This window comes from Schistocerca americana, chromosome 5, assembly GCF_021461395.2.
Source record: "Schistocerca americana isolate TAMUIC-IGC-003095 chromosome 5, iqSchAmer2.1, whole genome shotgun sequence".
NCBI classification, from domain to species: Eukaryota; Metazoa; Arthropoda; class Insecta; order Orthoptera; family Acrididae; genus Schistocerca; species Schistocerca americana.
This window is the reverse complement of record NC_060123.1, coordinates 332,667,448-332,739,536: the sequence shown is the minus strand read 5'-3', so window position 1 is coordinate 332,739,536 and position 72,089 is coordinate 332,667,448. Positions and strand designations below refer to the sequence as shown.

At 42.2% G+C, this 72,089-nt stretch overlaps 1 protein-coding gene across 1 annotated transcript; it reads right to left on the bottom strand.

The window, feature by feature from the left end:
- Positions 1-24,646: 24,646 nt before the first annotated feature.
- Positions 24,647-56,831, bottom strand: LOC124615444 (cytochrome P450 6k1-like). Its single transcript, XM_047143335.1, has 5 exons — positions 56,809-56,831; positions 38,396-39,295; positions 34,658-34,894; positions 29,959-30,210; positions 24,647-25,246 (listed from the first exon to the last, which is right to left on the bottom strand). Exons 2-5 carry the CDS (start codon positions 39,285-39,287, stop codon positions 25,074-25,076), a joined length of 1,554 nt encoding a protein of 517 aa, XP_046999291.1. The 5' UTR covers positions 39,288-39,295; positions 56,809-56,831; the 3' UTR covers positions 24,647-25,073.
- Positions 56,832-72,089: the final 15,258 nt, after the last annotated feature.

Sequence of the window (72,089 nt, the reverse complement as noted above, 5' to 3'; positions counted from 1 at the left end):
TTTATTATTACATATATTTTCATACAACTTTTAATATAGTTGACATTAAATTTTGCATTTTGTTAACAGCAAAAATAAATAACTACCATTAAAATGTAATTCATTTTTCTTTTTCTCAACACCATCTATCAGTCTGCAATATTTCCCAAATAACGGTTTTATATGCTTTTAATTCTGCTTGTATTGCACCTGCAACAACTAGAGATCTAAGAGATATAAGTGTGACATCTGTAAACTCCACTAGTATGTAATTTCTGTTTATAGTATTATTACTAGCAGAGTAAGTTATAACACACATGCACTCATTTATACAATGTTGACTAACTTTTTGTCCTCCCTGGGAACTTCACGTCCCACCACTTATTCAACATTAACGATAAGTGTACTAACATCTGCTTGCCATAGTTTGAGCCTGTCCATGGTGATCCATTATTGCAGTATATGAGCCGTTCAGTTTCGTGAGACATGGACACTTCACATATATTCACTTTGTTGGGTATTAGGAAGTTAATTGCAGTGTAGTGCATCCACATATATTGGTGGAAATACTGCTGCTGTTGCTGACGATATTGATGTCTTGAGGGAATGAGTTGTTGTCGATTGTCATGTATTCCTCGATGTGCTTAAGTTTTCTGCACAACTGATCTCATGCAATATCAGGGAACTGCTCCACTGTAACCCACTGGACAGTCTCTGTTCCTACTATAACTTCAAAGTCTGGGTTAGGTGGTACAACGTCATTAACACATTTTGGTCCAGTGGTGGTCAAATAATAAGCAGTGTTGAAGAGTAGCATTTTGAAGTGACTTACCTGTGGCTTGATTAGTGATGCAGACATCGGATATAGTGGAAACTTGAAGTCTAGAAAGAGTTATGTACACTCACTCAATTTCCACTTCAATCTGTTGGAAGCTGCATCAGAGAGCATGTCTGTGTCCTGACTTGATTTCTGCTCCTTCTAAAATGTATCAGGCACTCAATTTTCTATGTTAAAGAGTTGTTCTGCTGAGGGACAAACAAATGAAAACCATGTATACACATACAAATACATAATTAATGATGATAAACTTTGAGAGACAGGACTGAATTTCTACCCACAATCTGATGTCTGAGTCAGTGTTTCCTGTGTGGAGGTGGCGGATCTGACGCTTCATAATAATCAGTTTTTCGCTATGGTGTACAAATAAAAAGTAGCAAGTTCATTTAATGGCTACTAAGCCCAACACTGCAGGTAACTGGTGGGTGTTGGTGACTGCAGTGCCTTTCAACTTGAGACAACTACTTTCAACTTGCAGCATTTAAGGCTTTGACAGAATTTCAAGGCCTGCCATCTTGGATCGAGATCTTGGATCCTAACGTCAACAGCGATAACTATGGATATGGCACAAACGTCCCTCACCTTGGGTCATCAACTAGTATAGATGCCTTGGATTGCACACCATACAGACTGTACTAAGGTCAGCCTTGTTGGCTTATATACTCAGTGTTGTTGTTGTTGTGGTCTTCAGTCCTGAGACTGGTTTGATGCAGCTCGCAATGCTACTCTATCCTGTGCAAGCTTCTTCATCTCCCAGTACCTAAAGAAACCTACATCCTTCTGAATCTGTTTAGTGTATTCATCTCTTGGTCTGCCTCTACGATTTTTACCCTCCACGCTGCCCTCCAATACTAAATTGGTGCTCCCTTGATGCCTCAGAACATGTCCTACCAACCGATCCCTTCTTCTAGTCAAGTTGTGCCACAAACTTCTCTTCTCCCCAATCCTATTCAATACCTCCTCATTAGTTATACGATCTACCCATCTAATCTTCAGCATTCTTCTGTAGCACCACATTTCAAAAGCTTCTATTCTCTTCATGTCCAAACTATTTATCGTCCATGTTTCACTTCCATACATAGCTACACTCCATACAAATACTTTCAGAAACGACTTCCTGACACTTAAATCTATACTCTATGTTAACAAATTTCTTTTCTTCAGAAACGCTTTCCTTGCCATTGCCAGTCTACATTTGATATCCTCTCTACTTCGGCCATCATCAGTTATTTTATTCCCCAAATATCAAAACTCCTTTACTACTTTAAGTGTCTCATATCCTAATCTAATTCCCTCAGCATCACCCGACTTAATACGACTACATTCCATTATCCTCGTTTTGCTTTTGTTGATGTTCATCTCATACCCTCCTTTCATGTCACTGTCCATTCCGTTCAACTGCTTTTCCAAGTCCTTTGCTGTGTCTGACACAATTACAATGTCATCGGCGAACCTCAAAGTTTTTATTTCTTCTCCATAGATTTTAATACCTACTCCGAATTTTTCTCTTGTTTCCTTCACTGCTTGCTCAGTATACAGATTGAATAACATCGTGGGGAGGCTACAACCCTGTCTCACTCCCTTTCCAACCACTGCTTCCCTTTCGTTCCCTTTCGTGCCTCACGACTCTTATAACTGCCATCTGGTTTCTGTACAAATTGTAAATAGCCTTTCGCTCCCTGTATTTCACCCCTGCCACTTTCAGAATTTGAAAGAGAGTATTCCAGTCAACATTGTCAAAAGCTTTCTCTAAGTCTACAAATGCTAGAAACTTAGGTTTGCCTTTACTTAATCTAGCTTGTAAGATAAGCCGTAGGGTCAGTATTGCCTCACGTGTTCCAACATTTCTACGGAATCCAAACTGATCTTCCCCGATGTCAGCTTCTACCAGTTTTTCCATTCGTCTATAGAGAATATGCGTTAGTATTTTGCATCCGTGACTTATTAAACTGATTGTTCGGTAATTTTCACATCTGTCAGCACCTGCTTTCTTTGGGATCGGAATTATTATATTCTTCTTGAAGTCTGAGGGTATTTCGCCTGTATCATACATCTTGCTCACCAGATGGTAGAGTTTTGTCAGGACTGGGTCTCCCAAGGGTGTCAGTAGTTCTAACGAAATTTTATCTACTCCCAGGGTCTTGTTTCGGCTCAGGTCTATCAGTGCTCTGTCAAACTCTTCACGCAGTATTGTATCTCCCATTTCATATTCATCTACATCCTCTTCCATTTCCATAATATTATCCTCAAGTACATTGCCCTTGTATAGACCCTCTATATACTCCCTCCACCTTTCTGCTTTCCCTTCTTTGCTTAGAACTGGGTTTCCATTTGAGCTCTTGATATTCATACAAGTGGTTCTCTTTTCTCCAAAGGTCTCTTTAATTTTCCTGTAGGCATTATCTACCTTACCCCTAGTGAGGTTAGCCTCTACATCCTTACATTTGTCCTCTAGCCACCCCTGCTTAGCCATTTTGCACTTCCTGTCGATCTCGTTTTTGAGACGTTTGTATTCCTTTTTGCCTGCTTCATTTACTGCATTTTTATATTTTCTCCTTTCATCAATTAAATTCAGTATTTCTTCTGTTACCCAAGGATTTCTACTAGCCCTCGTCTGTTCACCGACTAGGTCTTCTGCTGCCTTCACTACTTCATCTCTCAAAGCCACCCATTCTTCCTCTATTGTATTTTTTTTCCCCATTCGTGTCAATTGTTACCTTATGCTCTCCCTGAAACTCTCTACAACTTCTGGTTTTTTCAGTTTATCCAGGTCCCACCTTCTTAAATTCCCACCTTTTTGAAGTTTCTTCAGTTTTAATCTACACTTCATAACCAATAGATTATGATCAGAGTCCACATCTGCCCCTGGAAATGTCTTACAATTTAAAACCTGGTTCCTAAATCTCTGTCATACCATTATGTAATCTATCTGAAACCTGTCAGTATCTCCAGGCTTCTTCCATGTATACAACCCTCTTATATGGTTCTTGAACAAAGTGTTAGCTATGATTAAGTTGTGTTCTGTGCAAAATTCTATCAGGTGGCTACCTCTTTCATTTCTTAGCCCCAATCCATATTCACCTACTACGTTTCCTTCTCTCCCTTTTCCTACTACCGAATTCCAGTCACCCATGACTATTAAATTTTCGTCTCCCTTCACTATCTGAATAATTTCTTTTATTTCATCATACATTTCTTCAATTTCTTCGTCATCTGCAGAGCTAGTTGGCATATAAACTTGTACTACTGTAGCAGGCGTGGGCTTCGTGTTTATCTTGGCCACAATAAAGCGTTCACTATGCTGTTTGTAGTAGCTTACCCGCACTCTTATTTTTTTATTCATTATTAAACCGACTCCTTCATTACCCCTATTTGTTTCTGTATTTATAACCCTGTATTCACCTGACCAGAAGTCTTGTTCCTGCTGCCACCGAACTTCACTAATTCCCACTATATCTCACTTTAACCTATCCATTTCCCTTTTTAAATTTTCTAACCTAGCTGCCCGATTAAGCGATCTGACATTCCACACTCCGATCCGTAGAACGCCAGTTTTCTTTCTCCTGATAACGACGTCCTCTTGACTAGTCCCCGCCCGGAGATCCGAATGGGGGACTATTTTACCTCCGGAATATTTTACCCAAGAGGACGCCATCATCATTTAATCATACAGTAAAGCTGCATGCCCTTGGGAAAATTTACGGCCGTAGTTTGCCCTTGCTTTCAGCCGTTCGCAGTACCAGCACAGCAAGGCCATTTTGGTTAGTGTTACAAGGCCAGATCAGTCAATCATCCAGACTGTTGCCCCTGCAACTACTGAAAAGGCTGCTGCCCCTCTTCAGGAACCACACGTTTGTCTGACCTCTCAACAGATACCCCTCCATTGTGGTTGCACCTACGGTACGGCTATCTGTTTTGCTGAGGCACGCAAGCCTCCCCACCAACGGCAAGGTCCATGGTTCTTGGGGGGATATACTCAGTGGTGATATAGACTTATACAAATGTACGTCTTAAAATCTATACTTAACACAAATGACCTACACCCAATGTGGTCTAGGGAAAACCCCATAAAACAAGTGAGCTATGTCCACAATCTTGGATCATCATCTTGCGCTCTATACTTGGCTCAAGGTACCTGGCAATCCTGTAGACTACTCAGAGTGATCAAAGACTACATCTTCGTTTCTTTAGTTAGTACGATTGGACTTATAGAAATCCAGGGAAATTTTGAGTTTCAGAGTTCAAAACAGAGGGAATAAAAACATTTAATGGGTGTCCTCTGATTTCTATCAAAAATTCATTGATGTTAGACAAAATTCCCTTATTCAGACTTAAAATTATCAATTTCACTAATTTTCCTACAGTATAAGACCGTTTGTTACAGTTTTCCAGTAATATGGGACCGTTTGATATATTTTTTTATGTAACATGAGCCAATTTGGTACAGTCAGAATTTTGGTGTAACTTAGTGCTGTGCGAGGCGGTTTATTACAATTTTGCTGTAACAGAAGAATAGAGTTTAACATACTGTCTACATCGATATCATTAGAGATAAACATTAGCTCATAGTGTTGACGGTAAAAATCATTGATGACCTTGGTGTTAGTTGGAAATCCCATGGAAATGTCTGATGTACTACATAAAACGTAAAACAAATATTGAAACACAAATCCATAAAATTATGTTTGTGGGGGACTGGACTTTGGAAAAGCTCTGGCATTGCATATATTAATAGTGGGCAACATTCCGAAAGGAAATTGATGATATTCTTAAAGTGCAAACTTTGATCACTGCCAACAAATGCTAAATGTCTCTCTTACTTGCCCTAGTAACTGTATTATCCACAAAGAACTCTTCTTAGATACGACTGCTGACAAATTTCAATCACTCTACTGTCTATATGAAGCGAAAAAATTGTTAGTTAAAAACATTTGTCAGTTATAAAAAACATGTGTGGTCATTTTGGTACAGCTAGTTGAGAATCTAAATGTACCTAAGGTATGAATTTACTCCTCCTATTACTGCTACTACTACTTCTACTACTACTACAGATAGTTGGGAATCTATTTTGACTCTCCGGTACGAATCTACTGCTACTAATCATCGAATGCACCACAGGACCTACTGTAAGGATCTATGGAATGGAGGTACTCTACAAACTGCACCACACTGACCACACATCGGTAAGAGTTTTTTGCATGTTCCCCTGCATAATTGCACCCATAAATGATTGTGACATAAGACTCGAATTATGTAGCAGTGGTTTCAGGAGCAGTAAAAAAAAAAAAAAAAAAGGTTCAAGTGATTCTGAGCACTATGGGACTTAACTTCTGAGGTCATCAGTCCCCTAGAACTTAGAACTACTTAAACCTAACTAACCTTAGGACATCACACACATCCATGCCCGGTGCAGGATTCGAACCTGCGACCGTAGCGGGCTCGCGGTTCCAGACTAAAGCGCCTAGAACCGCTCGGCCACACTGGTCGGCCAGGAGCAGTCACTTTCATGTCTTAACTACCAACTTTGTCTGATCTGAATGCATCTGGGACGCTTTTGGCCATCAGCTTGGCACCCGCTATTGAAGGTAATTGTGTAAACATGTGATGCCAAATTGAAAACCTGCAATAATCCACTGTATCATAACTTTGCCTGCATGCTCAATATGCCGACATTCCTAAGTTGTCATATGCAGTGCATTATAAATCATAACATTAGGCTCTCACTATCATTACCGTGCACAACTGTTTATAGCAAAAAACTTCCCAAACAAACATTTATGTTGAGAGAAACACACCTCTAATCGTCAGAAAAGGTTTATAAATCCTGTGGGAAAACCCTACATCTATACCTTGCATCCAGTCGACCTACGCAACTATACCTTTCAGTCCGAGAACTGAGTCCTGGAATCTTTTATATGGATCGTTTTTTTCCTGTATAGTGTATATGTCGATTTCCTCTTCAAATGTTTGACTATCTTTCTTCGTTTCAGGTGAATCCCATCCAATTGCTCGCATAATGTCATCCCAGATCATTCTACCTCAGTTTTCGTTATGCTAACTATGAATTTTCGAGATGTTGTGTCGTCACTGTAAGAACAAAGGTGGTCTTGGATGCGCCAGTCTCAATGCCACTAAAGCTTCTATTTCATCTAAGTTGAAAGTACATTTACATACGTACTGTACAGCTATAAGCTGGTGTTTGTATGGGGTCTAATTTGTGTCACTGATTATCATTCGCTGCAGTGGCCGAGCGGTTCTAGGCGCTTCAGTCTGGAACCGCGCGACCGCTACGGTCGCAGGTTCGAATCCTGCCTCGGGCATGGCTGTGTGATGTTCTTAGGTTAGTTAGGTTTAAATAGTTCCAAGTCCAGGGGACTGATTACCTCAGATGTTAAGTCCCATAGTGCTCAGAGCCGTTTGAACCATTTGATTAGCAGTCCCTTTCCTATTCCACTTGGAACTGGAGGGATGGGTGAACGCCTGTGTGCTTCCATACGAGCAATGGCTTCACCTGTCTTCGTGGTCCATAAGCGAGTTACACATTCATGGCAGTAAATCTCATACAGAGTGGCGCACGAAATGTGTTACCATTTTGTTTTTGAATATAAACTTTATTGTCAATACAATCTGAAAGAAACATGTACAACAATGAAGATCCGTTAATGGAGATTTGTTCTAACTCAGCACATGCTCAATATGTCCACCATTTCGTTTCCTAACCTCCTTCAAGCGAACACCGAAGTTAGTGATTACCCTACGGCATATGTCTTCCGTAATTTCACTGCAAGCTTGAAGAATAAGTCTTCTGAGCTCCATTAAATCACGTGGACATTTCGGGAAAATTTTTTCGTTTAGGTACCCCCAAAGAAAAAAGTCACATGGATTGAGGTCTTGACTATTGGGGGGCCAATTTTGTCAGTCATTGAAGCGAGCTGGAAACCTGAGTGAAATGATCCGCATGTCGAAATGCTCGTGTAAAAACTCCAACACAGTGTTTGCAGTATGTGGCCTTGCTCCATCTTGCATGAACCACCGCGTGTTGAAGGGCAAGGCAGCAGCAAGAAGCTGTGGAATGAAGCTATTGCGAAGCATGCTCAAATAACGCTCGCTGTTCACAGATTCTTCAAAGAAAAAGGGTCCAATAAGTCCGCGACTGGAAATTGCTGCCCACGCTGTGATCCTCGGAGCATAATGTTGTCGTTCAAAACGCACTTGTGGATTTTCAGTGGCCCAAAAGCGTACATTTTATTTGTTAACCACACCGTCTAAATGAAAATGCGCCTCGTCTGAAAACCAAGCGTTGTTGAGAGTTTACTCCCTATCCTCCGCCCACTGAGTAAACAGTAGTCTCTGCTGCTTGTGTTCTTCAGTGAGCTTCTGTGCACAGGTCATCTTGTATGGTTACATATGGAGATCACTTTTAAGAATGCGTTGAACAGAGCGTCTGGATATTCCCAGTTGCACTGCTGCCTTTCTACACGATTTCCCGGGACTTCTCTGTACAGCAACTCGTGCCGCTTCAATATTCTCCGGCGAACAAAGAGGCTTAGGGCGAGGTCGCTTCGCTTCCAATACTGTTCCTTCCTGTACAAATTTATCGTACAACCTCTGGATTGTCCTCTTGCAAGGGACGCATCGTGTGTTAAACTGTTGTCGAAAACGCCTCTGAGTCACAACAAGGCTTTTAGTTTCATGAAAAAGTAACACAATTGCCGATCGTTGCTGTGTCGTCAGTCATTGCTGCTTACTAGTTTCCTAGCGACAGTATCGTGAATTACACGTCATTTCGTAACTCATTTGTTTTTCCAAGCTCTTCTGGTACTGCTGTAGAGAACCCAGCGGGATATCTAATGTGCGTCGTAAATTGTGAAAGAAACAATTGGTAACACATTTCGTGCGCCACCCTGTTTGATTTCACACAGCAGTAGAAACGGTAAAGTGTGTCCGATCAGTTGATCAGTTGCCCTCCCCCCTTCCCCCTTCCCAGTACAGACGTTTACTGACGACATTGTGATGTCAGAGCTCTCGTACAACATATCGAAACGTCAAATAACAATACTTGAGTGAGGGGAAAATGAGTGTGTGCTTCCGTACACATTCTGAAATCTCTTGTCCTCGAAGTCCTTTCGTGAGATGTGCTTTCCAGGCTGTGCACTGACAAGGCAAATCATGATGACCACTGCCCACCGCGACGTCGGATGCCGCCTGGTGGCACAGCGGGCACGTGACGTGGTATATATGCAGGGTGGTCCATTGTTCGTGACCGGGCCAAATATCTCACGAAATAAGCGTCAAACGAAAAAAAAATACAAAGAACGATACTTGTCTAGCTTGAAGGGGGAAACCAGATGACGCTATGGTTGGCCAGCTAGATGGCGCTGCCATAGGTCGAACGGATATCAACTGCGTTTTTTAAAATAGGAACCCCCATTTTTATTACGTATTCGTGTGGTACGTAAAGAAATATGAATGTCTTACTTGGACCATTTTTTTTCGCTTTGTGATAGATGGCGTTGTAATAGTCACAAACATATGGCTCACAATTTTAGACGAACAGTTGGTAACCGGTAGGTTTTTTAAATTAAAATACAGAACGTAGTTACGTTTGAACATTTTATTTCGGTGGTTCCAATGTTATAAATGTACCTATGTGAACTTATCATTTCTGAGAACGCATGCTGTTACAGCGTGATTACCTGTAAATACCACATTAATTCAATAAATGCTCAAAAGGATGTACGTAAACCTCAATGCATTTGGCAATACGACATTCCTCTCAACAGCGAGTAGTTCACCTCCCGTAATGTTAACACATGCATTGACAATGCGCTGACGCATGTTGTCAGGCGTTGTCGGTGAATCACGATAGCAAATATCCTTCAACGTTCCCCACAGAAAGAAATCCGGAGACGTCAGATCCGGTGAACGTGCGGGCCATGGTATGGTGATTCGACGACCAATCCACCAGGCATAAAATATGCTATTCAATACCGCTTAAACTGCACGCGAGCTATGTGCCGGACATCCATCATGTTGGAAGTGCATCGCCATTCTGTCATGCAGTGAAACATCTTGTAGTAACGTCGGTAGAACATTACGTAGGAAATCAGCATACATTGCACCATTTAGATTGCCATCGATACAATGGGGGCCAATTATCCTTCCTCCCATAATGCCGCCCATACATTAACCCTCCAAGCTCGCTGATGTTCCACTTGTCGCAGCCATTGTGGATTTTCCGTTGCCCTATAACGCATTTTATACCGGTTTACGTTGCCGCTGTTGGTGAATGACGCTTCGTCGCTAAATAGAACGCGTGCAAAAAATCTGTCATCGTCCCGTAATTTCTCTTGTGCCCAGTTGCAGAACTGTACACGACGTTCAAAGTCGTCGCCATGCAATTCCTGGTGCATAGAAATATGGTACGGGTGCAATCGATGTTGATGTAACATTCCCAAAACGCAATTGGTCTGCTACTGATGTGCGGATTAGCCGCGACAGCAGCTAAAACACCTACTTGGGCATCATCATTTGTTGCACGTCGTCGTTGACGTTTCACTTGTAGCTGAACACTTCCTGCTTGCTTAAATAACGTAACTATCCAGCGAACGGTCCGGACGCTTGGATGATGTCGTCCACGATACCGAGCAGTATACATAGCACACTCCCGTTGGGCACTTTGATCACAATAGCCATACATCAACACGATATCGACCTTTGCCGCAATTGGTAAACGGTCCATTTTCACACGGGTAATGTATCACGAAGCAAATACCGTCCGCACTGGCGGAATGTTACGTGATACGACGTACTTATACGTTTGTGACTATTACAGCGCCATCTATCAGAAAGCGAAAAAAATGGTCCAACTATAACATTCAAATTTTTTTACGTACTACACGAATATGTAATAAAAAATGGGGGTTCCTATTTTTAAAAACGCAGTTGATATCCGTTTGACCTACGGCAGCGCCATCTAGCGGACCAACCATAGCGCCATCTGGTTTCCCCCTTCAAGCAAGACGAGTTTCGTTCTTTGTACTTTTTCGTTTGACGCTTTTTTCGTGAGATATTTGGCCCGGTCACGATCAATGGACCACCCTGTCTACACAGGGTGAGAAGCTAAGTCATAACACCCCTTGTATCTCTCCAACAGTAATAGATACAAAGATGCCGTTTGGACAGTGAATTGCAGGGACAGGGGCTACTTGAATACATCACATTTCATGTTTGTGCTATTTTTTATTACATATATATTAGGACATCTTTGATTTTTTTTAAATGGAACCCTATGTTAAATTTTAGCGTAACATGATGGGCTTAAAAAGACGGTTCCAAATATGTGTATATCATAATGTTCAGGCGAATAGTTTTTGAGACACAGATATGTTCTCGTATCGTGTTCGTCCTTCGAAGCGTCGTGGTCCAATGCGACCTTTCCTGTTGAACAGAATACATGGTGAACGTCGCGAGTCCGTCCTTACGCAAACACGCCCATTTACCCGACAATAATAATACATATTGCGATACTTTGCGCAAAAAATAACTGATGACGTCGCGCAAATATTATCGGTTATTTGACAACTGTGATATCAAAATAGTAGACAACATACAGTATTAAAATACTACAAGATGTTAATACATTCCAAGTAACAGAAACACAAATGTAAATGAGGCCGTTATTGGTCACAATAATTTCGTACGTATTTGTTTTTTATTTGAGAATATTTGCTATTGATGACAATACGAAACAAATACACACAAAGATGCAAAATACACACTATCCATGATACAAAACGTTACTGAAGCATTTGCTCAAAATGCTTCCCCTCTGCTGCAATGCACATTTGTAGTCGCCGCTCGCGCTGCTGCTACGGTCGCAGGTTCGAATCCTGCCTCAGGCATGGATGTGTGTGTTGTCCTTAGGTTAGTTAGGTTTACGTAGTTCTACGTCTAGGTGACCTCAGATGTTAAGTCCCATAGTGCTTAGAGCTATTGGAACCATTTCTTTAGTCGCCGTTCGAATGATTTGTGAACGGCTGCGAGGGTGTCACGTGGGATATCAGGGTACACTCCGATGATACGTTTCTTCACGTCGTCTGGCGTAGTTGGTATTTGAGCATACACTTCATGTTTGATTGCTCCTCACAGAAAAAAATCAAGAGCGGTCAAATCAGGATACCGTGCTGGTCACTTCAGCACGTCATCCTATCCAACAATCCGGGAACTTTTCATTTAATAACTTTGTAGCCACACGGGAAGAGTGAGCAGGACAGCCGTCATATTGGAACCACATTCACTGACGCGGAGTTAGTGGTACCTCTTCCAGCAAAATGGGCAGAACGTTTCGCAGGAACTGTGCATTGTTATTGCCATTTTGTATACCCGGAATGACGTACGGCCCCACAAAGACATTTCCGACGATGGCGAACCACACGTTAACAAAAAAAAAAAAAAAAAAAAAAAAAAAAAAAAAAAAAAAAAAAAAGAAAATGGCTCTGAGCACTATGGGACTTAACACCTGAGGTCATCAGTCCCCTATAACTTAAAACTACTTAAACCTAACTAACGTAAAGACATCACACACATACATGCCCGCGGCAGGATTCGAACCTGCGACCGTAGCGGTCGCGCGGTTCCAGAATGAGGCGCCTAGAACCACTCGGCCACTCCGGCCGGCCACACGTTAACACTCCACGGTTGCTGATGCTGTACCTGTCCAAGCCAATGAGGGTTCTCTATTGACCAGTAATGCATATTATGCAGATTCACATTACCGTGGTTGGTGAAAGTCGCTTCATCAGTAATAAGCACCCGTTGAAAAAACTTTGGATCATATCGTAGGCTTTGCAGAGCAAACCGACAAAATTCCTGGCGCCGTTCGAAATCCACACCAGAGAGTGCTTGATGTAATTAGAGGTGAAACGGGTGAAATCTATGCCAGTGCAACATGCATAGAACACTTCTGTGACTTATACCACATTCCGAGGCGATACTTCGCGACGAAGCAATAGGGTCGTTATACGCCAACGCTAGAACGCCCTCTTCATGTACCTCGCCAGTTGCAGTTTTCTGCCTTGTCCTCTGCATGGCTTTCCATGATACCGATTCAAGTAGTTTCTTGCAAATACGTGCAAGAAGCTGGCGCGTAGGACGCTCACGATCAGGATACAGCTCTCCATATCGCTTTTTGCTCTAACAGCCATTCTTCTGCTTTCGCCATACACTAGAAGCATATCTAACTTTTCTTCTGCTCCAAGAAACTGTGACGGAAATGCGATGCCTCATTACCCCAGCAGCACTTTTATACCTTTCTCTCCAGCTACCTCGTGCGTCACCTTGCGGCGTTATCGAGAAGCAGGAAAACAAAGCCTTCTATGTAAAGTTTCTCAGTGGTCAAGAGGCAAGATCGCATTGGACAACGCCGCTACGAAGGACGAATGCGATACGGGAACACATCTGTGTCTCAAAAACTATTCGCCTGAACATTATGATATACACATATTTGGAATTTAACATAGGGTTCCATTTTAAAAAATCAAAGATGCCCTCATATATATGTAATAAAAAATAGCACAAACATGAAATGTGATGTATTCAAGTAGCCCCTGTCTCTACAATTCACTGTCCAAACGGTATCTTTGTATCTACACTCCTGGAAATTGAAATAAGAACACCGTGAATTCATTGTCCCAGGAAGGGGAAACTTTATTGACACATTCCTGGGGTCAGATACATCACATGATCACACTGACAGAACCACAGGCACATAGACACAGGCAACAGAGCATGCACAATGTCGGCACTAGTACAGTGTATATCCACCTTTCGCAGCAATGCAGGCTGCTATTCTCCCATGGAGACGATCGTAGAGATGCTGGATGTAGTCCTGTGGAACGGCTTGCCATGCCATTTCCACCTGGCGCCTCAGTTGGACCAGCGTTCGTGCTGGACGTGCAGACGGCGTGAGACGACGCTTCATCCAGTCCCAAACATGCTCAATGGGGGACAGATCCGGAGATCTTGCTGGCCAGGGTAGTTGACTTACACCTTCTAGAGCACGTTGGGTGGCACGGGATACATGCGGACGTGCATTGTCCTGTTGGAACAGCAAGTTCCCTTGCCGGTCTAGGAATGGTAGAACGATGGGTTCGATGACGGTTTGGATGTACCGTGCACTATTCAGTGTCCCCTCGACGATCACCAGTGGTGTACGGCCAGTGTAGGAGATCGCTCCCCACACCATGATGCCGGGTGTTGGCCCTGTGTGCCTCGGTCGTATGCAGTCCTGATTGTGGCGCTCACCTGCACGGCGCCAAACACGCATACGACCATCATTGGCACCAAGGCAGAAGCGACTCTCATCGCTGAAGACGACACGTCTCCATTCGTCCCTCCATTCACGCCTGTCGCGACACCACTGGAGGCGGGCTGCACGATGTTGGGGCGTGAGAGGAAGACGGCCTAACGGTGTGCGGGACCGTAGCCCAGCTTCATGGAGACGGTTGCGAATGGTCCTCGCCGATACCCCAGGAGCAACAGTGTCTCTAATTTGCTGGGAAGTGGCGGTGCGGTCCCCTACGGCACTGCGTAGGATCCTACGGTCTTGGCGTGCATCCGTGTGTCGCTGCGGTCCGGTCCCAGGTCGACGGGCACGTGCACCTTCCGCCGACCACTGGCGACAACATCGATGTACTGTGGAGACCTCACGCCCCACGTGTTGAGCAATTCGGCGGTACGTCCACCAGGCCTCCCGCATGCCCACTATACGCCCTCGCTCAAAGTCCGTCAACTGCACATACGGTTCACGTCCACGCTGTCGCGGCATGCTACCAGTGTTAAAGACTGCGATGGAGCTCCGTATGCCACGGCAAACTGGCTGACCTTGACGGCGGCGGTGCACAAATGCTGCGCAGCTAGCGCCATTCGACGGCCAACACCGTGGTTCCTGGTGTGTCCGCTGTGCCGTGCGTGTGATCATTGCTTGTACAGCCCTCTCGCAGTGTCCGGAGCAAGTATGGTGGGTCTGACACACCGGTGTCAATGTGTTCTTTTTTCCATTTCCAGGAGTGTATTACGGTTGGGGAGATACAAGGGGTGTTATGACTTAGCTGCCTTACCCATATATATATATAAAAGAATGTAAGCGAATGAGACACAGACAAGGGATCATGCTAGCGAAGATATGGGCTGCAGATGGAGAATCCCATTATTATTACACAGGGCCTGTGAATAAGTATCTAGAAAACGGCGAAGCTGGTCGAATGTTGAAGTGCCACTGCCGCGAGTATGTACGGGAAGCGGTAGAACGACAGTGAAACTACCAGTAGGTGCTAAATGATTGGACGTCCACGACTCGTCACCGAACATGTGATTTGGATGCTTAACTGCTCTGTAAAGTAGGTTAGAAAGTGATCTGTGACATCTCTGCCGAAAGGGCACAATGCTGGTGCACGCACAAGTGGTTTGGAACACACCGTTCATCGAAAATTGTTGAAGATGGAGTTCCACAGCATACCACGTTCCGTATCCATATGTTGACCCAGCGACGTCGTCAGCTACGATTGCAAAGGGCACGGGACCATGGGGACTCGGCCATCGATTAATGGAAATGTGTCTGCTCTACAGGTGAATCACATTTTTGCTGCAGTAGGTCGATGGTAGTCTGCCCAAACGCCATCATCGAGGTGAACAGTGGCTCGAAAAGAGGAGCGCGCCACGGATGCAAGCTGGTGGGAGCAATATTGTGCTATGGAAGACATGGAGACATTGTCTAGCGCTTGCATGGGACCTGTGGTAGTAATCGAAGACTCGCTGACAGCTGCTAACCACCTGCATCCCTTCATGCTTGATGTCTTCCCCGACGGCAGTGTCATCTTTCAGCAGAATAACTGTCCGCAGCTCAGAGCCAGAACCCTGCTACTGCGGTTTCAAGAGCATTATAGTGAACTCAAGTTGATATCTCAGCGACCGAATTCGCCTGATTTGAATCCTATGGAACCCATCTAGATCGCTACCGGGCACCGCCATCACCGCATATGCAAATCAGCCGTCCTTATTTACGCGAATTACATGACAACGTATACGTCCACAAACCTATCAACGAAATGTAGGATCCATCATACGCAGAATCAGTGATGTATTTGTTCCAAATATGGGCAAACAAGCTGTTGAGCATGTGAGCACAATGTTTTTGGGGCATCAGTGTACATCGTTCTGCAGTGTGTCTCATCAATCACTCATAAAGGAAACACCTGTACCCATCTGAATTGCTTCGATGTCTTCATGTCGTCTGAGTGCCTCACTGGAAAACCCAGTAAGTCATTTTACAGGGCGGTACATGTAGAAACTGGTGTGCTGGAAGATACATTTTGTCATTTTACGTCGGTACTTCATAAACACTTGATGTCACATACCAAGAAACCAACCATGGGTTTTTGCCACGGAGAATCGACGATGTATTGGGCATAAACGATACCAACGGTCGAGGTTTGTGTCACCGGCTGCCCGAGTCGGCTGCTGGAAGTGGAGTTTGCCATTGTCTGCTGCCCAGGGCCTATAGATGGCACGTTATTAGAGGCAGCCCACACATCATGCTGACTGTGTCGCGTTACCCATGTAACCATGATGTGTCTATGAAGTGACGGCGTGCTCTAGACAGGCATGTTCATTTATAGGAAATAGATAATAGGGAAAGAAATGGAAAGGCTTTGTGGTAATGCACTGGTGAAAGTTTAAATTTTATGACAGACCAGGACTCGAATCCGGGTTTGCTGCTTCTCATGAGCAGTTGCCCTAAACCCTTCCGCCATACGGACACACACCCTGACCGACTCACATTTGCAACTTACACACACTGCAATGCAGCGTCCCTTTTCCTTTGACAACCTACTCGCAAATTATTAATTCTCGTAGAAGTTCGGATGATATTAGTGCAAATGGACTGAAACAAACGTCAAGGAACCGTCGTGCTGTTATAGAAATGTACGATGGGCGCTGAATTTCAGCGTGCAATAAGCTGGAAATTTGGGTCGGTCAGGAGACATATACAGATGGCCGAAGCTGTTAAGGCAGCCGCTGATGAAAGGTAAATCCGAGTTCGAGTCTCAGTCGGGCACAGATTTTCAACTTGCACCTTTGCATTACCACATTGCCCTATGCGGATGGAAGTCACGAATTCCCACCCATTCCTTACCTTTCTTTCCTCATTCTCTATTTCAAACAAGTGTATGCACCAGCCGCGCCATCACGGGTGGTGTCTGTTCTGTACGACGTGTCTGGCAGAACAAACACCACTGAAATATATACATTTCACTGTCGTCATCTTCCATTCCTCAGATTGGGCTGCACTTTTTCACTGAATGTGCTAAAGAATTTTCTTCACTAACTGTCATACACTAGATAGCTACGACCATTAATATCGTAAAATATTTTTCCTTTCATCACACGTATTTGCCGTGGTTTTGGGGGTTGCAGTTCACCTTGGCACTTCATATAAATGTGTTTTGCACTCACTGTAGTGTATGCATGGTGGGTGTATTTATGAGATTGAAGTGTTTTTAGCAGACTTGGGGGATGGCTAAAATCAAGGTCAGTTACTGTTTGTTCAATGGCGGCCGCCCATCCAACACATTAATTTCTGTCATAAATTTTACGAACTAGTACCTGAAGTTATTTTGTGAACAGTCAGGTCCTGTACACCCTGTACACGTTCTGGGAGAACTTTGAATATCCTTCCAGAACTTATGTGTGGGCTATTGTTCATTTTAAACTTAGAATAATTTTGGATTTTCTAATATTTTTCAATTTCAGCTGAAGCACAAGTATTTTTAATGTAGGTCATGTGGGCTGTTACCACAGTGCTACACGAGCAACATACTAATGGCTGAAATTGGAAATTCTATCTTGAAGTTTTGAATTTCCTGTGAATTTTCAGTTAGGGCAAGTGTGCTGTATGGTGGCGTAGGAGACTTCCAATCGCAGCCTGCTATTCTTGTAATATAAACAATTCGGGAGCACATTTTCGATGCAGTACAGAAGCCCTTTGCATGGAGCTGTCTTCAGCCAAGAGTGTCGTGGCTTAGGCACCTGAAAGAACAGGTAGCGCTCGCACTTGTGAACACACTATCTCAGCAGACTGGAGAGGTGTGTCCTCCACAGAAAATGTTTAAATAAAGATGCAATTGGTTCTATCCTACTGTAATGTTTAAACACCACAGTGTTTTAAACTTAGGTTCAGTCAGCTCGTTAGTTCCAAACTTAGAGTGGCAATCGTTCAATCTATGACATGAGATAGGTAATGCAAACTGTTAGCTTGTCTTTTTAGCAGGAGTTTCTGAATTTTTCACCATTTTAAATTTAGTGTAAGCAGTCTATGACGTCAGTAGAAAACCCAGTGGCCATCTTGGATTATAAACTTACAACACATGAATCTGAACCTGGGTGCTATGCTGATGGCACAGACGCAAACGGTCTCAAAACTGTGCTAGTATCCTCAAGCTACATTGCTCTGGAAACACACAGTTTGGATGTGAAATAAATTTGACGATTGAACCACTTTCAAGACTCTCTCTTCTTCGCGACGAAAGAAGTCCTCTTCAAATTCGAGACTGCAACGTTTCCCTGAAACACCACAGTAAGTGTTGCCGGCTGTCCAGTTTCTCGCAACCGTTATTGTAGTCAGGTGAAAATGGTATGTCATGTCATAATCACGCGGTTCTAGGAGCTACAGTCTGGAGCCAAGCAACCGCTACGGTCACAGGTTCGAATCCTGCCTCGGGCATGGATGTGTCTGATGTCCTTAGGTTAGTTAGGTTTAATTAGTTCCACGTTCTAGGCGACTGATGACCTCAGAAGTTAAGTCGCATAGTGCTCAGAGCCATTTGAACCATGTCATAATTACAACAGAAACTGACGATGGGGCCGCTTCTTAGTTTGTGTGCATAGCATAAAGCTGGGGATTTGCCAGTTATCTGACCTTTAAACCTATACTGTAGCCAAACGGTACATTTCTGAACAGGGGTTCCGTGGCAAAACTTCATCTACTAAATCCCCTTTACAACTACTTTACTTTCAATAATCGAAACAACCAAAGTAATCAAAGAAAACGAATATATACATCACCTAAGCCACAGAAAACAATATGCAAATTATGCAAAATACAGATTTCCCGAGCCTACAATACCGGAGCTTTGATTACAAAACGCATTGCTGGTGATAGACCATGAGGATAAAATCGGAGAGATGAGAGCCCACACAGAGGCATACCGACAATCCTTCTTTCCACGAACAATACGAGACTGGAATGGAAGGGAGAACCGATAGAGGTACTCAAGGTACCCTCCGCCACACACCGTCGGGTGACTTGCGGAGTATGGATGTAGATGTAGATGTAGATAATGTCGTGTCCTATATAAGGCATAATTATCTACAGCTTTACAACGGTAGTCGATGTTGTAACTAAACTTGGCCGTGACAAAAGTCAACTAAATGACAACTTAAAGAAAAATTTCCGAAGAATGTACCGTTCTTTGATGACACAAAAGTAAACTGCACTGGGCGACATAACCCAAAATTTTGAATACATCCCACATTAAGCTGCGTATACTTAATAAACTATAGTATTACATGTTGTATATCGTCTGCAAGGAAAGCATTTCTGAAGAAGAGAAATTTCTTAACATAGAGTATAGATTTAAGTGTCAGGAAGTCGTTTCTGAAAGTATTTGTATAGAGTGTAGCCATGTTTGGAAGTGAAACATGGACGATAAATAGTTTAGACAAGAAGAGAATAGAAGCTTTCGAAATGTGGTGCTACAGAAGAATGTTGAAGATTAGATGGGTAGATCACATAACTAATGACGAGGTATTGAACATAATTGGAGAGAAGAGAAGTTTGTTGCACAACTTGACTAGGAGAAGGGATAGGTTGGTAGGGCATATTCTGAGGCATCAAGGGATCACCAATTTAGTACTGGAGGGCAGCGTGGAGGGTAAAAATTGCAGAGGGAGACCAAGAGATGAATACACTAAACAGATTCAGAAGGATGTAGGTTGCAGTAGGTACTGGGAGATGAAGAACCCTGCACGGGATAGAGTAGCATGGAGAGCCGCATCAAAGCAGTCTCAGGACTGAAGACCACAACAACAACAACATGTTTAAAGAAACCAACTCAGCCTTGGCATGAGGCGAATAAAGAAATCCATAACGAAAGTCACTCAGGACAATTCGACGGGCATTAGGTTCTTACTCATCCCAAATACTAGTCCATTTTTATCCGTTGATCTACTTTTTCGGTAAAAACAGAGTTTGCTTTCAGCAGGGTTGTAACCTCCCCCTCACTTATCGACCTTAATGACAGTGAAAAATGAAACCGCGTGTACCTAATGGGAATTTTGGAAAAGCAATCGTCACAGAAGTTAACCTGTCGGTGAAGAGGGAGGAAAGGGTTACATCTAAATGAAAGGAAAAATGCAAGTGAAACTGGTGGAAATTAATTTTGAAATAGGGATAAAGTTAATAAAGAAAGTAACTGTGCGGCCGTTACGTTAACAATCAACTAGCGGTAATTAGATATTTGAGATTTGGGGGAAATTACGGTCGCCAGTCCTATGGACAATTACTATAATAACTGAAAAAGAAAGGTTATTACACATATAATTAGCACTAGAAGCGTGGCAACTGAAGGTTGACACGTGTAGTGTGAAAACTGAAAGTTTGTCAGAAGTAATCAATTTCGCTACACTTAATTTAGCAAAAGAATTAATGAAACCGGAAAATCGAAAGTTAATTTAGTGACTGAAGTTAATAGTGAGCTTTCTTTCTGAAGCACATCGAAATACAGTTAGTCTTGGACTACCTCAACAATCATTTCTAAAGCTACTTGAATCTACGCAATTTAGAAAGAAGAGATTTAACTTTGAACTTGAATTAAACGATTCTGAACAATTAACAATAGTAAAATTTAGTACGTACCAAGCTGAGCTGCAGTCACAGGTAAGCTAAAATACGGTAACAAAACTCGCACTCTTAATTTGTGCTTGTGTAATCTAACTATTGTAGCCAGCTATGAATACTTAAATTGAACTTTGAAATCAAAGCAGTGAAATGGAATTATGCGGGAGTTTGAATTTCAACGACACTCGGGTTCATTTCGGAAAAGGAAGGGACCCAGCTTGGCAATGCAATTGGGACAATGAGCAACAAAGGTTCATGCTAAGTTGCTGTAATTTTGCGAGGCAAATGGAACAATTTGAAAAGCTGAGGTCTGCCATACAGTCCTGAAACTATACGTGCTTTTAGTCTTCCTTGTTGGTTGATTGAAGGTTTGAAGCCGTCGATCGAGGAGGTGGCGACAGTCACTGATTGTCGGCCGTCGCTGTTGCAGAAGCTGGATGCTGGCGCGCCTTCTTCTCGACACGGTCACCAGGCGAAACGGGCTCTTGATGAGCGCTAGCTAATGCTTCTCGTCCGCGACACCATGTCAGAAACTATCATCGCGAGTCGAGCGCAATTACATGCTGCCAAACCCCGAAAGCGCGGCAACTCGCGGGAGCGTCACACAACACACCTGCTCCACTCGCTACTCCAGCCAGACTCCCCCCGCTCTGCCCGCGCCCCACGCGGCAGAGTTAACACTACCAAAGATCCCACACACTTTGAGTCTTCACACGACCTATCGATGTAATCGTTCGATAGCAGTTTTCCCTAGGCAAGACCCAGCGTAAAAATTCAAATAATATTTACGAAACAAACCAATTATACATCGACATAAATGCATAAATACACTCCTGGAAATTGAAATAAGAACACCGTGAATTCATTGTCCCAGGAAGGGGAAACTTTATTGACACATTCCTGGGGTCAGATACATCACATGATCACACTGACAGAACCACAGGCACATAGACACAGGCAACAGAGCATGCACAATGTCGGCACTAGTACAGTGTATATATCCACCTTTCGCAGCAATGCAGGCTGCTATTCTCCCATGGAGACGATCGTAGAGATGCTGGATGTAGTCCTGTGGAACGGCTTGCCATGCCATTTCCACCTGGCGCCTCAGTTGGACCAGCGTTCGTGCTGGACGTGCAGACGGCGTGAGACGACGCTTCATCCAGTCCCAAACATGCTCAATGGGGGACAGATCCGGAGATCTTGCTGGCCAGGGTAATTGACTTACACCTTCTAGAGCACGTTGGGTGGCACGGGATACATGCGGACGTGCATTGTCCTGTTGGAACAGCAAGTTCCCTTGCCGGTCTAGAAATGGTAGAACGATGGGTTCGATGACGGTTTGGATGTACCGTGCAGTATTCAGTGTCCCCTCGACGATCACCAGTGGTGTACGGCCAGTGTAGGAGATCGCTCCCCACACCATGATGCCGGGTGTTGGCCCTGTGTGCCTCGGTCGTATGCAGTCCTGATTGTGGCGCTCACCTGCACGGCGCCAAACACGCATACGACCATCATTGGCACCAAGGCAGAAGCGACTCTCATCGCTGAAGACGACACGTCTCCATTCGTCCCTCCATTCACGCCTGTCGCGACACCACTGGAGGCGGGCTGCACAATGTTGGGGCGTGAGCGGAAGACGGCCTAACGGTGTGCGGGACCGTAGCCCAGCTTCATGGAGACGGTTGCGAATGGTCCTCGCCGATATCCCAGGAGCAACAGTGTCCCTAATTTGCTGGGAAGTGGCGGTGCGGTCCCCTACGGCACTGCGTAGGATCCTACGGTCTTGGCGTGCATCCGTGCGTCGCTGCGGTCCGGTCCCAGGTCGACGGGCACGTGCACCTTCCGCCGACCACTGGCGACAACATCGATGTACTGTGGAGACCTCACGCCCCACGTGTTGAGCAATTCGGCGGTACGTCCACCCGGCCTCCCGCATGCCCACTATACGCCCTCGCTCAAAGTCCGTCAACTGCACATACGGTTCACGTCCACGCTGTCGCGGCATGCTACCAGTGTTAAAGACTGCGATGGAGCTCCGTATGCCACGGCAAACTGGCTGACACTGACGGCGGCGGTGCACAAATGCTGCGCAGCTAGCGCCATTCGACGGCCAACACCGCGGTTCCTGGTGTGTCCGCTGTGCCGTGCGTGTGATCATTGCTTGTACAGCCCTCTCGCAGTGTCCGGAGCAAGTATGGTGGGTCTGACACACCGGTGTCAATGTGTTCTTTTTTCCATTTCCAGGAGTGTATATATATACAAATAGTAAAACAATTACAATATGTAAAGACACAGAAATGTCATACATTCAGGTAACAAAAATAAGGAAAACAAATTATAGTACAATAGATGGAAGTAGGAGGATATGCATTTCCGGCGTTACAGGGTGAACAGCATAATTTCTCATGCTTGATAAGTGAAGTCGTTGTCATTTTTTGTGTATTACGGAGTTGCATAATAATGAAATATAGATACTTTTCATCTGCGCTTTTCAAAAGAAGTTTTTATTTTTAGCGTTTTCGGTAGGGTTCTAAATCAGTGAAAAGTTTTATCGGTAGGTTGGTTGACTAAGTAAATTCTTGTTCAGAATTTTTCTGGGATGAGGTGAGAGGCTGTAGACATTATCGCACTCTTTTGTAACCTTTCTGTACAAGAACTTTCAACTGACTGTTTCTAACAATTTGGGAAAATTACATGTTTGACCAATTTCAATCAGTTCTTTCTTTTCTATGGTTAAAGATCTGTGCTCGTCTCATTCTCCAAAACTTTTTTTAACCATCATTCATAATAATGTGTAATCACAACTATCAGTTTCTCCTATATTGTACGCAATTATCCTGATCTACTTTCGATTGTACACAGTTGTTGTAAAACGTAAGAGTAGCTGTTCGGTGTCTCTTTCACGTGACTGTCCACTCTATAATTCGTTAATGCAAATTTTCGTTTACGCTTTCATGGCGTAGCTATTGCGCTCGTATTATGTAATTTTACGTTTTAATTTGAAACTAAGATTGTAAATACATGTACTAACTTGGTTACATTCTCGAAGTGAACGTCATTACCTTTGTCTGATACAGTTACGGTGCCTCACAATCGATATGTCGCACTTGACAGATGTGAAGCGGTATGTTTACATGTCTGATTCTTTTACTGATCAGCCCTGCAATGCCAGCCCAGTATAGCTCTGCGTGTCCCTCTACAGCCTGTACATAGCACGTACTACTAGCTGTGCTTATACCAAGCATAGTCGACCAAGTGAAGCGTTGTATTTGTCGTATTGCAAGACACCTTTCAATGTCTTTTTCGGCGATTCAATATTTTAAACCATAACACCACAATATTTCTATCACTTCGTATTATTTCTAAAAACTGTTGTTCAATATTTTCTGTGACGCTACACAAAATATATTATGTGCATCTTTTAGTGTATTGTATATAATTCTACCTTGTTGATCTGCAGTTCACCTCAGGATGTTCGTGTATGATGAAACTGCCCATTGGTTATTAAATCCACCTAAGATAACAACTATGATGTTTGGGGTTGTTTTGGGGAAGGAGACCAGACAGCTAGGTCATGGATCTCATCGGATTAGGGAAGGACGGGGAAGAAAGTCGGCCGCGCCCTTTCAAAGGAACCGTCCCGGCATTTGCCTGAAGCGATTTAGGGAAATCACGGGTAACCTAAATCAGGATGGCCGGACGTGGGATTGAACCGTCGTCCTCCCGAATGCGAGTCCAGTGTGCTAGCCACTGAACCAGAGCTATGATGGTTTTCTTAAATTTCGTATTAATCAGCTGTGGAAGCACAAGGAGATAAAAGGTATCACATGATCACTATTCATGTTCACAACGGTAGTCAAACAGAAAACTTACCGAAAGTGTTTATATTTCAAACAACAGAATAGATATACAGTAGTCAGCTAATTGGACCAAGTTTCATGTGAGGAATGGTCTTCAACTCTTCTCGATGACACACAGAAGCAACAAGGTAACTAAATGGCACGCATTACCATGAAACATTTTTATAGTTAAATGAGCAATGATTCCATTTGACAGTGATATCAATCTCAATGAACAACCAACAAAATACAGAACAAAAGATTGGCACCTGTTGTTAGAGCGGTAGTATCAGTAGAAAACTGCACACTATCCACACTGTTAAACAACAGTCTGATTAATCAGATGGTGCTAGTGTTCCATCATAGAAGAGGCCTAATGTTGGATCCACTCGTCAGCGGATGTGAACACAGTGTGTGCAGACATTTCCACAGAGTTTTCCACTGCAGCTGCAGGTCTTCAGCACACATGCTCTTGTCGCCGCTCGAACCTCAAATTCATACCGCCGATTGGTGTAAGCCCTGGGAAGCTCGGATCCATCCGTAGCGGCTTGTCGTCCACAGGCAGTACGACAAATTTTGACAGCAGATGTACTATCGCCGTCTTCATTTGCATCAAGCCAAAACGCATGCCTGCAACAAAATAAAGGAGCCATCACTTCATTGGTGGTGCGAAAAATAATGTTACGTCTTATCAGTGTGGTGGCAGCTTTAAATCGGCCGCGGTCCATTAGTACATGTCGGACCCGCGTGTCGCCACTGTCAGTGATCGCAGACCGAGCGCCACCACACGGCAGGTCTCGAGAGACTTACTAGCACTCGCCCCAGTTGTACGGACGACTTAGCTAGCGATACAACACTGACGAAGCCTCGTTTAGTTGCAGAGAAGATAGTTAGAATAGCCTTCAGCTAAGTCAATGGATACGACCTAGCAAGGCGCCATAGCAATTGATAGTTATCGTATGAAGCATGTCTCATCAAGAACGATGTATACAAATGATGGATTAAAGTTAAGTATTCTAGAAGCTACGTACTTTTCTTTATAGCATTCATTACTTATCCTGTTTCAGACCTCACGCCATCCTGAGACCTCACGCCATCCTGCGTGAGCTTATAGCGTGCATTTCGGCCTTCTCTAGCAATACAACAATCAGTCTTGAAAATTCGAAATAATGAATCAAAAAATTCATTCCACTCAATATCCCAAATAAAACTGTGAGACGACTATTTTGATACATAGCATAGCCTAAGTGCGGTTAGACGAATTTCTACGCTCGTATACTCGAATTGTGGGCTGTTCCCCAATCTTCACCTCAGAATACCGGATACACAAATAGTTAAGTACTGTAGGTCACAGAACAAAGTTAATATAATTCAAGGGTTAATGGCCCACGTGAATTCCCTCCTAAGTTTAACTGTCTCAAGCGTCATGAAGCATCTCCGATCAAGAATTTAAGAAAAAAATAAAATTCTTAAAATCTTGAAAAAAAATGGAACCCACACGACGGAATAGTCGCAGGGAGAAACACACACAAGGCAGGGAGAGAGAATGTGCAGCAAAGTGCGCTTTCGACCTCTTACAAACAACGAGTTACGGTATTTTGTAAGGAGAGTTCTTTGTCTCAAACTTTCGACCGACATTTTGTAGGAAAAAAAGATAATAAAGTCCACGATTTGACAACATAGTTGCATAAAGAATGCATTTTAAGTTTTCACGCAACTCAGAACCACATCCGACGACTTTTTGCCGTAATTGAATGGCAGCGATGTGGAGACCCTAAGAGAGGCTTAGCGTTTGAAACCCGTCAGGCCTAGGAGGTGTGGTGTTTAATGTTTTCATTTGCCATTTATCTTAGTACTACAGAGGAGGTGATTTTCGTATCAAAATTTGCTATACATTTCATCATGTGGTTTCTGTGGGATTTGAAGGCTGAATACGAGTTCGATGCAGTTACAACCACTACAGCCATTTAAATTGAGTATTTCCATTGCTTGTAAATAATAGCTTTCAGCTATCAGTCGTCTGCATTACTCCGTACCAAGTTATGTTAGAACACTAGATTCCATCCGTGTACACACCAACACACCAAATGATATACAACATTGGCAGAATATTGGATTCCATTTGTACCCACCCCTATACACTGACGTAGCACAGTGTTAGAATACTGGATACCCCCTTTCTCCGCACCAACACACGTCATGAAAGAACATAATGACAGAACCCTGGATTCCACCTCTCTACACATATACACACCAAAAGAGTTACTGTAGTGGTAGAAATACAGATTTCACTTGTCTCCACATCCGTACACTGAGTGAGATATCAAGTGAAGGAGCACTGGATTCCACCAGTCTACACCCTTACAGGCTAAGTGAGGTACCGCACCGGTAAACACTGGATTCCACCTGGCTCCAAATTTAAAAACCAAATGAGGTATGGAAGAGGTGTAAAACTGGATTCCACCTGTCTCCACACCTGCATCCCGTGTGAGGTACTCCAGTAATGGAACACTGGATTTCACCTGTCTGCAGGCCTACGTCCCAAGTGACGAATCGCAGATGCAGAACACTGCATTGCACCATCCTCTGCACCTACCCACCAAGTGAGGTACTCTAGGGGTTCAACATTGGTTTCCATCTGTCTACACACCTACACAGCGAGGGAGCTTCCACTGTGATGCAACATTGATTATACTTGTCTTCAAATCAACACACTGAGTGAAGTACCGTAGTAGCAGAACACTCTGTTTCACCTGTCTACTCACTTACACACCAACTGAATTAGCACAGTGGTAAAATGTTGGATTCCACCTCTCTCCACACCTACACAATGAGTGATGTATCACAGTGATGGACCACTGGATTCTACCTGTCTCCAAACCCACACATCGAGAGAACTACTATAGTGGTCGAAAACTCGCTTTTACCAATCACCACACCTACATACCAAGGGATGTACCATAGCGCTAGAACACTGAATTTCGCCTGACTCCACACCTACACACTGGATGAATTACTGCAATGGTAGTACACTGTGACGCACCTATCTACACACTTGCACACCAACTGAATCATCACAAGTGTAGTACAGCGGAATCTACCATCTATACATCTACATGACTAGTGATGTATGCAGTGATAGAAAATGGTTCAAATGGCTCTGAGCACTATGGGACTCAACTGCTGAGGTCATTAGTCCCCTAGAACTTAGAACTAGTTAAACCTAACTAACCTAAGGACATCACACACATCCATGCCCGAGGCAGGATTCGAACCTGCGACCGTAGCGGTCTCGCGGTTCCAGACTGCAGCTCCTAGAACCGCACGGTCACTTCGGCCGGCTGCAATGATAGAACATTAAGTTCCACATGCCACCACACTACACACTGAGTGAGCTACCAGTGTGGTATTCCACCTGTCTTCAAACCTATGCCGGCGGCTGTGGCCGAGCGGCTCTAGGCTCTTCAGTCTGGAACCGCGCAACCGCTATGGTCGCAGGTTCGAATGCTGCCTCGGGCATGGATGTGTGTGATGTCCTTAGGTTAGTTAGGTTTAAATAGTTCTACGTCTAGGGGACTGATGACCTCAGATGTTAAGTCCGATAGTGCTTGGAGCCCTTTAAACCATTTCAAACCTACACACAGAGTCAGGGCCTTCAGAGATGAAACATTGGACTCCACATGGCTCTGTAGCTGTAGGTGTGCGACATAACATAGTGCTAGAACACTGGTGTCCATAGGTATCCACAGCTACAGAGTGAGGTACTACCGTGATAAAATACTGGACACACATTATGGAAGGTGGCAGTTGAATCCCTCCCCTCTAAGATTTGTGGTTTCCTCGCTTAAGGTGGGTGCCAGCATGGTTCCTTTGCAAAGGACTATCAATTTGATAATTCTTTCCTTCCTTTCCCCAGTATGAACTCGTGTTACGTCTCTAGTGTACACACTTATTTTTTCCACTTCTAAAGCTCTTTGTGAGAATATGTTTTTAATCCCAGATAGAGGGTACGGCAGCGAAAGACATGTGTTTGTAAATCTTCAACAATCGCACTTCAGGGATCAAACATTTTCACTAGAAAATCGTTGGATAAAGTGCACTGCCCTAAGAGTCAAAACATCGGAACGTTAGGGGTGTTTTCTTTTAAAAAAATGAATATGATTCAAATGACTCTGAGCACTATGGGACTTAACTTCTAAGGTCATCAGTTCCCTAGAACTGCGTAAACCTAATTAACCTAAGGACATAACACACATCCATGCCCGAGGCAGAATTCGAACCTGCGACCGTAGCGGTCGTGCAGTTCGAGACTGTAGCGCCTAGAACCGCTCGGCCACTCCGGCCGGCAAAAATTAATATGCTTTCATTGCCTAGCGAAGTGCTGTGCATGGTTAATGCAGATACTGGAGGAGCATAAATAAATAAATACTTTCCACGACTAGCCTCCGTGATGTGTGGCTCAATCAGAGTGGAGCAGGCCACAAGAAAGTGTGTGGTGCATCTTATCAATGGGATAACTCTCGTAGTGAATGCTAAGGTGCTTCAAAATGTAAACCCAACAGCCTTGCAAACCTAACTTGTGCACTCCTATGTTATCAGTTACTCACCGTCCTCCACAAAGCTTTGGAAGCTGCACTTTTACCCATGAAACCTCGACACACATTAACTACACCTCTAGGCGTATATATGATGCAGGTATTTTCTGACCATTATCATCTCCTGTACGAAGTGACGCATTGCTCTCGCCATTATGGCCACAGATAACCTTCCCAAATGTCTTAGTGGTCCACCAAGTTTACAGACTATCAACAAAAAAACTTCATTATTCAATAAGAAGACAAGAAAAATGAAATATTTTCATTCTACAGAAAAATGCATTAAACATTTGAAAGATAGAAACTTTTTCAAAAATACGATCCTATCTTCAGGAGCCTACTATGGGACAAAAGAAAAAGAGACAAAGGACAGCATGGGCATAGAAAGAAAATGGCAACATAACAACACGACCTGAGTGAGCTTTTTTTTTGTAGTTGCTGATTTATTGTACCTCCGTGCGTAAAAACAGTGTACTATCATCCTACATGATTGAGAGTTCTTGTGATTCACACTTACCTCCAATGAACCAAGTATATTTACCTCAAGTACTCCCATTTCTGAATTTATTTGAAATTCGTGAGTGGCGCCAGCTGTTGATTGTTTAGTGCGGGCATTAAACATAGTGTAGACGTAAGAAATCTTATTGCAATACTTATATCTCGGTTACTCTGGACGTGTAAAGATATTCATAAGAATTACGTAACAATTAAAAAGAATCAATAAACATGAAAGTAGAAGTGACTCACCAATGCAGATGCGTGGCCCTTCGCCGAAAGGCAGAAAGCTGTAGGTATGTCTGGATGCCACCTGCTCCTCAGAGAAGTGCTCCGGGTCGAATTTATCAGGATTTCGAAAGAACTTCTTGTCATGATGGAGTCCCATGACTGGAATGATCACCTTAGTTCCTGTCTCCAACACACAGTCATATCCTGGCAGTTTATAATCCTTCGCCACCTCGCGATTCAGAATTGGAGCTGGAGGGTGCAGACGAAGGGTTTCTGAAAAAAAAGACATATCTCATCGTAGATATCTTAATTATTATTCTACAGTGGCACTACGCGTAAGATCTTAAATCTAATGGACAGCAGTCTGGTATAGCTGGTAAAAGGGTGGGATGCTATGAGTGATAAAGTGACGGAATTATTTTTCTGAGGTTTCAAAATGAGCCAACATCCACCATCATCATACAGATTTCCATACCCACATCACAAGCCGATGACGAGAAAATAGAGGGAATATATGTAGAACTAGAGAAGTTGATAAAATACGCGGAAGGGGTGAGACTTTGATAGTCCTAGGTAGTTCGAACGTTATTACATGGAGGGGAATGGGAGGGAAGACTGCTGGGAAATAGGAAAATCATCAGCAGCACTGGGGGCATTTGACCTTCAAACGAAATTCATTGTGCTTGTAAGAGGAAATACGACCATCTGTGTCAGTGGTACTCAACGTGGTCCCTAAAGGGCACTAGTGGGCATTTCAGCTTCCATGTTGGACGGTAGGTGGTAGGAATTTTAAAAATATTTTCATCAGATTTTCATAAAATTTTGACGTCAAGTTTTTGGTAACTAATTATTATTACATCCTTTCACTTGTTGTAACTCTGCTTTACAACTTTTATGAATTAAAATTACTTTCCTAAGTTATAAATAACCATTGTTGTGGAACCGGTGGGCGGTTAGAGAATTTTACTACTAACATAATTACAAAAGTGGGTGGTAGGTAAAAAATGGTGACTAGTCTGATCTGTAGAAACAGTTTTGGAGAGAAGCTGCGCATCCCCGTTAAATTGTTTGCAGACGATGTTGTCATTTATCTACAGTATAGTCATCACAAGATCGAAACTAAATGAAAGATGATATAGATGTATGTCTGTATGGAGCGAAAAGTGGCAATTGTCACTGAAGAAGTAAACGTGTGAGTTTAACCACATGCATACAAAAGCAAATTCGTGAAATTTCGGTATACATTAAATCACACAAATTTAAAGGCCTCCAATTCAACTACATACTTCGAAATTACAATTACGAACAACTTAAATTGCAAAGGTGAAACAGATAATGCTGTGGGAAATGAACCCAAAGGCTGTGTTTAACTGGCAGAACACTTAGGGGGTGCAACAGGTCTATTAAAGAGTCTGTGTGCACTACGTTTGTCCATCCCCTGCTACAATATTGTTGTGTAGCGTGGCACTCTTACCAGACAGAATTGACGGAGAAGATCTAAAAAGTCCAAAGAAATGCATCTGGTTTTGTATTATCGCGAAACAGGGGGAGAGCGTCATGGATATGGTAAGCGATTTCGGGTGTCGATGAGCAAAAGAGAGGCGTGTTTCGTTGCAGCGAGACCTTTTCACGAAATTTCAATCAACAGCTTTCTCCTCTGAATATGAAAATTTTGTATCATCTCCAGCCTGCATGGGAAAATTATCGTCGTAATCAAGTAAGAGAAATCAGAGCTCGCACAGAAAGTTTTAAGAGTTCGTTTTTCCCACGCGCCGTTAGAGAGTGGAACGGTAGAGAAAACACCACGACAGTGATTCGAAGCGTCCTTTCCCGGATATGTAAGCGTGAATTGCAGTGTAATCATCCAAATAGAGGTATAGTCTTGAATGTAACATCCGTACACACACTTTTATAATGGTATGCATGTGACAGGGGTTTTATTGGTGATAAAAAATAGGAATAGGGATCATTCGTATAACCAACAGGACGTTCGTCTCAGTCTCACTACACTACAGTACAAGGTCAAAGATGAATGTGACATACTTTCTCCTACTTAGGCAAATGGAGCACGTCTGTTGTTTCTTTTTGTATTTGAGGCGGTCTACGGTGAACTTGATGGGAAGTGTGGAGGCACCATTAGTTTATGTGCATTTCCTCGGAAAACGTCACAAAGAGGGTTTTTTTACTATATTTTCGCCGTCACAAGCTGACCAAATCCCAGCCGAGGATTCGAAGACGGTTACGCAGAGGAAATAGCTGAAACTTTAAAAACATTCCTAAGACCCCGATTTCAAGAAAATTTTGTAAAATATGTTTATCCGTTTCCAAGATACTAATGTTCAGATTTACCCTTCTTCTTCACGAAAAATACGGTGTGATGCGAAATCTGAATAATAAATAACCATAGGAAATTGCTGAAATGTTAACGGTGTGTTCTCTATGCATCTATCTAGAAGAGCCATCTCCCCGTTTACAGACCTCTTAATGTGTTATCGAGAAACACCAAAAAACTTATAATTTTGGTGCCGAAAACTTTGCCGTGGATTCTGAGACGGCTATGCACAGCAAAGGGCTCTAATTTTTACAACGGATTCTTAAGATCCTGGTCCTGAACAACCTTGAAAATTTTCTTCATATCTTTATCCGTTTCAGAGGTACAAAGGTTCAAAATTACCCTACATGCACATGTCAAATACGCACCTAAAATCGGCTGTGAGATGAAAACGTGGTTTACAAAGTGACGTAGCACTGATAAATATGCTGCAAAGTGTCTCCGTTATCATCTGGAAACCCTATGTTGTACTACAGACGTACCCGTAAAACAATTTGCACGTAAAATCCGACTGAGGTATAAAATAAGTTTTGTATTATTTCAACTTCACATAAGTAGACTGTCTAAATTTTACTGACCAGTACATTTCGTTTCTTATGACTAACATGCTCCTGCTGCAGAAGGGGAAAGAAGGGAACCAGCTGAAAAATGCTCCTACTGGAGCACATAGTAATGTGAATATGTTCCTGTTTATTTCAAAGACTGACTTAAATGTGGCATACCACCTGCCTCGTTCTACCTTCCTCGGCACCTTTAAAAAAATTTCCAAAATGTTTGGCATGCAAACATACTCGCATTTTCTTATGCTGAGAGAAAAGAAGACAGTGGTAATGGTAAAAAGACGGAAAAGTAATAAATACTGTAAGTATTAGTAGACAGTATCTGTGTTATTTGTGTTATAGAAAGAGTGAAGGCGACTATTGCATTATCAGAGAGAGAGAGAGAGAGAGGGGGGGGGGGGGGACAGTGACAGTGACGGAACAATTCTACGAAAAGAGTAACGGAGAAAGTACCTGAGTGAAGGAATGAAGAGAAAGAGGAAGATGAATTGGGTGGGAGCAAGTGATTAAGAGAGAGAATATATGACACTGACGACGAGGAACAGAGAGATATTGACGGTGAGAAGAGACAGCAACAATAGGAAGGAAGGAATGAGATAGTAGGAGTAAGAGAGAGCAAGAGGGAGACAATGAGTTGGGATGAATAAGTGAGTGAGAAAGAGCAACTGTGAGTGGATGGGTAATAGAGACAACAGTGATGGACTAGTGGGTGTGAGTTAATTAGAGGTAGGAGAGCTTCTGGGAGTTTGAGGTGAGTTGAACATTAGAACAGCATGAATATATTCGTATGCCAAAATTTTTGGAAAGTTTTTAAAGGTGCTTAGGAAGATAGACTGTCGGAAGATCACTTTTCAGTCCGTCTTTTAAACAAACAGGAACATACTTGCATTTTTGTGCTCCATTAGGAGCATTTTTCTGCTTGTTATTTTCTGATCATTTATGTGCAAAACCAGAGTAAAGGGATTCATAAATCCGACAATTTTATTTTATATACCAAAATAAACAACTCTATTCCTAAAAATATGCAATAAGTGTTCCTTGCTCATGGATAATTAATAACAAGTTAGATTAAAGTTACGTAAAAGATCTTCTTGGAATTATAATAATGTGATTAACATATTTTGGCAAGCTCTTCACTTGCTCTTAGAGTAAACCTTATTATACTCTGTGGTTGATAGCATGAGGGTATAAGGTGTTTTTTGGAAAAACAACTGCAAACATACAGTTCTGAATGAATCAACAAATAAAAAGGGCATATCTAAGCCCCTTCTCTAGGTTCTGTTTCTGTTTATTTCATTTTGTGTGTGTGTATGTATGTGTGTGTGTGTGTGTGTGTGTGTGTGTGTGTGTGTGTGTTTGTGCACATGTGTGTATGGGGTGTGTGTTTACATACGTGTGTGTGTGTGTGTGTGTGTGTGTGTGTGTGTGTGTGTGTGTGTCTGTGTATTGTATTTGTATAGAGAGTACAAAATCGCGTAGTGATAAAGGTATACCGGAAGCTATCTTAGACTTGTAGGTACAAAAATGTGGCTTGTAAGGGTAGCTTACGATGATGTTTCAAGTAGGGATTAGTGAACTGTGGTCCTCTTCATTCCTGAGAATATTTGAGCTTTACTTGTGGTACAGGTTTGCACTGACGCAGTAAATTATTTTGCTTCACATTGTTGTATATGGATACCATTAACTACCCAAACGGCGGACAAATAGACAACTATGTTTTTGATATATTGTTAGGAAACTCCGTTCTCCCCCTTAATGGCTCTTCATGTATTCAGCATCGAAATTTAATTACTGTAATACACGAAAAAATCAAAATCGTACAACGTACCGTTCACCACCTTTTCCAGGTATGGCATCTGGGTCATTATGTCTTCATACGTCACATCACCTTTTGTCTTCTTCATCACGTCGTCTATTTCGTCTTGTAGTTTCTTCTGAACATCCGGGTGTCTAGCGAGCTCGTACAGACAGAAGCTTACAGTGCTGGAGGAAGTTTCGAACCCACCGAGGAAGAACCCCCACGCCTGTGCTGCCATCTCCTTGGTCGTCAGGATCCCGTTCTCTTCTGCCAAGGATAAAATATGTTTGTATGCAGTCAGCTGCGTTGTAAGACAAATGATATTGATGAATTATCATCTTACAGTGATTCATGGAAAAATGCACTCTAAAAATTTATCTCTGATTGTTGTCGACTGGGGGAAGGTTCTCCTTCAAGATGCACTTTCATTATGAAGAAGTGAAATATCAACAATAACTGCAGAAACCTTGACTCTGACACATACTAAATGCGTAATATGGAGAAAGTAGTACACAGACTTAAAGAAAATACATGCTGATTTATACTGGATGTTTAAAATGGAGTGTCTTACAAATTGTTACCGGAGGCGATGTTGGTGAAAACTAAAAAACAAAAATCCTATAAAAATACGTCTGGAAACCAATAATTGTGTCGTGGATGATGTTCATTGCTAATTTCTTACTGGTTGTGTTTGCCTCTGTACTTGCTCCTCTGACGGTGATGGTGGTGTTGGTCACAGCCAGTTTACAGTTCGGACTGTGACTGAATATTATCATGGTAGCTGTGTGGGGGGAGGTGCAATTAGGCAAGGTTTCATGGAAGCGAAGCAGCAGATTCACTATAATTTCAATGTGTGAGCAGCAGCTGTGGCCGGCCTGAGTGGCCGAGCGGTTCTAGGCGCTACAGTATCGAACTGCGCGACCGCTACAGTCGCAGGTTCGAATCCTGCCTCGGGCATGGAAGCGTGTGATGTCCTTAGGTTAGTTAGGTTTAAGTACGAGGGGACCGATGACCTCAGAAGTTAAGTCCCATAGTGCTCAGAGCCATTTGAGCCATTTGAACAGCCGTGGGTGACAGCCTAACGGAACCACAGTCTTAGAAGGCACAGTAAAAGTTTTATTTAATTTATTCGAGATGTGAATCTCTATCACACGTTAGTGGAGATCGTTAGCCTTGCAAAAAGACAACGAATGTTGTGCACGATGGGGCATCACCACATTTCACACTCTTCGTACGACATTACATAACACAATCGTTTAATGAGTAATGTATTGGTCGAGAATGTACATCATCACGGTCTCCCACGTCACCTGCTCTTAACCGCTTCGTTTTCTGATTATGGGCACATTTAAAGGCATTGGTGTGCTTCACAATCATCGAAAACGAAACACATTACAAAAGCATCTGTGTCAAACGTGTGAGTGAATCCAAGGACTGTCACATGAGCTAGCGCAAGTTCGTGATTCTTCGTAAAAGATGGATGAAGGGTGGGAAGAGTTAACAGTGAGCACTTTGGCATCTTCTGTGTTTTCAACGGACAGATGGCTACAGTAGAACAGAATGATCTGTGTCTCAACAAGTTTTTATTTAATGTTAGACGTATATAACCTGTTTTTATAGTTTCGACAAGTACTGTCTCCCGTAGCAATAATGAAATTTTTAAAACGACCTATGTATGATATTCTTCATCACTTCCTTGCGTTTGCTGTCTCTCTAATAAGATATCAGTAAAAAGTTTAAATAGCGCTCAAGATCTCAAATGGTGAGCTATACGTCGATTCTCAAAATATAATACACACCTTCCCTAATGGTGAGGTATGAAGAAAACAATTTACATCTACATCTACAGTTATACTCCGCAAGCCACCCAACGGTGTGTGGCGGAGGGCACTTTACGTGCCACTGTCATTACCTCCCTTTCCTGTTCCAGTCGCGTATGGTTCGCGGGAAGAACGCCTGCAAGCCTCCATGCGCGCTCGAATCTCTCTAATTTTACATTCGTGATCTCCTCGGGAGGTATAAGTAGGGGGAATCGATATATTCGCTACCTCATCCAGAAATGCACCCTCTCGAAACCTGGACAGCAAGCTACACCGCGATGCAGAGCGCCTCTCTTGCAGAGTCTGCCACTTGAGTTAGCTAAACATCTCCGTAACACTATCACGCTTACCAAATAACCCTGTGACGAAACGCACCGCTCTTCTTTGGTTCTTCTCTATCTCCTCTGTCAACCCGACCTGGTACGGATCCCACACTGATGAGCAATACTCAAGTATAGGTCGAACGAATGTTTTGTAAGCCACCTACTTTGTTGGATTTTCTAAGGACTCTCCCAATGAATCTCAACCTGGTACCCGCCTTACCAACAATTAATTTTATATGATTATTCCACTTCAAATCGTTCCGAACGCATATTCCCAGAAATTTTACAGAAGTAACTGCTACCAGTGTTTGTTCTGCTGTCATATAATCATACAATAAAGGATCCTCCTTTCTATGTATTCGCAATACATTACATTTGTCTATGTTAAGGGTCAGTTGCCACTCCCTGCACCAAGTGCCTATCCGCTGTATATCTTCCTGCATTTTGCCGCAATTATCTAATGCTGCAACTTCTCTGTATACTACAGCATCATCTGCGAAAAGCCGCATGGAACTTCCGACACTATCTACTAGGTCATTTATATATATTGTGAAAAGCAATGGTCCCATAACACTCCCCTCGTGGCACGCCAGAGGTTACTTTAACATCTGTAGACGTCTCTCCATTGAGAACAACATGCTGTGTTCTGTTTGCTAAAAACTCTTCAATCCAGACACACAGCTGGTCTGATATTCCGTATGCTCTTACTTTGTTTATCAGGCGACAGTGCGGAACTGTATCGAACGCCTTCCGGAAGTCAAGGAAAATGACATCTACCTGGGAGCTTCTTTCTTGCTCACTTCTTTTAAACTTACTACGTTGTCTCGTTTATATGAAGGTCAGGTGTGTCTACTGCCTTTTCGACAAATGTAGATTAACACTTTGCATTAGTAATACAAACACAAAGCTGTATGCCATATCAGCTCATTGCTATCACTTTCCGTGTCATATTTATAATCAAAACAACTGATACAAAAGCCGTTTTAATTTAATCTAAAAATAGGATGGCGCCAGCCACTGGATCACACAATGATAGTAATTCCTATGTGCACTACATATATCTCCACCTGTATCCACAATGCAGGGGCTGAGAATGAACGACCTCTCCAGCGAGTAGTGCAACTGGGTTCTCAGTGTTCAGCCAGTCCATAGTTCACCATCATAGGTGGGGCTGCGATGGAGCAACAGGGAGATGTCTAATTGTTGTCCAATGTTTCGTCATGTAAACGGTACTGTTAACGATTCAAACAGAGGATGTACCAGTTATGATGCAGATGACAATATAACGGCAATATATTGGTAGTAATATTGTTCGTAACGTATGAATTACTGGTAGACTATCAGCTTTCACAAACTGTTACTACCCCAAACTATTGTCATTTTTTAGAGAGTGATATGCGATTAAATTATTTTAGCTTACAACTTCTATACCTAGAGTGACAATCATCACAGTTTTAAATGAATGAATTTGGCATTAAGTACCATGGCATTAAGTGATATCTTTATTGCATCTCTTGCGGAGGCGAGAGGAATAATGGTATCTTAATGCAGAAATGTTTAAGGACGATAGTCTGGACGATGTGCTAATTATATATTCAAACTTTTAAAAAATTTTCAAGACTTACGTTCAGAATTCTTATGCCCAGAGACTGAGAAGCTGTCATCGATGTATCCGTTGTTCTTCAACTGAACCATCAACTGTATGAAGTCCTTCCTAATGACTCCTGCTCCCTCTCGGTGTCTGACTGTGTCCTTGACGATCTGTGTGAAGTACTGTGCGATGTCCTTTGGAACGAGGGGTATAGGTAACAGGGTGCGCAGTTTGGGATTAGCGAGTGCCACACCCAAAGACAGGAAGGTACGCAACGAAGGCTTGAAGAAGCGCCGTCCCCACTGTCGGAACTCAGCGTTGGGATTGTGCTGGCTGTCTACATCGATGCCGAAGGCGCAGGAAGCGATGGCGTCAGTGGAGTAGCGGGCAAGCATCTCACGGACTTCCACAACGCTGCCCACAGGTGTGACGTCAACCAGAGTGCGTGCACAGTCGCGCACTATGCCGAACATGGCACGCATTTTTCCAGACGTGAACGTGGGGGACAGCTTCTGGCGCGATGACTTCCACTTGCTTCCTGATTGGAAGAAGAGGTGTGCTGACAGTGGGTCTGTCTTCTCGTCCACATAAACGCCCCGATCGGGAAAATAGTTAAAATCTTTCACAAAGATCGTTTTGATCAGCTCTGGATCCCGCACAACGAGAATAGGGTTGTGTAATGAGTAAATACCGACGACATCTTTGCCTTCTGCTTCAAAATAGACGTCCCGCAGATCCTCGCCAAGGCTCTTCCTCATTAGTGCCGTGTTCCATGCATTTCCAAGCGGGAAAGACGGCTCCAAATACGGCAGACCTTTCTTCTTCCAGTGTGTGTAACTGATTTTGAATGTGACGTAAAGTATCGCAAAAACCGTTGACAAGATAGCCAACATTTCGGTCACCCAAGAATCGAAGAAGATGGCCATTTTGATTCCTATAGAAACAAAAAGAAAGAATAGATCATTAGTATCACAACATATACGAGTAACTCCTTATATGCTATGCTGCGTTGTTAAACCCCTTGTTTGGCACACTTCTGTAACAACAGGAAAGCTGACTGCAACTCACTGACGGAATGAGCGACGTTGGCTATCGCTACCTATAGAATATTAGTGATTTCACTGCAGTTTAGCGTACAAACATCCGAAAATAAGTACAAAACCTGTTCCTGTGAATTTCTGTCTTTTTTTCACCTATGTCACCTCGGTAAACTGAACTATTATAATACTTGTTGAAAGATAGGTGTCGTAAGAGATGCTAATTTATTGAGAAATTATGCCCTTATGATGGTACAGTAGGTGAAGCAGATTCACTACATCGATTTTTGCAAGAGATTTGTGGAGAAATAAGAGAGATTCTTACACAGGTGCAATTGTCGCATGAATCACACTGCGGGATATGAAACAGCGCCAGTTTGTTAGCAAACTTCTTATAATTGGTGGTCTCCATATCGTTCAATACCGATTTGAGATAATTGTATCATTTGTAGTATCCACGTTTCATCAATATGAATGTTGACTATGGTCCATTAATTCTGTTTGATATAAAGTATCTGCTTTCTGCCACACTTTAAAATGCAAGCCATTTATTCTATCCGGTTAGAAGATTCGTACATTGTTCATAATACAAAAAGTATTTCTGGTCAAGTAAGCTACTATAACAAGTCCGTGCATAGCTCAAAGGGTCTTCAGTATTTTTTTACAAGTATTAACTCGTAGCTGTTTTATACTTGTTACTGACACCTAAACCAATTCTTGACTTTTACTTACTTTTAGTATCTTTTACACTTACCCTGCACTCATAAGTTCATGACAGACATCACATATACTCCCTCTAGCTACGGCTGGCAACAGTTCTTTGTTGTTCCACTGTGTTGGGAAATGGGAATTTCTGTATGAACACCACAGTATTGCAATAAAGGACTTCAGATAAGGTACTGATGGAAAGTTACTGATGGAAATAGACTATCTTAACTGATGAGTAAATGAAAATGACACATATGTTTATCACTGGGAAACTAAATTAAGCCATCATCAAAAATAGAAATTTTTATGCAGCAGGCATAAGTTACTGCTAACAATGGTTGATGTATTTATTTTACAGTAATGACAATCTTCACTGACTTCTTTTGGGTATAATTCTTGTATATTTTGCATGAGAAACTTTTTGGAGTGTATAAGAACAGATTATTGTGCCAAATAGGAAGACTTTTACATATGCTGTCAGTGGCTCCATGCTGAAAATCAGGGGTTAGAGATATTCAAAAGAAACTAATGCTGTCATAGAGAGAACCTTCTTCTAGCTTTCCAGTTTCTCGACTTAATGGATGGTGATGTTCATTACATGTACTCATAAATAGATATACTCTTCAGCTCGGCTGGAAATTAAATTACTAATCTCCTCTTTTGTACAAATATTTACATTCATGCAGACATACAATACCCAAAAACTTGTAACGAAACAACAAGTTTACGCTTAACAATCACAATCTATTTATTTCCACGACACATTCTGGAGGCTTTAACCTCCATTATCAGGTGGATTTATGTGGCTCACAACAATACGTGTGTGTGTGTGTGTGTGTGTGTGTGTGTGTGTGTGTGTGTGTGTGTGTGTGTGTGTATGTGTGTGTTGTGATACGACTTTGGGATAACATGTGGCACTGTTTCCATTGGTTGCTGTCGTGCTACATCACATGCACCATCACACTTCATAAACTTTGAAGACTGCAAATAAGGCATCCAAACCACTATTATAGGCACTTTATCATCTTCAGCTGTTTAGTTATTTAACGTCAGTCAGTCAAACCTTTTGTAGCTATTTCATACAGCTAGTGTGAACGTCACTAGCTGCATTTTCTCATGAAGCACATTTATGACGTTGTGCACATTTCTGAACTAGTTATTTCACTATAACAAATGAACACAACACTGTCTCTGTTTATTTTCCTCTATAGTTGTTTTTGGCTCTTCATTTTTACTATTTGTTAGAAAATGTTTATCCACTCCCTTACTCTTTCTGTCCCCATGGCATGTCTCACGCATTGTTTGTGTGGGCGTATTTCTTGCAAGCACCTCTCAACACAAGTTCAGCAATATATCCTAAAACTTACCATACATTGGTATGAATACCTTTAGCTACACTTGTTTCATGAATCGTATTTGTGACCTGGCACATCGTATGTTACAGTATTAATTGTTTCCCTACAATAGAGGTACATAATTGTGCCCAAACGTCCTTTCTGCTACAGTCATTTTTCGACCATTCGTATTAGCTACTGATCCTGATCTGTTTCTCTGCTTACTCTAGTTGCAGCATCCAGACCCAACTTTGCAAATTATTATCGCCCACAAATTCGGTGCTAAGACACTAATGCCAAACTACACTTATTCAGCGATTATTTTCTAAGTTTCCCATCCATAGTGTCACATGGCGTTTGTATTAAGTTATTTTATTCAACCTTAATATGTAGGATACTATATGTTAGTTAATACAGTGATTATGTGCCCTTACATTTTCCTCTATGTTTCATGGCAGCTATAGTTACATAAATTCTTGTTCTACTTCTTTGTCTTATATTTAGCTCCCACTCTGAGACCAAACTGAAGATACATATCTCATTAATTGATTAGCTCCAGTTCTTGCATGATGTCTGAATTTGTTTGGTGCCCTTACCCCATATTTGCACATGTATTACGATCCATATGTAAGGACTCATGAGCTCTTTCTGCATTAATTGAATGCATTATTGTATTACATATCATTGTTGTGTTCTTGTAGGATTACAGTACTATACTCCATACACTTCTAGATTTCCGACACTCATTGTTGGTGTGATAATTCAAATTAATTGCAATCTCTTTTTTTAATTTTTTTAATTTTCCTTCTTAAATTTCCTGATATTCTCATCTAGCGTGTACCTACATGTGGCATATTTTTCAGCGCAGTTTTATTAAGAAGAGCACTAGCAGGCTGAAAATGGTAAAGAAATAAATCTCTTTTTATACCTGTTTGTCGATTTTCTCAGCAAATATATTTACAGTTGCTGCAGCTGGATAAAGTACCAAATTTAACGTCAAGCCAGATGCAAAGAACCATCTACATGTAAAGGAAAAACAAACGGAAGACTCTCCTGATTTCCAACCACATTAATTTTGATAAACAATATATCATCAGGAACGTAATACCTAAATGTGTCCTTGCTTACATGAAAGTGCCTACAAATGTGCATAATAACAAGTGGACTTAGAAACTCATGAAGTTTGTCAAGAATGATAGGATAAAATGTACATTCATAGAAAAAGACAAATTGCATGTTAGTGACTAGAGAATACACAATGAAATCACTAGTATGTTACACAGTGTACACCTGGACAATTCATGACAATGAATAGCTACAGAAATAAAAATATCTTATTCAAAAGAGACATGATAAAAAAATTAAAATTCCCCCTATCCAAATGTATTAAACACAGCTGTGCTTATGCATGTACTTTAAAATTTGAATTTTGTAGTAGATTAATTTATAAGATTGACATTATATTTAATAATAGAGAATTTCAATTGCTTGATAAAGGACTGAGATGTAATATCAAATCAAAACTCAACCAAAATAATGTTGTAGAACTGGTTTGTTAACATAAGTTAGGGCTTGAGGCACTAAAAAGATGAAGAAAAAATACAAGATAAAATAGGACGTAAATTGAGTGCCATTTTCGACAGAATTGTGTACTCAAGAATATGTCTACTTACATAGGATTCTAAATGACATCAATAAGAAACTTAATATTGATGTTGTATTGATAGTTTTTGCTCTTTTGGATATAATGTGCGGAATTTGTTCGATCCATAGCTATACTGAATCATGACAAAAGAAATCAGACATTTAGCTGCAGTGGGGCAGAGAGTGATCCCAGTGGGGACCGATTAAAACTTTTTCCGGACTGGCGGTCAAACCCAAATTTCCTGTTTCACATGAGTGGTCGCCTTTAGCACCTGTGAACGTCCACCAGTAAGTCCCAGATCCCCATGCGCCGCTCGCTACAGAGCAGCGTCCGATACCCTTTAATCCACTTGTTTCCGAACCTAACTCACTTCCCACAAGGTTTCAGACACTGATGTGCATCTGCACTAAAATGTCATAACGCCATCTGGAGTATACATACTACATGTATGGTGTCTGTCCTTTCTGACGTACATGTTGTCATGCTTGTTGCCATGCCCTCTTCCCCTCCACCTACCCCCCAAAAAATTCGTAAGAACATTTCTATTTTTACATATAGTAGAAATGTACAAATTTCTCGTCTTTTATTTATTAATTCATTTATCCACGTCCAAAGAAAGACTAAAACACAGCATAAACTTAAAGGTACAACCTAATAATAATGACAGAGAGAATTTCACACTTTCTGAATCCAATATCCAGAACCCTGACTGGCACAGTCATTCGCTGCAAACAGGCCTCCTGCATCACAGGGTCCACTCTTACTATTACAAACCAACAAGTGTTTAGAGTCCTGCGTTGCCCCCCCCCCTCCCCTGCCGCACACACTCACAAAGCTCATCGTCACGGATCCTTGCTTCTACAAAGTAGGTTTCTACCTTGTCACCCCTTTTCTTAATTAGTTGATCTTTTTTGTTCCGTGTTGGAGACGGCGGCCTGGTGTTAGCTTCGCTGTAGCTGTCCATAATCTTCCAAGGGATATTGTTCACCATAGCTCAGTACAGCAGGCTTCTGCTGAAGTTGAACTGGTGCTGTTGTAAGGACGAAGCTTTTGCAGGAGCTAAATCATGATGGAAAAGCGCGAGCTTCCAATAATTGATGCCTTAGATCTGTTTTTTCCTTCTTCTTTCCACTTCTATTCAGTGTCTGTTACTACTTCTTCTTACATCTCGCTCTGCTGTCAGTTTGTAGGTCTTATTGACTTCATTCGGTCTTATACACCCTGTGGCTATTCTGCCTTGCCAACCAACATGATCAGCATCCGCAGAGTTCCTCCATAAGGAGTGGCGTAAAATGCAGCAGAGGAACGCAGAGCAAGAGTGGATGTGTAGAGGGCTCTGGCCTGTGCTCCCTACGTGAAGTTTGTCAGTCTGGAGGTGAGACTGTTCCTGGTGTCCAAATGGAGCTGTTTGTATGTTAAGACACGATCCAGTTTCAACCCTAATTATTGGGGCTCGGGCGTACACAATGATTTAAACTGCGACCTTTTCAAGTAATGTTCAGCTTTCTTCTTGTCTCCATATTCAATACTGCGATGCACACAGTTTACTTTGGATTGAGTTTCAAGTGGTTGTTTCCGTTAGTAGCAGGTAACATGTTCTTCGAGAGCATAGGTCAACTTGGATTCTATTTCTTCAAATGTCAATCCTTGAGCATCGGCAGCTGTGTCATCTGCTTAGACGAAGGATCTTGAGTGGCTGCTTATATATATATATATATATATATATATATATATATATATATATATATGTTAAGACACTAACCTTGCCTAATTAAAACCTCATTTGTCAGTGACCGCAATAGCAAATTGTTAAAATGGCTCTGAGCACTATGGGACTTAACTTCTGAGGTCATCAGTCTCCTAGAACGTAGAACTACTTAAACCTAACTAACCTAAGGACATCACACACATCCGTGCCCGAGGCAGGATTCGAACCTGCGACCGTAGCGGTCGCGCGGTTCCAGACTGTAGCGCCTAGAGCCGCTCGGCCACCTCGATCGGCCAACAATAGCAACAACCTCCATTAACATTGAGGGAATTTCTCAACTAACTTTCAGAGCATACAGTAGAATGTTTACTACCAGTTGCGTAAATGCCAAGGCATTCTATAAATTATAAGCTATGTTTAACACAGGATACTTTCAGTTGCTCGAGCGGGGGTCATCCCCACGTGGACGGGCTTTTGGCCTAACCACTTGCAGAGCAAACTCCAACCAGGAAGAGGCGTACATCTACAGGTTGCATGTTCTGGCTGTCAACAACAAATTCGAGACCGTTCAGGAGTCAACAGGTGGAACCGGAAGACAATAGCAAATCAACTAAGTAAAGACAGGAAGAAAAGACTCCATGGAAAGAGAGAAAAAAATGAGAGAAAGATTGACTTTCTGGCCGTAGGCGGAAGCGACCGCAATAAACATCATCCCCTTCGTTTACTCTCTCAGAAAAACTTACGCTGCACTGTGTGTTCACAGTTCTACTGCTGAGTGACACATTGGTAATGGGGAGTCCATCCTATCATTCTGTATTGTGTAAATTATTACATGGTCAAAGTATAGACATTGTTGCTAACATAGTTCTTAAATGAAATTCGTGGCACATGTACTGCTCTAATTTTTTGATGAATCTTTTTCAGATGCTGTATTCCTCTGAACTACGATTTCTAGAATGTCATGCCAAACAGATTACTCAGATCTAGACAAATAATACAAAGAACTGTTATTATTAAACCATTAAAGCATTTTAAATTTTTATTTCTAGTATTGAAATCGTTCCCACTTATACGTGGGGGTGATGGCAACTTCTGTTTGGGGGAGGAGTTAATGAGGGGGCTAGTAGGAGAGACAATATCCGACAGTGACACAGTGACCCCCATCAACATCCCCCCCCCCCTTCTAGAAGCGAAACCTTGATCAGCACCTGCGCAGCAGGAGCTCATGATAGTCAGTCGTATGAACGCAGGGGATTCAGCTGCTGGACCCTATATCGCAATGGTAAGCACAGATATTTACTGAGAGCAGACTGACTTGGGACAGACAGTCACCATCTCTGGGTTAAGACTTGGCTACTTTGTAGATACGCCTCATTCAGGGCAGAAGGTTTTGTAACTGAAATTTCAGAGAAAAAATAATTCTTCGAGAGGTTTCGTTCTCCAAGTCACTTCCAAGTCCTCACCTCTTCACACCAGGGATCCTTAACATCAAGCCAGATCAAGTCGACCTCTCTCATTAGTCAACAGTTTAAATTGCTTATTAGTTATTACTAACTGTGAGGCTGAATCTCGGATAACACCTGTCTTTGAGAACAGACAGAATGCAATCATCCTGACAAGAAGTAAACTTCTTTTATGTGTCATTTATTGATAATGGTCGATGCAAAGATCTTTCATCATTTTTTTTAAAAGACTAAAATTAATTCTGTAATGATGTTTCTTCAAGAATAGATATGTGTGTACCAACGTAAAATCCCCATGCACTGTGGGTAAAACATGAAGTAAAGTGTGCTGCAGCCAAAACAGTGATCATACATTTCAGAGGGTTTTTCTCGATATTCTTCGTGTTGGAAAGATAGCGTATCACTTACAGCTAGGGTATTTGCTGCCTGAGTCGTGAGATCAGAAAAGGAGACAGAAAGTCACCACAACAATGAAGAAAACACATGAAGATTATACTGTTTATCCTGTCCTTACTGACTCTCTAAAGGTGTTCCCGTTTTTACTTGCATTCAGTTTCATTAGGTAGTTACAGAGCGCTTATAACACTCAAGTTAATGTCTTAATTTTTCGGAATGTTTTTAACAATGTTAGGTTTAGAAATCCAGCACTGATGACTGTTCGTTCTGCATTCAGGTTACTGAAAGAAAAGCAACAGATGGTTTCTGTTTTTATTAAGGACATCATATACCAGAAACGTACGCATAAAACTCGAGCGACACATTTCTTGACATTTTGAAAGGCAGTAACAAAAACATAATGACATCAGGTTATGACTATTTGAAATATCTAATTGCACGCAAATGAGCCATCCGTCTTACTTCTTACGACCGGAAAAATTTAACTGCACACAAGTGAACCAAGCCACTTACTTCTCACGACATCTGAACACTTTCAGTTTTACAGGTGCACCGTAGCAACTGAGATTATTTGCATTTGCATGTGGACAGAAACTGAGCGTCCGGAATCATCTAATGAGGCAACGTCAGCAGTTCATCATAAGCTTCTGATGACTAGTTTTCCTCCAGAGTAAGAAAGTCCTATGTGCTCTGCTGATTGAGTTTTACCAGTAAGTTTGTCCTGAAGAATGCTAATGTTTATGACCTTGACACTTTCCTTAAAAACATTACAACATTATGGAGTCGAGTGTAAGTATAACAATGACCTCGACTCTCATCGTCTGAACGTCGAGTTAGATGCAGAACCTGATGTTGAGGAAGATGACGAAGAGCGGCCTCACAAACAATGGGAAGTATGTGAAACGTTGGAAATATGAAACTTGATTACTGCAGGAAAATTGTGATTTATTTTCCACATGAACAGATTGTCAGAATTACGATTTAATTATTTAATAAAGAATTACGCAGTCTTTAAACTGTTCTAGTCTCCGACCAACGCTTTTAGAACACCTCTCATATGTGTATTTTGCCTATCAGTTTTGATGGCGAACCCAGACATTTCGAAAATATATTTTAATTTGCTAACTGTTTGTCTTGCCTACCCGATAGGAAATTTCACAAATAAATACAGAGATAATGTGGATAACACAAAGCACACAGTTTACATACAAACGTTTTTCCTGTGTCTTGAAAAATTAATAATAGCAAAACTATGATTTTCATCTGAATTCCTCACTTAATCTGCACAGAAATCTACTAGTTCAGGAGTTTGACCAGAGCAGTAGCGATATTTAAGTGAAAATTCTATAATAGTTATTCGAACAACTGTAGAGATAACCAACTAAACGGCAGTTGCTATGTCATATATTACAGTCAACTTTAGATAAGCATGCAGTGCGATCCAACAAATAAGACACATGATAACAATTAACAACAGCATGGACCATGAGCAGTTCATTATAGTTTTAATTACTTTATTAATCAGAGCAATGACACAATCTCTTGTACATACATGGTTTTAGGCTTTTACTGAACTGCAAGAACTGATTTAATATCTGTTTCAGAAAGCACCCACTATGTCATCGACTGCACTACTGTACGCATATTGTGCGTGTGTGACTGCTTGATATTCACAATTTTCCCATATTCTTCGAGAGCATTTAAGTCCGTTTGCTGTAAGTATTCTGATCCTGCAGAATCCGTGTTCTCAAAGTGGACATGCTACATGCTTTTGTAAATAGGTGCCAGTACAGGATTTGTATGCCACAAAATGTAAAACTATTTCGTATTGTTATCAAGATGATGATGTGTAACACATATAAACTAGCATAACGAGTCTCGAGGACGCAGTTTCTAGTGGAGCTAAAACTGAGTTCATTCCGACTAATACGCATCGCCGTGCACTTATTAATACATAGACTCGACTAATACTCAATATCCTCTACAGTAAAAAGGTACCAGTCGCGGCAGCAAAGGAATCACTTCTGAAATGTATTCCAAGAGCGCTGAGCCAGTTGCCAGCTCGTACTGATAAGTTGCCAGTGCGCCAGAGACAATTCTACCCCATCACTGGAGACGGATTGCGCGACATTCTTACAGAGGGCGCTAGTAAGGGGGGTGCAGTGAACTCAAAGCTGAGGGGCCTGCGCCAGTGCTAATTCTGCCCACACCCTTAATAGTTATAGCTTGATGTCAGCTATTAAGCAGCAGATTGTGTTTCAGATGGATTACAGCAAGTGCTTAAGCAAAATGTGGGATGAGGTGATTTCTTCAATTTTAGTTCAGAAGTTCACATGAGTGGAGGTGATCGCAATAATCATGCAGTTTGCATTTAGCAGTAATCGTTGCCAATGTTGGAGCATTTCCAGTCTATGGGAGTTTAGTTCCAAGCGAGTCACAAATTCTTGTCGTCAAGTTACGGTGGGGTGCAAGTGGGTACTCGGCATCCCCTGCAGCAGATGGTGTAGAGCATATAATTTTACTGAAGGCATTGTACGAATTCACAAACTAAACCTGAAGAAATTGTGAGTGTCTCGTTAAAGACCCATTTCCTTGTAATGCACCTGGCTAGGCTTTGGGGGATTTAAAAACAAAATTTGCTTAATGTCGTTGTTATGCTGAAAAGATGTGCCTCATAAACCCCTGTGGCGCCCCGAAAGTTAAACAAAAATTCTGGGAGGAACAGCACTGAGGCCTTTATTATATTTTCACGTGGTTATTTTGTGTGCTGAGAGAAATGTTATTTTGTGTAAGCTGTTCCGGTGTGTACTTCTTCAGAAGGTCATGAGTTCTTTAACAACAGTGGACAGTGGGTATCTCATAACTAAAGTTAGTATTATTTCTATATGGGCTGAATTATTTTAGCGTGTGCATTTGAATACAGAGAGTACATGTCCAATTGTGTGCTGTGTGTTACTTTTTCGTGTGAGTAAGTATGCATCATGCACGTGCATTGACGGCGGGTGCAATTAGGAGGCCGTAATTATTTTCAGCTCAAATTTAATTTTCATTGTTCATCAATGTTTATGGCAACTGTGTGTGTGTGTAAGGATGTACACTGAAGCGCCGAAGAAACTGGTATAGGCTTGCGTATTCAAATACAGAGATATGTAAACAGGCAGAATACGGCGCAGTTGTTAGATCGGTCACACCAGCTACAATGCCACGTTATTAAGATATAAGTGATTTTGAATGTGGTGTTATAGTCGGTGCACTAGCAATGGGATTCAGCATCTCCGAGGTAGCGATGTAGTGAGGATTTTCCCATACGACCGTTTCACAAGTGTGCCATGAATAACAGGCATCTGTTAAAACATGAAATCTCCGACATCGCTGCGGCTGGAAAAAGATCCTGCAAGAACGGGACCAACGACAACTGGAGAGAATCGTTCAATGTACCGAAATGCAACCCTTCCGCAAACTGCTGCAGATTTCAATGCTGGGCCGTGAACAAGTGTCAGCGTGTGAACCATTCAACGAAAAATCATCGATATCGGCTTTCGGAGCTGAAGGTCCACTCGTGTACCCTTGATGACTGCACGACACAAAGCTTTACGTCTTGCCTGGACCTGCCAACACCGACGTTGGTCTGACGAATCTCGTTACAAATTTCATCGAGCGGTTGGATGTGTACGAGTATGGAGACGACCTCATGAATCCATGGACCCTGCATTTCAGCAGGGAACTGTTCAAGCTGGTGGAGGCTCTGTAATGGAGTGGGGCGTGTAGCTGGAGAGATATGGGACCCCTGGTACGTCTAGGTACGACTCTTACAGGTGAAACGTACGTAAGCATCCTGTCTGATCACCTGTCCATTGTGCGTTCCGACGGCCTTGGGCAATTTCAGCAAGACAGTGCAGCACCCGACGTCCAGAATTGTTACAGAGTGGCTCCAGGAACACTCTTCCGAGTTTAAACACTTCCGCTAGCCACCAAACTCCCCAGACATGAACGTTATTGATAATATTTGGGATGCCTTGCAACGTGCTGTTAAGAAGAGATCTCCACCCTTCGTATTGTTACGGATTTTTAGACAGCCCTGCAAGATTCCTGGTGTCAGTTCCTTCCAGCACTACTTCAGACATTAGTCGAGACCATTCCAGGTCGTGATGCGGCACTTCTGCGTGCTCGCGGGGGCCCTACACGATATTAGGTAGGTGTACCAGTTTCTTTGGCTTTTCAGTGTATATTGCATGTTTGTACATTTCCTTTCTGTTGTAGATGGATTTTGGGTAGATAGAATGGGTCGCTTATGTATCTGAATTAATAAATTATACGATGAAATTTGAAAAGCCGTTTTTGGAATGATATAACATGCCACTTGATCAGCTTGCTTGCTTCAAGAAAGGAGAATTTCTAATCATGAAAAATTTCCTTTCCCTCGTTTTTTGTAACAATCATAAGTGTGTAAGTTGAAAATGTTCGATGTTAAATACAGAATTTTCTGTTTCTTTCAGCTCATACTGAACACTCAATTTAAACTGTTTGAAGTTCATTTGTTAAAATTATATAACTAGCATGTTTAAAGGTTAGACATCTGAGAAGGGAATAAAATTTGTGAAAGACTTTTGTAGGTTGTGGACTACCACCTTAAGCTCTGCTGGGTTCCGGAAAAAAATCCAGTTGGATATTAAAAAACTGTTGAAGTTCTTCCCCGGCAAAACCAGAGGCAGAGCAGAATGGGTTAATGGACAGATAGAATGTCAGCAAGAGAGAAGCAAAAGCAATTGCAAAACCCTGGACAGGCTGAGTGCTCAAACAAGTGACGTAAGAAAACGACGTCATGGTGACAAAGCGACATAGTCATAACGATGGCAGCGCAAAGTGGCACAAAATAGTGTACAACGTGAATGGCAATCTGGTAGCCGAGCTGCCGACTACTGAGGCAGTGCAAGATACACAGTCTGTGCTGCGGCTAGCTGCGAGGCCCATGAAAAAGACAGGCCATGGCGCGTACATCATAGCAGGTGACACTGCAGGTGTTATGAGTGCCAGCATCGATTCCCGGTAGGGAGAAAATACGGTGAGGCAAGCTTAATAATTCTCGGCTGTGTGATTAAATGCATGCAAACTCTCAATAACACACGACATCTTTAGTGCGTATCTTTTCAATTAAGTATTGATTTCACTTACGCTTTGCACGGGACCGATCTTTCGTAAAGGATAGCGGATAAGCCGACTAGAGTAACGTCACAACTTCGTTGTGGGCCTCGTATGTTTCGTTGGCCCCAGCTAGATGGCTGTGACGTCATTAGGTGGTGGGTGCACACCTGCCTCCCCACGGCAAAAAGAGATGGGGCCCCTCCACGCCCGCACCAACGTGGTGACCAAACCAAAAGTTCTACTGTCACCTCCGTAAACATGTTAGTTATCTAGTAAGTGGATCACAGGATGCTGGGCTGTGATGCTATCCGTGCGTCTGGGTAAGACTACGCATTAACACGGTCTATCAGGTGATAGATAGTGGACGACACGCGAGTGAGGGTAGCGATTTGAAGAGCAGAGGGAAAAAGTGCCAAGGCTCGTGCCGTGGGAAAAAAACCTCTGCGACAGTGGGATGGGTAGTAACAGCAGTAGTGGTTTACTAGCTGCGATAGTTCATGCAAAGTTGGATTTGCCGAGACAGTGCGTAACGGCGTACCCAGTGCCCTTCTGCCCGCTGCAATTGTGGCAGCCGCGAAGTATGACAACTGTGAACGTCTGATCAATTTACAGTGAGTCCAAAAAGTATTCGTCCAGCTGTATATCTTTTGGAAAACAACGTCTGTGTAACATGAAAAGAAATGTATACAGAATCTAAAGAGCCAGTAAAAGTACCTCGGTAAGTCATTTTTGTTGAAAAGCAAGGAAAGGAATACATCCAAATCGACAGCAAGGTTAACAAAATAGAAAATGTAATACAAGAGCTAGTTCATAAAGTATTCGTCCACCATCTAAACATGCCGCGTGATTAAACTATACCGCTGACCCACAGCACACACTAGAGTCAACAGTGCGCGGCCCCACTCTATCGCCTGTTGTGGTTCAGAACGGCGTCGATACAGTGCAGTTCGCGTCATGGGCCGTAAGGCTAGTGAGACAACGCTGACCGAAATGAAACTTATGACTTGGTTCAAATGGTTCTGAGCACTATGCGACTTAACTTCTGAGGTCATCAGTCGCCTAGAACTTAGAACTAATTAAACCTAACTAACCTAAGGACATCACACACATCCATGCCCGAGGCAGGATTCGAACATGCGACCGTAGCGGTTGCTCGGCTCCAGACTGTAGCGACTAGAACCGCACGGCCACTCCGGCCGGCAAGGAAACTTATTCTGCGCTTACATAATCAGTGCAAATCTTCTTTCGAGATTGCTAAAGTAGTCGGTAGATATAGATCGACGGTTCAGTCCACAATAGATAGATTTTGCGCAACAAAATCATTAAGAAACCAACCACGTACCGGACGCCCTCACACTTTGACTTGAGGGAAATGAAGAAGAAACCTAAAATCAGCGCTCCTAAGTTGGCTGGGGAGTTATAGCCTAGGGGGAAGAAGGTATGTACCAACACAATCAGAAATACTTTCAAAACGTTTGGGTATCACGGCCGGGTAGCGCGCAGGAAATTTTCGGTCAGTGAACAGGATCGAAAGAAGCGCCTTAATTTTGCGATGGGACACAGATTCAAAAAGGAAGGCTTCTGGAATAGAGTAATATTTTCGGATGAGAGTAAATATAAAGTATTCGGGTCGGTTGCCAGGCGTATGGTATGGCGTAAGAAGAAAGCGGAGATTTGTCACGCAATCTTGTGCCAATGGTTACACACAGTGGGCGCTCCCTAATGCTGTGGGGCTGTATAAGTGCTGGAGGTGTTGGAAAATTACATTTCATGGAAGGTACATGGATCACCATATGTATATAAACGGTTTAAAGGACAATCTGAATCCTAGCACAGAAAAATTAGGTCTGCAAGGAAATTAAATTTTTCAACAAGATAACGGCCCAACGCATACGGCTCTAAACAGAAGGCTGTGGCTCCTATACAACACCCCCCCCCCCAAAAAAAAACTTAACACCCCTCCTCAGAGACCAGACATTAATCCTGTTGAACACCTTTGGAAAGTACTGAAAGATAACATCAGGAGAAGACACATTTCTAATATGAGAGACCTAAAAGAAGCACTTCAAGATGAATGGGACAAAATTCCAGCCTCTGTGGCAGCAAACTTGGTCAAGTCGATGCCCAGACGACTACAAGCAGTAATAGCTGCAAAGGGAAAGCCCACTAAATATTTATTTTTGTAATTCGAATCATATTTTCAGATTGTAAAGAAAAAAAAATATTAATGGGCGATTACTTTTTGAAGTAGCCCTTGAATAAATTCTCCATTTTGCCAAATTTGTTATCACTATGGATGTATTTTTTTCTTGTCCATCAATAAAAATGACTTACAAAGGTTCGTTGCATATGACTGGATGTTCACATTTTGTGTTCCCTTCCTTTCACGTGACATATACTTAGTTTTTAAAAAAAAACAACTAGTTTTTGGACTTACTGTACGTGCATATTGATAACAACGTCCCATTAGCGCATACTCGGGCGTTCTGCCAGGAGAACAGAATGTGAGCAGGACAAAACTCAGTGTGGAAGAAAATATTATTGTACTAAAGCAAACTTTTCAGTATTATTGTTAGCCGATGACGCCTGTTTCAGTACAAAATAGTGGCCACTAGCATCAGAGGAACAGAATGCATAACACGAAATTTCCTACAAGTCTGGAAGTTTGACAGTTGGGAAAATCCTTTGTTTAGCAGAAGAGAGACACGAATTTATGCTAATTCTACAGCCTCGTGCATACTTGTAGTTTTTTGGTTGGAATGCTTCAACAGCGTACACTAGTGCTGTAATTCTCAGTAAAACTATAGAGGAGAAATTTATACTGTTAACATTGCTAAAATCACTGAAATGCGACGTTGTATGAGAAAATATATTTTTCTGTATTATGAAACTAGAGATTGAAAGATGTTTGGAAGGTGTGCGATAAAACAAAACAAAATGGATACATAAAATTCCATAGAAATTTCTCAAATTTGTCGGGGAGTGTCACGCAAATAGTTCCTGAAGTTACAACGTAGAATCTATGAGTCTCCAGACACATCTTGACAGTGTTAGAGGTAGATAAATGAGAAAACTACATCATAATCAGATTAGCAGCTCATGTATCCAAGTTCCAGACAAGAATTGCATAAAAAAGAACTGAAAATAAACTTAATGAACCGTTATATGATGGTGATATGACTTTAGGAAAAGCAAAGGGGCCAGGAAAGTAATTTTAGCGTCGCATTTGATAAGCGATGCAAAATTTTATATGAATGAAGACACTTTCATACGATTTGCTATCTTAGAAAAAGTGTTAGACAATGAGAAATGATGAAAGAGATTTGAAATTCTCAGGAAAATAGGTATACGCTGTAGGGAAAAACGTACAAGAAGCAAGAGGGAAGAATAGAATGGAAAGCCAAGAGAGAAGCGCTCTCACCAAAAAGGGCGTAAGATAGATATGTAGCCCTTCTCTTCTGTTGTTCTACCTGTACATCCAGGAAGCAATATCGGAAACATAAATTCAGTGTGAAAGAATATCATTGATGAGATTCACTGATGAGATTGGTATAATAAGTGAGGGTAAATTACAAGACCTGTTGCACGGACTAGGAAGTTTAATCAGCATAGAACATGAACTCAGATTAAGCCAAAGAAAAACGAAGCGGTAGTAAATTAATCATAAAATTAACATCAAAATTGGGAACAGTGTAATAAACGTACTGAAGGGATTCTGCTACCTTGAAAGTAAAATAATGCATGACGAACGAGGTAAAGAGGGCATAAAAAGCAGACTAGCACGGTCTAGGTGAACGTTCCCTGCTAAGACAAATCTGTCAGTAACAAATGTAAACTTTAATTTAAGCAGCATCAAACAAGTTAGAAGACTGATGATGCAGAAAAGAAAGTAAGAAGACTGATCTCAAACCCAACAGGATAATTTCGAATTCTAATGTTTAGCTGATAATATGAATTAAATTTCTAAACTACGCACTTATTGTAATTTGGTGTACAGAGCTGCACGATTGTATTAAAAAACTAAAAACCCGCCTCGATTGCGAAGAAAGGACATAGTGCTTTTTTCGCAATCGAGGCGAGTTTTTAGTATTTTAATACAGGGTGTTACAAAAAGGTACGGCCAAACTTTCAGGAAACATTCCTCACACACAAATAAAGACATGTGTCCGGAACCGCTTAATTTCCATGTTAGAGCTCATTTTAGTTTCGTCCACCTACGCCCAATGGAGCACGTTATCATGATTTCATATGGGATACTCCACCTGTGCTGCTAGAACATGTGCCTTTACAAGTACGACACAACATGTGGTTCATGCGCGATGGAGCTCCTGAACATTTCAGTCGAAGTGCTCGTACGCTTCTCAACAGATTCGGTGACTGATGGATTGGTAGAGGCGGACCAATTCCATGGCCTCCACGCTCTCCTGACCTCAACCCTCTTGACTTTCATTTATGGGGGCATTTGAAAGCTCTTGTCTACGCAACCCCGGTACCAAATGTAGAGGCTCTTCGTGCTCGTATTGTGGACGGCTGTGATACAATACGCCATTCTCCAGGGCTGCATCAGCGCATCAGGGATTCCATGCGACGGAGGGTGGATGCATGTATCCTCGCTAACGGAGGACATTTTGAACATTTCCTGTAACAAAGTGTTTGAAGTCCCGCTCGTACGTTCTGTTGCTGTGTGTTTCCATTCCATGATTTATGTGATTTGAAGAGAAGTAATATAATGAGCTCTACCATGGAAAGTAAGCGTTTCCGGACACATCTCCACACAACATATTTTCTTTCTTTGTGTGTGAGGAATGTTTCCTGAAAGTTTGGCCGTACCTTTTTGTAACAGCCTGTATATTAACCAAAGATAGCTGACGCGCTGCGATGTTGAAGGTTCTGGACGATTGTGTTTGTGTACATGTGTGTTCACTACACGCGGCTAAAATCTGACGGGTTTAGAAGGAAGTCGGTTGCAGAATGAAACATGTTTGCTGTGACGACTGAGCAGCGCAGTACTTGCCTGTTGGTGATATAGCTGCTGTTGTGGAGAACTGTGAGATATATTCTGCATGCCGCTTAAATAGGCGACACGAGTTGGAGTTATGCAACTCACTCGTCCCCACGTGACTGCGAAAGAGATAAAAGAACACACGCGCCTCGGTTGTAGAGATGAGCGAAACTCATTCAAGGGATCTGATCAGAATCGCTGACTCACTACCTCTATTTAATGGCTCACCATTCACTATTTACTTAGTAAAATAAATGAAAGACAGGCTGCTTGTCTTTTTACTAGCTGTATGTTCACCATATTTTCTCCTATTTTGACAGAACACTGAAAATGGTAAACCGCTTTCCGTTATTTCCCTTCTAGTGTTATATTTTCCAAAAAGCCACACATTTCCGTTTCAGTAAAAATTAAAAATATAGCGACAAAATCCATACTCCATCCATATTATTAAAATGGATATACGCATGTATTTTTCCACATCTCCTAAACCACAGGACGGGTTCCAACCAAACTTGGTATACATATCAGTTACCGTCCGGAAACATCTGCCTGTCAGATGGGAGGCGGTCGATGTGAAATAGGTATTTAGCTCACGACGCGCAAATACCAGTCTTTCTTCATCCAGCGTTTAAGGGTGAGAGCGCTTGGTGACTTGCAACAAGTCACTTGCAACAGACTTTACTCGTAATTTAAAATCTTTACGACAGCTTTTCGCGCTGACGCTTCCCACAAAACGGTGAAAGCAAAGAAGTTTATACATAACTACATTTTCCCTGCTCGTATGGTAAAACTTCCACATCAGACTGGACGTTCTAATTTATTACTTCTTTACCACTAACTCCACTCCCGGCAAATTTTGCAGAGAATATTCACATACACCAGTGAAAGTATCTACAAAACTATATCATTTTACGGCTGGAGATGTGATGACATAAATATTGATCTACTTCAAAACTAAACTGAAAGCCGAAATTTGCCAGATATACAGGTGAAATATGTGTACAAATATATTAAATAAAAGTGAGGATATGTAACATGCGCATACATTCGCGAAGACGCGAGCACAAAACTCACCCTAATTCCCTGGATCGATTACGACTTAACTTGGTGCACATACTCCTATCCAGAAAGAAATGCTGTGCGATTAAGAAGACAGTCAAGGTCTAAAGGGTGTTGAATTCACGTCTCCTTATGATAAAATTTTCGGCATTTTTTCTTCTTCGCGGAAGTTGCAATTACATTAAAAATCCAGAGCCTACTACATACGAACGAACTCAGTAAAACTGACGCTTAAGGGCATACAAGAAATAGATTTTAGTTACACCACATTCGTTTGACCAATGGTGCGCTAAATTATTGAAATTCAGGATATCATTTAACTAAAAACATTTTCTAAAGACTGCGGAATGAATATTTGTTTATGAGTTTGTGTGGTCTGAGCGCAAAATAATTTGGCTCATCACAACTTTTAAAATATAATGTCTACAGTGGCACTGGTTATTCTTAAATAAAATGGTTCAAATGGCTCTGAGCACTATGGGTCTTAACATCTGAGGTCATCAGTCCCCTAGAACTTAGAACTACTTAAACCTAACTAACCTAAGGACATCACACACATCCATGCCCGAGGCAGGATTCGAACCTGCGAACGTAGCAGTCACGCGGTTCCGGACTGAAGCGCCTAGAGCAGCTCGGCCACCGCGGTATTCTTAAATCGCTTTCTTAAATGTTTGTTCTTGCTGCTGGCCAAAATTTCGTGAAGAAGAGAGATTGTTAGTTTGGTCTTTCAAGTGTAGCAGCTGTTAAACAACTGCGTTAGTATTTTCATTCTTCGTTGTACTACACTTTTGTAAATACATGAAAGATCTGCGATTTCGTACATTTTCCGAACTTCGGAGGGTGGCGGGAGGGGGGGAGGAAGGATATATCTTTCTTATCCCTCCCCCAATTGTTTCCGTCACTGTCCTGGACGAAGGGTGCTGCTATTTATACAGATATCGAATATTCTTGAATGTACAAAGCTTACAGACACAATAAATTCACAGAGAGTTTTAGAAATGATAAATACTAAATACAAACGATAGTTGGATTTCGGGTGTGAACCGACGACTCGCAGCAAACTACCAGTGTCGCTGCTCAAACGGCACACTGCTTGCACCTCAGTTCGCGACAGTTTTTTAGCAGGGTACCGCCGGCCGCAGTGGTCTAGCGGTTCTAGGCGCTCAGTCCGGAACCGCGCGACTGCTACGGCCGCAGGTTCGAATCCTGCCTCGGGCGTGGGTGTGTGTGATGTGCTTAGGTTAGTTAGGTTTAAGTAGTTCTAAGTTCTAGGGGACTGATGACCACAGATGTTAAGTCCCATAGTGCTCAGAGCCATTTGAACCATTTAGCAGGGTACCGACGTATTTGCCTCGCTCGCTCGTACTCCGTTTATTATGCATGTTTAACATCTCTCCATTAACGTGATGTAGTTATTTCTATGCTATGACAGGTAATGATTGCTTAAATAGTTATAATTTTCATGAATATTTGTGATGTTTGCCAAATTATTTTAACTTTCAGTTGTAAGGAATAGTTCACTTGTAGCATGCGTATAGTTTAATAAACATTCTATGTTACAGGTCTACGGGGCAACACAATGTTATCATACGGAAAAATACTACACCTAGATCTGGAATCGAGCTCTCCGCGTCGAGTGTTCTAAGACAATCCTCTGTCCATTGCTCTAACTGGGCAACACTGCTACTTTGCTTTGAATGAAGGCACGTGTCGTAGAGTGCTGCCAACTAACCGTTTTACGACGTTCATTTTCTACTGACAGTAGGCAGACCGTTAGCTGTTGGCTGGGCTGAGTCCACATGCCAGTTGTTGTAAGTTTACATCATTGTCACCCGCCATTCTGATGTCACTGTTTAAAGAACTGCTACCCTAAGTTTGGAGCTGATGTGTCCTAAGTTTAGAATGGTGGAATATTAAAACAAATTACCCCGTCCTAAATTTAAAGTGTCAGGGAATTAAAAAGCTTGAATTTACCTAGGTTTAAAATGGCGGGCAGCTAAAAAAATCTGTTTATCCAAAGTTAAAAAGGAAGGGGAAACATAGTGGTCGTCAGAACTAGACCACTTGTCCTAACTATATGGCTAGCTGGTGCAACCTGTATATTTGCCAAATACTTGCGTCTCCCGTATGTAATGGAACTGGACTGGGAGCGGGATCCACTTGTGTGTAAACACACCATGCAAATCTACTTGCAGAACTTGTACCACGTCGCACTGGTCAACAGACTCTCCACGCCACACTGCTGCCAAAGCTGCACGCCCTACAGCCGACTGCACCTCGTTGCCAGCTGTCCCTACACACTACTTAATCTAACTTAAACTAACTTACGCTATTGACAACACACACACCCGTGCCCGAGGGAAGACTCGAACCTCCGACGGGGGCAGCCGCACGGGCCACGACAAGGCGCCCCAGACCGCGCGGCTACCCTGCGCGGCTCAGCTGGTTTACCTGCACACTATGGCCACCTGACATGAAGCGTTGTACCGTCTCCAACTACAGGCAGATGCTTCCAGTCATGCATGTCAGAGCTCGCCGAGTTCCTGTGATGAAACGTTAGTTGGTATGCCATATGATCTAGTGAGGAATGTAGTATGGTCCAACCACAGTGGTAACAGCAGCCTGTCGACAGACAATATGCCAAACGTTCTCTGCTGCCACATGCCCTTAACGCCACACCCTGCAGGGTCGCAAGGCTAATGCAGAATGTTTCTGAGGCTGTGATAGCACGCTGCGCTCTGCATGATATCACACTCTGTCTGCTTACTCTACACTCTGCACTTTGCTTGCACCAGTGCTGTACTCTTCTTCCACCAGTGCAAGTCAGACCTAGCAGCATGTTTGTGTCAGTATGTCACATCAAGTTAGAATGTGGGCGATAGTGAGTAGCCTTTTGTACACTATAGTGCATCCCCATGGCAGCTGGCTAGATGATTCCACATTCAGCATTAACTGATGTGTTAAGTTCCATCTCAGTTAAAATGTATTAAGTTTCATGGACATTTTAACAACATGGACTGTTAAATCTCCCTCTATGTGTAGTCTTATGCTTTTGCTGACTGTCTGCGGTAGCCAGTTCTTTTAGAGCTCTCTACATAACGCTGCACAACATTTCATGAATACTAAGAGGCAGTTCGCTCGAATTATGCTGTAAAATGTATCATTTTATTACAAGTGTACTGCAAAATGCTGCATTTTGTTAAAATTTAATTGTATCGTCTGGTATTCTGTTACATTTTTTTTTCTGTAACAAGGGGTATTTTGTTACAGTTGTTAACTCCTTTTCATTCTGTGACATAGCAGCAGCTGAACTTTTAAGTTTGATCTCATGTAAAAATTTTCTCTGATATAGCAATAACTAGACTGTAATGTTATAGTCCCTCACATCAAGAACAGTGCTACTATATACATACACTGCACTTTGTCTTTATGTGATACCCATAGACAAATGTTTCGAGTTGCTCCAGCTAGGTTACTGAATATGTAAATCAGCCTCGTTGCAATGTGAAGTTTAATAATTTTAACTGCATGTCTTATTCAATATGTCTGAGGTTTTCACTAAAATGAAACACTGTTTGGAGAGACAGATAATCTTTTCATTGTTTTTTACGTAGACTTACATAAGGGGGTGTACATGTAATTCTTCACCAACGTCAAGCAATGATGGTTGTATGTCGAACATACTGAATACTGAAAGACAAAACATACTGAATTGTTCTGAAGTGTTCTGATGGGCAAGCTTTGTAAGGACTTGTCAGACACTTCCATAAAATCCATACACATAAGACGTTTGCACATTCCACACTGGGTAGCTGAGCTAAGATCACTCAATCATCCAGAACCAAACAGTTGAAGCGAATGATAGTAAATTGGAGTAGCATCTCCATTGTGCACTGGGCTGTCCACTGATGCCGAGCCCTGGTGTCCTTGGCGACGTAGGTCAAGACCTGTTTGCCTCAAGTCTTTCGCCAGTGTGCAACAAAATATCGACCTGCTTCAGAATAATTACCCGTCATGGTCCCATTTATTTTACGCGCAAACTTAACTCGATCACTTAAGTAAATGCCCATACACGAATTACAAAAAATTAATATCGTTGTCAAGCAGGGTTCGAAATCGAGTTGCGAGAGAAGTTCTGGAATTCCATCACGCTAATCTATTGCAGCGGGAAAAAAATTTCTGATTATTTGTTAAGGAACTGCAGCCCCACTTCTAGGAAATCGCCATTTCCTTGGGCAGGCTCACCTCTTCTAATGAGATTCACTGACTGCTTTATTCTGACAAACAGGAACCTGAGAGAACATCAGGAGAACATGGAACAATACGGTGTAGCGAAATTTGACAGTAATGTGAGAACATTTCACACTGAAGACCCGTGAAGGTCTCCATAATTTTCCTATAGCTGCACGTATATTTTCCCTAGTTATACATGCTTCTACAGCAGTGTATTTGTCCTCCAGCAGTTCCTCCTTAGCCAATTTATAGTCAGTCTCAGTTTTTAGATGTCTATGCTCCCCTTCGTGTAGTTCATTTGCTATGATTTAATTTCTTTCGTCAGTTAAATTCAATATCTCCTGCCTTACCCATTGATTTCTAATAGGCCTTGTCTTTTTACCTGTGTGATCCTCTGCTCCTATGGTGTTCCTTTCCTTTCTGTCCAACAGTACCCATGTCTCCCACTGAAGCTCCAGACAACGTATAGTTCCTTCAGAATATACGGGTCCTATCTTTCTAATCCCTTACGTTCTTATAATTAATTTACTTTTAATATGTAGTTCATATTCACTAAATAATGCTCAGAATAAGCATCTGCCCCTGGAAACGTCTTACAGCTTAAAATCTGTTTTCGAAATCTCTGTCTTACCAATGTATATTTATTCTTATACCAGAAACATATTATTTACACAGTTATGAATGTATTACTTTTGCCCAGGAGTAGGACACTTTCAATGCATTTTCTGCTCCTTGATGAAGTTCGGCTTTGTACAGGAGGCTGGATATAGTCGGCATTGAACCACATGATGAATAGTCTGCTCTTCTTCACAATTACACTAAATATCAGTTTTATCAGAGAAGCCCCTTTTTGTAAAAATTAACCTTCGATCTACCAACTGAAACCTTGTAGTGTCCCCAAGTCTCTCCATGTATACAACTCTCTTTCGCGAGTCTTAAGGCAAGTGTTGTCACTTATTAAATTATGCTGAGTGCAAAATTTACTAGGCAGCTATCTCTTTCATTTCTTTCCATCAGCCCTACTATCAAATTACAGTCACCTACCACGATTAAATTTTCGTCTCCCTTAGCTATCTGAAAAGTTTCCTTTGCCTCATCTAACATTCTTCCCATTTCTTGATCATCTGTGGGGCTAGTTGGTATAGGAAGTTGTACAATGTGGTGGGTGTAGAATTCATTAACTTTGCTTCGATAACTTTTTCACAATGCTTTTCACAGCAGTTTACCCTCGTTCCCATTCTTTATTCATTAATAGACTAACTACTGCATTCCCTCTTTTGGTTTAGTATTGATATCCGTGTACTGAACAGACCAGGAGTCCTGCTCTTTCTGCCACCACACTTCACTAGTTCTCACTATGTCTAACTTTATTTAATCGATCCAGTTCCCTTTCAAATTCTCTAACCTAAATACCGGATTAAGGGATCTAACATTCCGCACTCTAGCTCGTCGAATGTCTGTTTTCTTTCTCAAGATGAATACCTCCTTCTGAGTAGTCCCCACGCGTAAATCCGAAAGGGAGATTAGTTTAGCACTCGACTATTTTACCCAGGTGGACCCAATCATAATTATGCCGTATGACCGTGCTACATGCCCTCGGAGACAAAATCATAGCTATAGCATCCCCTTGCTCTCAGCCATTTGCAGGACCATTACGGCTAGACCACGTTGGCTGATGATCAGTCGATCATCCAGATTGTTGCCCCTGCAACTGCTGAGAAGGTTGCTTTCCCTCCCCAGGAACCACCGGTTAGTTTGGTGTCTCCATTTTGTTTCCACTTACGGTACGGTTGTCTGTGTCGTTGAGAAACACGAAGCACCCAGCCTCGCCAAAGTCAATGATTCACGGCTATCTATCCCAAAATATTGACCCTTCATTCGGAAAACTAAAACATTACGGCTGTGATGGGATGAGGAATGCAATAATTCATTGATCGAACAAAGGAACGCTCTGAAATTGTACAGAAGGCGCGCTTCGTAAGAAAATTACATAAACTTAAATTAACTGCAAGCGAAAGCAAAATGACTATTCTAAAGTAAGAAATGTGCTGGGATAAACTTCTGTAAAGCTTACGATTACTCAGCCCGACCATCCGGCAACGAGTTAAGCGTATACGTTGAGCCTGGAACAATAGTATAAAAGCTCTTCCTGTGAAATTAGTTTATGGCTTCCTGTAACGCCTGGCACCAGATTCAGTTGAACAAATTATTCGTGAGGAAGACAAGGAAGATAGCATTTCCAACACTAGTGCTTCACTCTTGTAGAACACAACAGTCTTGTCATCTGTAAGACGTTGTGCCTCAGGAACTGACAGTATATAGGGCAACACGTGAAAAACCGGCTCCGAGTACAGACTACTCGCCAATTATGCACGAATTGTTACCCGCCATGAGCAAATACAACAACAAATGGATAAACATATAATAATTAAATAAGAAAGAAACATTGACAATACAAAAAATAGTCGCAACAGTTTCGGAGCAATAGATGACAATTGGCTATCGACAATGCGCAGTCTAGGTCTCGGGGCCGGTTTCTTGTGAATCACCCTGCATATTAACACATCCCATTTTCATTTGTGCATAAATGGGGACCCATCTCTGTAATCGTTTCAGTAATACATGGAACAAAAGAACTGATGTCCCCGAATGGCAGACCTCACGAATAGTGCCAATGGGAAAACATGGTAAACCACCTAATGAAACAATCAAATATGTGCCAAAAACGCTCTTGAGCTGCGTAGAAAATGTCTTGGAAAGAATGCTGAAACATAGACTTGAGTGGCTGTATGACCACTGTAACCTGTTACCTAAGATGACTTCTGGTTTTCGGAGGGGACATGAGGCGAACGGAACACTGATAAAATTAGTAACCGATAACTATGTAGTCTCAGCCACGACCGATATGTCATTACCGGTTTTCATGATATAAACAATGCGTATTATAAAGTCACCTTAACAATGCTAGGTGCCAAAATTCAGAGGCAGAATAATCCCGTTAGCTTTGCGAGTAAACTTATCCACTTACTTTCATATAGATTATTAGTAGTAAGAAGTGGAAATGACTACGAGGTTCCAATGGCGAGATTCTACTAGCAACCTGAGAGATCACTTTTATCTTCCCTGCTTTTCAATATATTTACGTCAGTCCTACATTAAATATTCACACAAAATGTTACTGAACGATCAACACCATTCCAGGTGGCCTGCCTCGTATAGATTAAGCTATGTCTAGACAAAACATGTACTAACAAGGAGAAAGTGGATTCGATACACCTCTCAGAAGGTCTTCGGTTATTCTCTTCATCAGACACATGTATCCGCCTAAGGAGACACTGAAGCTTTGGCTGTACGAACTCACAACGAAGATAGTATTTAAAGGTATCAATAGTGTTCGTGTACATGGATCCACAACCACTGCAAATTCCTTGAGGAAAGACATAGTCTCACGTAGCCCGTTTTTAGATGTGACAGTTTTGCCTGTTACCACCACATTCATAAGCAACCTTTATTAGGAATACCATTAGAAAGAGCTTCCTCCACACTGATGTGGGTAAGGTAAGACATGCGACCACAGTTCCCACTGTGACAGGAGGTAGCTCGAAAATGCTCAAAGAGGCGAAATTAGCTAATAGCGCAAAAACATGAAATAAAGTGTTTATTTCAAAAATAAAAATAGAAAAGTGACTTCCCTCAAGTATTCACATAACTTGTACTCCATATCGACCACAAACTTCGATGGAAGCAACATACTACAGAAACTGTGGTAAACTTTGAAGAGTCCTTAGATATACTCTGAGCCATCATGGGAGTGTGTTAGGGAGTGGATGCAGACATTGGACTAAGACTATGTCGTACTTAGTACATCCATACATGGAACAGGTATACCTCTGTGATGTGTCATCTAAAGACACGTGTCTAAAACCACTAGACAAATGCTAATACAAAGAACCTTGAATATGCCTGGGAACAATGCAGTCTACACGCTCTTTTAGCTGAAGCAAATGAGTCTCTCCTACAACTACGTCGCCAGTAGCAGAGTGCGAAATTATTACTGAAACGATCGCAGTCTGCGCTATACCTTAACGGAGCTGTGTTACATGTGTAGATATTCGCTCAGTAAAAATCTTCCCCTTCTCGCTGCTGCATAAACTGATACTAGTCCATTTATCAAAATAAGCCCATCTCCACCAAGTTAACACTACATTAAGGTACATTACCATGTCAGTGTATTGGAACCACAGTTCGTATTACACCTCGACTCTGGCTGTGGCTATTAAGATGACAGCGTTTTGAAGAAGTACCTCATCCAACGTAGAAACGCAAGACTCACCTCTACTGACGCTTTGAAGATGGCTGTGTATTTGCTTACTGGGACAGCAGCTGTCATAATGGAATAAAACTGAAACTACCTTACGAACTAACGATTATGACGGTCAAGTTTTCGGCAGTACTACTTACCCTTCAATTCTCCGAGAAGCACATGGTCTATAAGTTCGTTATCATTTCCGACAGGATGTCAGCGCTACACCTACAAGAATATCTACACAACGAACCATCCAACCATCCTATAAGATATGACATCATGAATACGGTATAACAGATCACAAATGAGTCTCAGGAAGTTACCACAGTCTGGATAAAACCACGCTATGGTATTTATGGCAACGAAACAATAGTCAATGCAGCCGTTTATGACGGAGAGAGAGAACATGTGGAAATTTGCAGCAACAGCTCTTTTAAACGGCATCGAACTAAAAATGAAAGAAAAGTGATACACATAGTGACAAGATACCTCTTAATACGAAAGCAGGGATTATGCCACAGTGAACCTGGTGCTGATTACTAACTTCTGGCACGAGAAACATCTGCGCTCCAAAAGTCTCAAGATTTCTATAAGATGCCACACCTTCAAGCACAGATGCTACAGGAAGCATCTACAGCATACTGGTCTGGTCAAATTAAAATTGTGTGACTGCAGGGAAGAAGAGGCTGTCTGAACAGATACAACGCTATAAGTCACGCACTACATCGTGTTGTCGGCATTGTTTCTTTTCGCCGACATCTACAACCGTACTGCTGCGATTGCAGCACTTGAGAGTATATCACCTTCCATACACCTGTCTGCAATAATAGCAGGGCAACTTCTGATACGATTCTATTGTAATTTTTGTTGATTCTGACGTACACTGCATTAACTTGTATGAGATCATTGCTCTACATTTTACTAAGCCTTATATGTACGGTGGTGACTGTATGAATCTTGGTCTTCCTCAGATCTGTGATTCCTGTCCAACATATGTAAGCTTTCATACTGAACTGAAAATTACAGTTCTCTGGTTCTTCAAGAATATCCTAAGAAAACTTCTAAGCGAATAAGTGTGTTAGCCTGAGTTTTTAGTGAATGTACTAGATGCTGTGCTTCGGTATACAGTTTCTGAAACTTTTTATAGGAATTAAAGAATAGGAACACTTCCAAAGTGAATTTCCCAGCAAAGCTACAAGAGAGAACAGACAAGATAATAGAACCACTGGTGTCACATTATTGGGCAGGTGGCTGTGAAAGAAAATAGTAATGGATTGCCAAAACATGAAGCAACAGCATAAATAATGAAGTACATTAAGATATAATCCAAGAGAATATTGATATACGAGCTACTGTATTTAGAATCACCATTCCACTTTTTATGGTCTCGCTTCCTGTAAAAATCGGAAAATACAGTAGCAGTGATGTCAAACAAAAAGCCTGATCTCAAGAGGATATGGTGTATGTAAGCTGTAGAAAAGCTTACGGTACAGTCGGATATATCTGCATCATTTCAATGTGGCAGTAAGAAATGCTATTAGCAAGGTTAAGATTCCAGGCTGTATCAATACAATACATAACGCTCGGAATAAAATCAAAATAAGCAGGAATACAGTCAGGAGTGGGCAACGAACAAGGTTCCTGGTAGCAGACAATGGAAATCAATAAAGATGTCAGGGAAACTATAAAGAATTCCAAAATCTTAAAAAAAAAAAAACAGTGTGTTGTGAACTTGAGGTACTCACCATTGCTATCACGCGAGTACTTATTTGTAACTTTCGCAGAATAAATGTCTAGATTAACAACAACAGATGTGTTCAGACTGGTATGCATAAAAATTGAGGCAAATACAAATGAGCTGTGGAACGTTTGTAAGACTAGCGATATTTCGTACATATGCAGACTGAAGCAGCAAATGAAAGTTTGTACCAACGTCAGAATTTGAATTCGGGTCTCCTGTTCACTGGGCAAACGCGATAAACACTACGCCACCCTGGCATAGTGGCTCTGCAGAATTGCATGGACTACCCTGCACGGCTCCCTTCTCGATCCAAATTGAAATTCACGGCCGGCCGGAGTGGCCGTGCGGTTCTAGGCGCTACAGCCTGGAGCCGAGCGACCGCTACGGTCGCAGGTTCGAATCCTGCCTCGGGCATTGATGTGTGTGATGTCCTTAGGTCAGTTAGGTTTAATTAGTTCTACGTTCTAGGCGACTGATGACCTCAGAAGTTAAGTCGCATAGTGCTCAGAGCCATTTGAACCATTTTTGCAATTCACGTCTCTGTCCATTTGATATACGGGGAATACAAAGTGGTTTGACAAGTGAATGGGAGTTCGGATCGAGGAGTTAGTCTGTGCAAATATGCAAAGCCATTTTACCAGGGTGGCGTAGTGGTCATAGCATCTGCCTAGTAATCAGGAGACCCGAGTTCGAATCCAGGCCTTGGTACGTTCATTCGGTGCCTTAGTCTGCGCAAACACACACACACACACACACACACACACACACACACACACACAATAGGCTACACACTGGAGCGATATAGTTTAATTTGACTGATGTATTGCGCCATTGAGAAGACACCAATTTAGCTCGAGCACCTGTTGCCGAAATGAATGGTAGATTCTCCTTACGGCAAGATACTGCAGGCGACCTTGGGATCCGAAGACACACAAACAGAGAAACCAGATTGTCACGCTTCAGGCAACGAGTCCCTTATCATCAGCTTAACTCGCAAACAGTCCTGTTTGACATCCGGGAGCAGCGGTGCAGCCACGAAATTACTGTCAGTACGATGAGTTGCAGATACCACGAATGGAACTCTTCTACTCGCATCACCCTGACTAGACATTTTAGCCGTCCCATAGGCTTCCTCTGACACCCGTTTCCAGTTGAAAGACTAATAAATGGCTCGGAAATTCCTATCGAACTGATTACAGCGATAAACTGATTTTATTTGTTTTACTGTCAAATAAAGATTTTAGAACAGTGCGCTATAAAAATGGGCACGTGGGCAGGGCATTCCTAAAATCTCAGTTCAAGTTAATGTAAGAGGTAGAGAACATCTAACCAAATACCTTTAGATAAGGAACATATGGTTTGAGAAATAAGCCTGTAATGTTAGGGAACACTTTGTTAGTGGTGCTGACGCAACCTGTTGTGTCGGTGTCGCAGAATGCGAATGTATACTGACATTCAGAGCTGCTCCGTGTACTGATGGCCCTGAGGCTTGCTTGAAAGCCCACTGGTTCATTCGCAAGCGTCACTGCCTTCTGACATCAACGGCGACGTCCTTGTAAACATACCGGTGCAGTCCCAATCATTACAGCCTTATGACAACAACAGTGAACATGGACCACATACGTGTGGTGAAATGGATGACGTGCATCTGGTAAACGGGTCTGTGAATGGCAACGGACGAGCTGCATTGAGAGAGTGTCGACAAGTGTAGACAGTGCTTTCTCAACCGACCTGTTCCACAACACCAAACATTCGGACATCCGCATCGGCTACTGAGTGAAACTGACACTTTCCATGCATCTACGCATGATACAGGTCGGAATCGAACAGTGTGAACACCTGAAATGGATGACGATATCCTGCGACATACAGAAACCACTCCTGCTGTAAGCACACGCTGTTTGCTCATATCCTTGGCGTTGGACTTAGCCTTGTGTGGAATGTGACCAGCAGTTTCATCTTCGACGCGTAGCAGCACAAGCACCCGAAGATTCTTCCCAATTAACGGAGTTCGCAAAATGGTTTCTACAACAGACTGCCCTCCACCCCTTATTTCCGGCTATGGTCCTGTACACCGACGAGGTTTTGTTTACTCGTGAAGGATGTTTCAATATTCACAGTTCGGATGTTTTGGCACATGCGAATCCACGATGCAGGCGACTTCGTACTCATCAACAGTGATACTGGGTTAATGTGTGGGTCGGGATTCTCGATGACAGGTCGATTGTACCATGCATTCTTCCTGCATCTTCGTGGGACATGTGCAGTCAGAACTGCTGGACGATGTATTTCTGAATACTAGACAAACGATACACTTCCAGCGAGATGGGGTGGCAGCTCATTCCATCATTATTGTCAGGAATCATCTGAGAGCCACCTTCAGGAATCGATGGATCGGGCGATGTGGACCTGTGACCTGGCCAACCTGGTCACCAGACCTCAGGTACCTCTATTTCTTCCTCTGGAGGCAAATGAAGTAGCTAGTATGTGAAACCGTTGTGGAAACCGAAAATGACCTCATCAGTAGAATTGCTGTCGCTGCTGGTACCATTGCGAACATGCCAGGAATTTTCGAACGGACACGATAATCGATGGCCAAACATTGTATTGCATGCATACAGTCAATAGTCGTGCATTCGAGCAGTTCCTGTGAAATGCATTGCTGTCATTAACATGCTAAGCTACCTTCTCTGTGAATCGTACCTATCGCTAGAAATTATCGTCGGGGAGTATATGTACCATAATGAAATATATCAGTTTTGATATTCTCTGCCTCCTGTATTGATCTGAATGAGTAGTCTCGGAACACACTGCATAATACAACCTGTGCAGCATCTGCACATGGATACCAACATTTCTGGCCATATATTTATGCTTTAAGCTGATATCATTGTAAGTTAATTATGTTCGTTATGACGTGGTCTGCACTCATAGTCTTTCGATATGTTTTTATCACATCACCTCTTTCAGCGTTTGAGGCAGCTGACACAAACATTTTACGAGTTCGCTTAGCATTTGCTCCCCACCTTCATTAATTTCTGACCACTCCAGGTGATGAAAAACGTTAGAAGAATTTGACATCCCATCGAAATGTATCAGATTACTTGCAGCTTTCAACTCTCACTCAACTTGGCAAGTGTGGTTCGAGAACCAGCTATCCCTACCGTTCAGTATTCGAAGTCGACTGAGACAAGGAAATCCATTGCCACCAATATGTTCAGCTTAGCCCTGGAGAAAGTGAGAAGCGACACTGATCGAATAAGTGAAACAGAGATGCCGGGAGTAGATACAATCTTGGCATTTGCTGGTGATATTGTGATTCTTTATGTCACGCTGGAGCAAGTATGCGCTGACACTTCACGATTTCTCCACATCTGAAGAAAATTGGGCTGGTGCTGAATGACGATGACTAAATATGTCGTTCTATTGTGCCGTGCAGCTATTATTCCTCCCATTGTCATTGACTGAGACACCTTTGAACGAGTTAAAGAATTAGAGTACTTGACATCCACTCTGAGTAATAAAACTGAAGCGACGAAAGAAATGAATCAACTAAAAACAAACGGTTTTGGCATGTTTCGGCCTGAACAATTTATTCAAGTCGTGACTGATATCAAAGAAGAATAAGATCGAGCTGTACATTATATTGGTATACCCCGTACTTTTATACGGTAGTGAAACCTGGACGACGTCAGCAACAACTGAAGAAGCAATTTATGCATCCGAGAGGAAGGTACTTGATTAAGAAACGAAATATCAAAATGCTGGGACTGAAATGAGCAATGACGGTACATTTATTCGGAAACGCCACGGTGCAAAACTGGTTGGTCGGAAGTACCACGGTACTTGCTGATCCTGTAAAATAGTCGAACAGGACACGGTCAGAAAGTCGAAGGAGCCCCTCAGTGAGCCTTTCAATGTCACAACTGGAAGTAAAAATGAGTCTGGATTACT

Bases quoted from the DNA above. Each gene is read 5' to 3' on its own strand.
- LOC124615444 (XM_047143335.1), bottom strand. From the start codon at position 39,287: ATGGCCATCTTCTTCGATTCTTGGGTGACCGAAATGTTGGCTATCTTG. The intron at 30,211-34,657 runs GTACGTTGTACG...CTTTTTTTTCAG, and splicing joins CCTGGAAAAGGTGGTGAACG to AAACCCTTCGTCTGCACCCT. The intron at 25,247-29,958 runs GTGAGTCACTTC...ATTTTGTTGCAG, and splicing joins AGGGCCACGCATCTGCATTG to GCATGCGTTTTGGCTTGATG.